The sequence below is a fragment of the Humulus lupulus genome, chromosome 7 (genome assembly GCF_963169125.1).
Source record: "Humulus lupulus chromosome 7, drHumLupu1.1, whole genome shotgun sequence".
In the NCBI taxonomy this organism is placed as follows: domain Eukaryota; kingdom Viridiplantae; phylum Streptophyta; class Magnoliopsida; order Rosales; family Cannabaceae; genus Humulus; species Humulus lupulus.
The window spans coordinates 106465642-106531298 of NC_084799.1; the positions used below are offsets into that span (position 1 = coordinate 106465642).

Genomic DNA, 65657 nt, shown 5'->3' on the forward strand with positions numbered 1-65657 from the left:
GGACCACTAGCTGTTCCCACAAATACAAAGGGCACCTCCCCTTCTGGTTCAAGAGTCACCATCTTGCGCTTGCAGTCAATTGTCGCCCCATACTTTGATAGCCAATCCATCCCTAGGATTACATCAAAGTCATCCATCGCACGTTCAATCAGATCAGCAAACAATTCCCTACCAACTACCACTACCGGTAAAGCTCTAATCCACCTCCTAGAGACTACCAGTTCCCCAGTCGGCAACAAAGTCTGAAAACCCTAGCATACAGAACACTAGGCCTATCACTCTAGCAGACACAAACGAGTGAGTAGCTCCCGAATCAAACAACGCAGTATAAGAAGAACCAGTACTAGAGATTTGACCTGTCACAACCGAGGGGCTAGCCTCCGCTTCAATCTGAGTCAAAGTAAACACCCTGGAAGGAGCGAGACTGTCGCCCTGCTTTGGCTCCTCCTTCTTGGCTTGTGGGCAGTCCTTCTTTAAGTGATTGGCACTCCCACGGACAAAGTAGGCCCTAATTCTACATTCACCCTGATGTCGTCATCTGGATTGAGGACACACTGGGAAACTCCTCCAACTGTCATTTCTGCCCTGACGGCCACTAAAACCACCCCGTGCCCTCCTATCAGAACTGGGAGGGCAAAGGAATCTGGGGCCTTCCTCTTCTGCTCACTGGAGCCACTACCCCGACTGGGTCCAGCAAAAGGAGGCACTGATCTCCTGGCGTCGCGCCTGACTGCGCTCTCCCTCCAAATTTGGTCCTCGGCCCCTTCAGCTGTAAGGGCCTTGTCTACCACCTGAGCGTAGGTAGTAGTCTCTGGATCCAAGGTGATCTTCACATCACGGGCGATCATAACATTCAATCCCCATATGAACCTGTCTCTCCTTGCCGCATCCGTCAGCACTAGATTTGGCGTAAACTTCGCCAATCAGTCAAATTTCAGAGCATACTCTGTCACAGTCATCCGGTTCTGAGTCAGGTTGATAAACTCATCAACCTTCGCAGCTCGGACTGCCACACTGTAATACTTCTCATTGAAAATGTTCTTGAACTCTTCCCAAGTCATAACTGTCACATTCCTCCTCTGAACCACTACATCCCACCAGATGCGGGCATCTTCTCTGAACATGTAGCTTGCACAAGCTACCCCCCCCCCCCCCTCAACCCTCATAAAATCAAGAATGGAGGAGATCATATTCATCCACTGCTCTGCCCGTAGTGGGTCTGGTCCACTCTCAAAGGTGGGAGGATGTTGCTTTCTGAACCATTCATATAAGGGTTCCCACCTATTTTCCACAATAGATTGAACTGGCACTGGCGCCACAACCTGCTGAACTGACAACCCAGTGACCTGTGGAGGGGTCTGTTGCCTCAACTGTCGGAGCTCTTCTTCTATTCGTTGCAGTCTTGCTTCCATCTCAGCAAGCATCTGTTGCCAATTCTGTGGGGCATGTGGAGGGTCCTGACCCTGGTTACCATTCTCGACCCGACTGCCGCAGATTCTAGATGATGGACGAGGCATCTCAACAAATATGCCTACAATCAATGACGCCGCTCATCAGGCATGACAACAACATCCAAAACCACCTCCCAATCACATCAGTCAACCACAAGCAACAATCTACATAACACTCAAATAACATATAGCACACAACAGGCCATGCCCTGACATCATGCATACATTAAATCATTCATCATGCTCTGTATCAAATAAGCAAGCAAATAGGGCATTTAAGCACATATTTCAACATAATAGTCAATCATACCAACCAACCCTGAGTCGAGCTTGCCACTGACAGCGAGCGTACATGTTTGGTTATTCTCCAGAAACCATAAAGCTTGGCTCGCTCTGATACCAAGTTGTAACGCCCTACTGCCTTAGAGTCGTTACTAAGTGAGTTTAAAATGTGCAATTACTCGCTAATCAAGGTTTAAGACAAAAGTGTAATTAAATCATAATCAGAGTCATAAACTTGAGAATAAACCTTTCATTGAAAATTTATAAAACATTTAACATTTGGGATCCCAAAAACATTGTTTAGAAGCATTTACAACTCAAAATATAATTAGAGTCGACTAAACGACAAAATTCAGGTTTTGTACAAACATCTCCCAAAAACACCCCTGGCTGTGGCAGCCAGACAGACCGGACATGTACACTCCGCTCATCCCGCTTGCCATACCCAAGGTTGATCGACTTTCCCTTTGCCTTTACCTGCACCATAGAGCACCCGTGAGCCGAAGCCCAGCAAAAAAACCCTCACAAGCAGATAATAAACGCACATCAACACTTAATATAAAATCAAGCCAACACCAGCTCATACATGTACGGCCATGCCGTCCCAGGCGCTTTACCAGGCCCTGGGTTCGCGATCAAAACTGTAAGGATATCCCAGGTATCCCTTGGGGTCTCACCTTGGCAACTCGCACTCCGCATGCTAAACGATGCACCTAGCCCCTTGCTGTTCTCGGCCTTTGCCGTTCTCGGCCTTTGCCGTTCCCAGCCTTCATCGTTCAATCATTTACATACACATATGATATAGCTAAGTAGAAATCTAAACACATATAAATTCAATCAAAGGGCCATGCCCCGCAACACAGTCATATAGGGCCGAGCCCTACAACTCAATCATATAGGGCCGAGCCCTGCAACACAAGGTCTATGGGAACAGTAGTTTTCTTACCTATGTCCCGAGCTTTCTAAGCACGGATGTCATCATGCTCTATTCCCTAGTCCGAGCCTCACCGAAACCCATGTCTCAACGCATTAAAAAGTTCCACCCATCAAGCTCTATACCATTAAATAACTTTGGGTCACAATTCTAGTCTCCGGAACCTTGGGTTTTATCAATCTGGGTGATAAAATCCATCCTGAGCTCTAACCATGTAAAGAACGCCCTAGACTAATACTTACAAAATATTCGCATAACATAGCTTATAAAAGAATACCATCCATTATTAAAGTCTCAGGGGGACTTATTTAAAATCATGCAAGTTGGCGCCATAAGTTTAAAATAAAACATAGGTTTTTATGCAAAGTTCAAAGAAAACTAATTAAGTTAAATAACAGAGTCCCACTGATAATTTAGGAAAAGTCCCTTAAAACAAAACATAATTTAAATGGCGTTCTGCGTTGATCGTTTTATCGTCCATAGGATTGCCCCACGCCATACACCCCATGATGAAGAACTCCTCACGTCACCACGCGTGCCATAGAGAAATCCTATTTGCTACCTGGAAGGAAAGTAAGGGGGTGAGCTAAAAGCCCAGTAAGGAAGTACAAGAAAATAAGCAAGTAAGAAAACAACAAACAACCAAACACTAACGTTCATCTAAAACATCATGGTCTATCATAACATAATCGTAACATTTCATCATATCATAACATAAATGTGACATATCAACATATCATAACATAAATGTGACATATCATCATATCATAACATAAAAGTGACATATCAACATATCATAACATAAATGTGACATATCATCATATCATAACATAAAAGTGACATATCATCATATCACAAACATACAGCATACATGATGAGCATGGAACGCTAGTTGTCCATGTCACCCTATGAGGTAAACAGGAGATCACTGGTCCTTGAATAACCTCGGCGCGTCCGCCCTAGGAGTCACGTCTCAATGTCCTTAGTAACTCGTACGATGTATCTGACATCGAAATTTGTTTGATGTATCTAACATCACATTCTGTTTGATGTATCTAACATCCATACACATATCACATTCAACAGATCATCACATTAAGGCATTCATAATTTCATAACAATTCATTCATATAACAGTCTTACCATTCATAGCATAAAATCATAAAATCTATCTAACTTCCTTACCTCAGGTCCAAGCTAAGAATTTCACAATCTTTTCAACGAGCCTATATCATAATCAAAATAACGTTTCTTAGGTTCATAAAATTACTATTTTGCCCTTCCATACAACTCATGTGTGCATGGGCCATGCACTCATGATAACAGTTACACTAAAACACGCAATTATCGCCAAAAAGAATAATGCTCGTTCTACCCATTTTGCTAACATGGTTGCTTTATAAAAATTACATATTTGAATAATAATCATGATTTTGGACGTAAAAGTTGATTTGCATGTAACATGCATACGTGGGAACGTTGCGTAATAAAGACGTTTTCAAAAACGATAATTCTACATTTCTTGCTTTTATTATTTGAAAATCAATAGACATATTACATGCTTTATTTTCTTAAAATTTCTAAGTTGATTAAATTTCTCAAAAACTTTATTTTATTTTATAAATTTATTTTATTTTAGTTCAAAATAAAATATGTGACATTTTCATTAAATAAATATTAATTTATCAAGAATTACCCAACAAGCTTGGATTTAATTAAAATACCTATTTTAATATGTTTCTTTAGAAAATTATATTTTATTATTGTGTTACAAAAATGATGTGAAAAATATATTTTAAGTGTGGAAAAATACATTTTGATTTAATTTATTTAAGACTTAGTTTTTAAGTAGTAAAAACCCATATGTGACAATTTAATAACAATTGTTAACCTTTTTAAAACAAACTTTCAGCCACTATTTATTTTATTCAAAAATCACAAATAAATAGAGTTTAAATATTTTTCTCAATCAAAATAAAGAAAAATCATTATTTATCAAAATATGCATTCATACCATTAAAATATCATTTTTCAATATTACCATAACTTAGGAAAAATAATTTATTCGAAAAATTAATCAAATTCATTTTTAGTGAAACTTACTTCACATTTTATTACAAAATTCCAGCAACCATTTTTTTTATCATTAAAATCACCATATTCAATTTTATAAACTCATTTTTTTCTCAAAATTCAATAAAAATTCTGTAGGAAGTTAATTGAGTAAAATATCATAACATGAGACTTAAAATCCTCTTTTAATTTCATAAAAATTAACATATTCATCAAGAACATTATTTATGCATGCAACTCATCTTTTTATCAACTTTTACCCAATTATTTGAAAAAAAACAGCAAGCTTAATTCTTTGTAAAACTCAACTTTTGTCTCAAAAATTACATAAAATCATTCATGCCTATAATCTCATTATGCTCTTATAATATGCATGATTCCACTAACATAATCACATGAATCCTTTTAAAATCATTTGTTGCAATTCTATGAAAACCAACAAAACATTAACAATAAAAATAGCATATAGTAAATTTATAAGCACCATATTCACATATGCCTTATATTAACCTAGCATATTTCTATCATCATTTTCATGCATCTTATAATTTAATCATTCAAAATATACCATGCATCTAACAAGATTTCATGATCAAAATATCAAGATTACCACTTACTCTCTTACCCATATATCATAGATCCTAAAACATGGATCAAACATATTGTAAAATCACACAACATATCAAGAACACCCTTGGGTGTACCTAGGCCGAAATCACCTTACAAGTGTTCATAGATTATAACAATTTTTTTATGCATAGCAAAATCAACATCACAACCCTTAAACACAAATCATGCCCTCACAAAAATCCAAATCCTATACATCAATCCTACCCAAAATCAACCATTAGCACCATTAGCAAAACCTCATATACAACCCACCAAAAACAATATAAGGCTAAGGAAAAGACCATTACCTCTCTTGATTGTAGAATCAAGAACACAAAAAATCAATACCACAAACTCCACACCCTTGTTCAAGCCTAGGGTTTTTATGGGAAAGCCACCATGAAGAGAAGGAAAGACCCAAACACACACAAGAAAATAACACAATCAAAATCATATTATCAAATAAAAAGATTATGTAAAAGAGAAAACAAGAAGACATACTCTAGGGGGGGTTCCTCTTCACTTTCTTCTTCCTTCTTCCTTTCTTTCTTTCTTCCTCTCTCTCTCTCTCTCTCTACACGCCACTCTCTCTCTCTCTCTCTCTCTAGGTCACGGCAGCCACACACACACACAAGAGCAATGGCTCTTCTCTCCTTTCTTAGCCCCTTTATCACAAATCCTCTCATAAAGTCTCCCCAAACAATATTAAGGTAAGTTTCCATTTCTCTTTTATTTTCCTTGATTTTTCTTTATTTCAAAAAGATACAAAGGGATAAGATATGATCATGCCTATCCCCAAATGATCATGGTCTTCAAGTCTTGATTTTTTTACCATTTTAAGGAAATATTCCATTCCCACTAGGTCACACGCCCACTCCTCATTTCCCTTTTCTTTTCTTCTTTTTTTTTTATAAATAAATTACTCAATTAAATCTAAAATAAGGAAACCTAAAATGTGTAGAAAATCTACACATGTGCACCATGCTACCATGCACTAGCACACACTAAATTACTAGGGTGCATTACTATCTATCATGCACCTTAGTGCATTCCACCATAGCTCACATAAATACCTCATTTGTCACACTTAAATAAAATGTAACACTAATAGTAAGATAACATGTTACACAATTAATCACTTATTAAATTAATTAACCAAAACATTTCTAACAATTAAATAAAATAACAAACAATCAAATAAAACAAATAAACAATTAAATAAAATAACAACACTTAAATAAAACAATTCATCACACTTAACATTTAAATCCAATAAAGCACAAAATTTAAATAATCTAAAAAAAAAATTTGGTGCACTACAAACCATTAGGTTCCCAAGTCAAATTCCATTAAACACCTTGCATCCTGAACTAGGGCTGCAGTCCAACCCCTCAAAGGTCGCGGCTAGCCTCGAAACAGAGGCTAAACACCTCCCTCGAAACACACACGGGTCGCGGCATGATTGGCCAAGCACCGCAGCGTGCCCCATGATCAGTGGCCTCCCAAGGCCTTGCGTGCACACGGGTCGCGGCATGCCCCTCCTAGGGACGCGGCCCTCGCCTCCAAACCTAAAATAACACCATTTTTCTCTGCATTTCCTTCGAGCCAACACTTCCAAAATCACCTTAGCCCAACATTTAAACCAAAAATTAAACTTGAACCTCCCTACCACACCATCTAAGCTTCACAACAAGTTCAAACAGCCATAAAACTCAGCCCACAACCAAACTTAACTCAAGATTCTAGTTCACATGTAGCTTATAGTTCTAGCTATAATTCAACTGAAACTCAAGGGATTTTAAAGTTAGACTCCTTACCTCAACTGGTGATTTCTAGCTTTCTCTTGCTCCTCAACTTTCAAAGCTTACCCACTTCAAGCTCCAAGCCATTGATTTCTGGTTAGAGTCTCCCAAACTCATACACCAAGGAAGAAATGATGAACCGACCTAGAGAGGAAAAGCTGAGAGTTGTTTCCTTTACTTAGTTCCAGCAATTTCTTAAGTTATCTAAGTCTAATATTATCCTTCAAAATGACCAAGCTGCCCTTTAAGCTTAGCCTCTATCCTTAATTGACCCAAGGGCAATTTAGTCATCTATTAAGTCCCACTAAGTCCTCGAGGCCAAAATAATAAATTTTCCCAATATTCCCTCCTAGACATTCTAACCTCAAATATATCTCCAAATATTTATTTCCATAACCCGATAACCCCATAAAATGTCTAATACCCAAAATACCCCTCGACTCGACCCGAGTTGAATTCTCAACCCCGTTGTGACTTTCTGGCTAACAGCTCCCAAGGACTGTATCGGATCGTGCTACGCAGATATATCACAAATATATCGCATTTATAACAATTATCACATTTATGCCCTCAACGGGATAAAATTATAGACATGCCCTTAATATCCAAACGGGGCCCACATGCATATTTAATTCAACTAGACATGCATTTCTAATCACATATTCACATAAATTCACATATTATATCAATAAATCACTTATTGCCCTCCAGGCACGCAAATCAAGGCCCTAAGCCTTATTAGCGAATTTGGGTCGTTACAACTATCCCCTCCTTACAGAAATTTTGTCCTCGAAATTACCTGAATAACTCGGGATACCGCTCCTGCATCTCAGATTCCAGTTCCCATGTCGCCTCCTCAACCTTGTTGTTCCTCCACAACACGTTCACCAAGGCGATGGTCTTACTCCGCAAGACTTTGTCCTTCCTGTCAAGAATCTGAATTGGTTTCTCCTCATAAGACAAATCTTGATCCAGCTCCAAATTCTCATAACTCAGAACATGTGTCGAATCGGACATATACTTTCGGAGCATGGACACGTGAAACACGTCATGGACCCCTATTAAGGCTGAAGGCATTGCCAATCTGTAAGCTACCTCTCCAACCCATTCCAGAATCTCAAAGGGGCCAACAAACCTAGGGCTCAGCTTGCCTCGAATACCAAACCGTCTCACTCCCTTCAAGGGAAAAACCCTAAGAAACACATGGTCACCAACCTGGAACTCCACATTCCTGCGTTTCAGGTCTGAATAACTCTTCTGACGACTCTGGGAGGCGAGCATTCAAGCTCTAATCTTCCCAACTGCCTCATTGGTGCTTTGAACCATCTCAGGACCTAAATACCTCCTCTCACATGTCTCATCCCAATGGATAGGTGATCTGCACTTCCTCCCATAGAGCATCTCATACAGAGCCACTCCGATAGTCTCCTGATAACTACTGTTTTACGAGAACTCGATCAAGGGAAGATACTTACTCCAAGATCCCCCAAAATCTAGCACACAGGCTCGTAGCATGTCCTCTAATATCTTAATCATCCTCTCAGTTTGTCCATCTGTTTGAGGATGATAAGCAGTACTAAATCGTAACTGTGTGCCCATAGCCTTCTGCAAACATTCCCATAACTTGGAAGTGAAGGTGGGGTCCCTGTCGGATACTATTGACCTCGGATCCCCATGCAGTCAAACAATCTCCTTCACATATAGCTCAGCATACTGCTCCATAGTATAAGTCGTCCTGACTGGTAAAAAGTGGGCGAACTTGGTGTACCTATCCAAAATCACACACACTGAATCATGCTGTCCCACAGTCTTTGGTAACCCAACCACGAAGTCCATGGCGACATATTCCCACTTCCACTCTGGAATCCCTAGAGGCTGCAGCAACCCTGCTGGCCTCTGATGTTCAGCCTTGACCTGCTGACAAGTTAAACACTTGGCCACATAATCCACCACATCCCTCTTTATGCCTGACCACCAGTACAAAGCTCTCAAATCCTGGTACATCTTCGTCGTGCCCAGATGTAAGGAATAGGGAGTGGTATGCAGTTCATCCAGAATCTCTTGCCGGATATCTGCATCCATTAGAACACGGATCCGACCCTTATACTTCAGTAACCCCATCTCTGAAATAGAAAAGTCCTTAGCCACTCTGACCAAGACGTTCTCCCTGTAACCCCTCAACTGGGAATCATTCCCCTGTGCCTCCTTGGTCCTCTCAAGGAGCGTAAACTGAAGAGTGATGTTGGCTAATCGACCAACCACCAACTCTATACCTGCTCTAGTCATCTCCTCCTCTAGTTCATCGGATATCTATCTCGAACTGAACAGCTGTCCTGGGCCCTTCCGGCTCAATGCATCAGCAACTACATTAGCCTTCCCAGGATGGTATAGGATATCACAATCATAATCCTTAACCAACTCCAACCACCTTCTCTGGCGCATATTCAGATCCTTCTGATTAAAGAAGTACTTCAAACTCTTAAGGTCATTGTATATCTCGCACTTCTCACCATATAAATAATGTCTCCAAATCTTAAGTGTGAACACCACCGCTGCCAATTCTAGATCATGCGTGGGATATCTCTACTCATACTCCTTTAATTGTCTCGATGCGTAGGCTATCACATTCCCAGCTTGCATCAACACACACCCCAAACCCTGCCTGGAAGCATCACAATAAACCACGAACTTCTCATTGTCCATCGGCAAACTCAACACTGGCGCGGTGATCAGTCACCGCATCATCTCTTTGAAACTATTCTCACATCTATTTGTCCAAACATATTTTGTCTTCTTCTTTGTCAACTCTGTCAATGGTGTAGCTATTCTGGAGAACCCCTCAACAAACCATCGGTAATACCCTGTCAATCCTAGAAAACTCCTCACTTCAAGAACACTGCTCGGTCTATGCCAGTCTTTCACTGCCTCAATCTTATTTGGGTCAACCAGAATCCCCTCCTTACTGACTATATGGCCCAGAAATGTAACTTGTAGTAACTAGAACTCGCACTTGCTGAACTTAGCTTATAACTTAAGCTCTCTTAACCGCTGCAATACCAAACGTAGATGTTGCTCGTGCTCTATCTTTGACTGTCAGTACACCAGAATATCATCGATGAATACAATCATGAACTTGTCTAAATAATCCTTGAAAACCCTATTCATCATGTCCATAAAAGTTTTTGGGGCATTGGTTAATCCAAAGGACATAACCAGGAACTCATAGTGTCCATACCTCATGCGAAAAGTAGTCTTTCGTATGTCCTCCTCTTTGATCCTTAACTGATGGTAACCTGACCGGAGATCTATCATAGAAAACACCGTCTTTCCCTGTAGCTAGTCAAACAAATCATCAATTCTAGGCAGTGGGTACTTATTCTTGACGGTCAACTTATTCAGCTCCCTATAGTCAATACACATCCTGAGAGATCCATCCTTCTTCTTAACAAACAACACTGGAGCACCCCATGGCGAGAAACTCGGTCTGATGAACCCCAAATCCAGTAACTCCTGCAATTGAATCTTCAACTCCTTCAATTCTACCAGAGCCATTCTATAAGGTGTCCTAGATACTGACTCTGCTCCTGGTACCAACTCTATAACAAAATCAATTTCCCGTTGCGGTGGCAGCTCTGGCAGATCTGCTAGAAATAAATCTGGAAACTCGCATACAAATCTGGTTTCCGCCGGTCCAACCGACACAACCTTAGAGATATCCACAACACTCACTAGGAATCCTATGCAACCTCCCTACATCAGGTACCTAGCCTTCAATGCTAAAATCATGGGTACTCGCGGACCACTAGTTGTTCCCACAAATACAAAGGGTACCTTCCCTTCTAGTTCAAAAGTCACCATCCTGCGCTTGCAGTCAATTGTCGCCCCATACTTTGATAGCCAATCTGTAACGCCCTAAACTCCAGAGACCGTTAGGGTGCACATTGAAAACAGTGCTAAACTCGCTAATCGAGTCATTTGGCCATAAACGTGTAACTAAGTATGATTAGTGGTTTAGGGATTAAAAATTTTGATTAAGATATAACGTTTCACTAGAACGTTTACTGTATACATTGGGATCCCAAAAATATAATTTAAAGGTTTATTACAACAGAATATTTACAACCAGCCGATCTAAGCGGCAAAACAGGGTTCAGCCCTAGTTCCTCTCCTTCAAACCTCAGCCGTGGCGGTCGAGCAGCTGCATATGTACACATCGTCACCTAAGTTCTCCAACTCAAGGATGGTCCAGCTTTCTTTTGCCTTTACCTGCACCACATAGCACCCGTGAGCCGAAGCCCAGCAAGAAAACTCAATATGCTCATGAACAGTCATATCATGATATCAAATCATATCTGGCATGCCTAGCAAACATAACTTTATTCAAGCATGCAAATGAATTCAAGCAATGCTGGGGTATCCAGGATAAGAAATCCTGCCCTTCTGATTGATGACTATCAAGTCAATCCTAATCAGATGAGTGATTTAACACTAGAGGTTCTAGTAAACCATACTGAGTGACCGACAAGCAAGTCACTACGGGGCTCAGCACCCAAAGCCATGCAAATGATGATCAGAATGATCATACAGAGCTTAAAGCCCTGAACAGAAGAGTAAATATCACCTTGAGGTTCTGTTAACCATACTGAGTGACTAACAAGCAAGTCACTATAGGGCTCGGTGCCCATAGCTGTGTAACGAAACGATTACCTGGGCTTTCCTGCAATGGATCTATCAGATGAGTGACTGATGGGTAGTCACTAACTTAAACTGATGAGTGACTTATGGGTAAGTCACACAAGCGCGTTTAGTTTTCATCGAACTTGAGGTCGGTCCGGCATTAATGCTCTTGTTGAGTCATCTAATGTAGAATGTCGATTAGATCTAATCTTTTATCCTCCCTGCGTTCATGACGCTTGTGCCGTTACTGGCTCCCAGGTCGGTAACACACGACCAATGCCAAATCTGAGTGATCAGGGCCATGCACAAGTAAGCAATGCTACCAACATATATCATATGTCTATTATCCAAATATAGGGCATTCAACATGCTTACTTAACAATTAGTAGCACAATTAAGATCATGCATACACACATAGGCTCAAGCTCTGAACAATCTTATATTCAACATTCATGGCATGCCCTAATCACATGTTTCTCGTGCACCACATGAATCACACTTTATCATCCAGCATGCCTCAATAATAACCATATGCAAATGAGCAAGATTGCTAAGCATTCAATATGCTATCAATGTTTACCTTTAAACATCCAACATGCATCAAGAATAACCATGCATGTCACATATGGGGTGCAGTTTTCTTACCTCTGGTTCGAGCGAGAATTAGAACAAGAACGACCCTTGAGAATGATCGATCCTTAATCCTTTAGCGGTCACCTAGTCATAACCAAATACAATCTCTGATTAATGAAAATCCATCCCGATCCCTAACCATTAGGTTCCCAAGTCAAATTCCATTAAACACCCTGCATCATGAACTAGGGCTGCGGCCCAACCCCTCAAGGGCCGCGGCTAGCCTCGAAACAGAGGCTAAACACCTCCCTGGAAACACACATGGGGTCCGGCATGCTTGGCCAAGCACCGCGGTGCGCCCCATGATCAGTGGCCTCCCCAGGCCTTGCGTGCACACGGGCCGCGGCATGCCCCTCCTAGGGCCTCGGCCCTCGCCTCCAAACCCAGAATAACACCATTTTTCTCTGCATTTCCTTCGAGCCAACACTTCCAAAATCACCTCAGCCCAACACTTAAACCAAAAATTAAGCTTGAACCTCCCTACTACACCATCTAAGCTTCACAACAAGTTCAAACAGCCATAAAACTCAGCCCAGAACCAAACTTAACTCAAGATTCTAGTTCACATGCAGCTTATAGTTCTAGCTATAGTTCAACTGATACTCAAGGGATTTTAAAGTTAGACTCCTTACCTCAGCTGGTGATTTCTAGCTTTCTCTTGCTCCTCAACTTTCAAAGCTTACCCACTTCAAGCTCCAAGCCTTTGATTTCTGGTTAGAGTCTCCCAAACTCATACACTAAGGATGAAATGCTGAACTGACCTAGAGAGGAAAAGCTGAGAGTTGTTTCCTTTACTTAGTTCCAGCAGTTTCTTAAGTTATCTAAGTCTAATATTATCCTTACAAAATGACCAAGCTGCCCCTTAAGTTTAGCCTCTATCATTAATTGACTCAAGGGAAATTTAGTCATCTACTAAGTCCCGCTAAGTCCTCGAGGACAAAATAATAAATATTCCCAATATTCCCTCCTAGACATTCTAACCTCAAATATATATCTCCAAATATTTATTTCCATAACCCAATAACCCCATAAAATGTCTAATACCCAAAATACCCCTCGACTCGACCTGAGTCGAATTCTCAACCCCGTTGTGACTTTCTAGCTAACAACTCCCAAGCACTATATCGGATCGTGCTATGCAGAGATATCACAAATATATCGCATTTATAACAATTATCACATTTATGCCCTCAACGGGCTAAAATTATAGACATGCCCCTAATATCCAAACGGGGCCCACATGCATATTTAATTCAACGAGACATGCATTTCTAATCACATATTCACATAAATTCACATATTATATCAATAAATCACTTATTTCCCTTCAAGCACGCTAATCAAGGCCCTAAGCCTTATTAGCAAATTTGGGTCATTACAGTGCCTCTGACTTGAGGCGCGCTGCGACCTTTAGGGCCAAGTCGCGGCCTGCCTAGGCTGTTTTTGTCTAGGGCTGTTTTTAAGCTTGGGGAGTCAAACTTAAGTGTTCGGGAGGATTTCTACTACCCGGTTTAGTATAAGTTCAAGTCCTGGAGGCTAGTATTTAAATCCAAAGTTTTAAATGGTTTAGAATCTTATGTTTATCCATTATCGCTGTGTGACGAGGTTTTTTCGCAAGGACTTAAGAATTAAGGATTGTGCTTGGGGCCATTATACGCTTGCTGCTTGGGATCTGAGGTAAGAAAACTGCACCCATTTCGTTGTCTTTGGGACTGAGATTCCCTGTATTTGAATATATGCATTATGTAAGATCTATATCTGTTATATGGGATAAAAAAAAAGTACAGCCTAAGGGTGTCAGCGCTGATGATAAGCATATTAGACGTAGCTTGGCAAATGTGAACCAGGGTCTGCTAAGTAATCAAAGGACTCAGCCTAAGCGAGTCGGGGTCAGTTTAGTAAACAGAGGGTTCGGCCTAAGGGCGCCGACCCTGAATATTTGTATTACTGATTGAGATGTATGATTGAGAATATATGTTTGCCGTCATTTAGCTTAATGCTTGTACTTTGTCGAATAATTGGACTGGTTGGGTCCAGGTTGATTAAATGCTACTGTTGCTCTTTTATTGGGATTGTTGCCTACAATCTGTTGACAGTTGAAGCTGGTGAATTATATTTACTGTCTTTATATTGTTGCCTAGTTGTGCATGTTGTTTTTAGTTTTCTTGTTGGGCCTTGGCTCACGGGTGCTACATGGTGCAGGTAAGGGAGTTGATAGATGGACCATCCATGAGTTGGAGAGATTCAAGGGCGGTGTGTACATATGCAGCCTGCTCGATCGCCACGGTTGGGGTAGCTTGGGAGGAACTAGGATTAAACCTTGTTTTTGCCGCTTAGGATGGCTAAATTGTATCTGTTTATCTTTTACCAATCTGTAAACTGATTTTTGGGATCCCGTGTATGAACTTTATATTTTAATGAAAAATAATCATTTTGTTGACCAAATCTTTTATTACTTGACCTTGACTTAGTCTTCAATTACACATTTAAGTTCAAACGACTTGCTTAGCAGGATAGGCACCATTTTAAACACACATTGTAACGGTCTTGGTTATCCAGGGCGTTACAGATAGAATTTTCTATGTTTTATGCTATGAAAGGTATGACTTGTTATGTTGCAAGAAATAAAGTGCTATGGAAATGGAAGTTCTATGTTTTGATATGTCATGATGAGCCAAGGGTTTTGAAAAGTGAAATTCTATGTTTGATATGTTATGATAAGATAAGTGTTATGAAGCATGTAATTTCTATGTTTTGATGTGAGATGTGTTATACGTGCGTGTATGATGAATGAAAACAAAATGTTGCTAGCGTTCTGAACGCGACGCGACAAAGGATTTACTAAGGATAGGACTCAAAGGGTGAACACGTCAAGGTTATTCAAGGACCTGAGATCCTGTTTACCTCATAGAGGAGGTCTTACCAGCCTATGTTTTTGCTGGTTACCTCAAGATGTGACATGGACAATAGAGGTGCCATGATCACAAAAAGTATGTTTATGATGTGTGATTGTGATGCATGACTATGATTACGTCTATGATTATAAACTATTGAGTATTAAGATGATATATTTTGCTCTGATTTACGATACATGCTCTTCATGTGTTTTCTTTGATATTGTTGTATTGTTGTACTTCCTTACTAGGCTTTTAGCTCACCCCCTTACTTTCCCCCCTTTCAGGTAAACAATAGGGTTTCTCCTTGGCACACGCAGTGATGTGGGGAGCTCCAACGTCTGAGTATGTATGGCATGAGGTGTCCTATGAACATACAACGATCAATATGAGCGCCAAGAATAAAAGAACTTATGTTATGAATTTTATTTTCAATTAAATCAGTGGGACTTAAATTTTTATTTTATTTCTGAATATTGCATAAAGACGCATTATTCTATTTCTTTTCAACTATTGGGCCCAATATGCATGTTTTACCAAGGTCCCACTGAGTTTTTCCTTAAAGTGGTATTTTTTTATTTAACTATGAGTTGTGCGACGTTTTATAAATGAATAGAATTAGGGCGTGCTTTACAGTGAGTGTGGTGTCATACACATGGATTTTCCTATCCCTGGGATTTGAATTTTGAATTTCAAATCATTTGTTTATTTAATTATATATATTTAATTATTATTTTTTAAATATGATTTAAATTAAATAGATAGGTTATAACTGATCATTTTTATTTTAATTAAAATAAAGATTAATTAAATTAGTTAATTATCTTTTTAAACCTGAAGAAGAAAAAAAGCGATATTTTTCTAGAAGAACAAGAAGTGGTTTTCATAGACTGTCAGACTCTCTCTCTGAAAAGAAAGTGATAGTTTTTCTAAACCTGAAAAACTATTCAATACATCATCTCTTAATCAAACCTCTCTAGATCTCATGTGTTGAGTACTTCTAGTGAGTCCTAAATCAACATTTTGAATCCTACGTGCCCACACACGTCCTTGTGTGTTTCAGGATTTGTGTGGAAGATCAAAGTGTGAGCTTTCAGAATCTGGATTGGAAGATCGTTGATTTATACAAAAAGATTCATTGATACTTGATAGGCTTCAAGAGGTAATCTCTAATATATTTGTATGTGATTTAATATATCTATATATGTATGATCCAGGCTGGTATTAATAAATTTTTTAAAATCCAATTTCCGCTGTGTATCTCTGATTTACACTTTTAATACCAACAACACCTCCACAACATACGCAAAAGAGTAAAAAGCACAACTGAGTAGTACTTAGAATTTTTTTAAAATTTATAAAGTGTTGATGCTTCATTTGTTTGTTCAAATACTAAAGAGGAAAAAATGACAAGTATGACACGCAAATGTTGTACCTAAGAGGAAAAAATGACAAGTATGACATGAAAATGTTGTACCTAAGAAAACATATATAGAAATTAATGGTTGTATCTAGTCAAATTGATATTTTATGTAATGCAAAAAAAAAAATTACAATAATACCTGAGATTAAATGTATCTCGGTCAGCTATTGTCTTTGCATCACAGACCTTATGGCCCGGGTGTCTAGAATATACAAAAATGATCAAGGAAATCTCGCTTCACTTGTTGACTGTATCATCCTTGATCTGATTCTGACCCTGGTCACTGTCAGGATTCAGGGAAATCTCTGGACCAAGGTTCTTTGGGGACGCAGTAGCAAGCTCTCCTCCTATCACGAGCAACGCATTTGACAATTTACTTATCCCAAAGGTCGACAGGCAGATAGTCGAGGTTTGCTTCCTTGTTATATTTCCAAAACATGAAAAAAAAATTGAAGACTTAGAGGAAGTTCCACTCGACCAAAACGAACCAACTAAGAGTAAAAATTGGAAAAAAAAACTTAGCAGTGGAAGTCAAGTCTGAACTTATAAGTTTTTTGAGAAAGAACCAAGATGTGTGCTCCTAGTCACATAAGGACATGGTGGACATCAACCCTACTATGATTAGCCATTCCTTGAACATTGTAAAAGAAAAACTTAAGTTGGTACATCAAAAAAAAAGGTTGCTCGACAAAGAAAGGTCAAAAGCCTTAAAAGAAGAAGATTGAGAGGCTAAAGGAGAATGAGTTCATAAGAGAAGCCTTTACCCTGAGTGGGTTTCAAAACCTGTTCTAGTGCCAAAGTCTAATGGAAAATGGAGGACCTGCATTGATTTCACAAATCTGAACAAAGCATGTCCAACGATTGCTTCCCTTTACCAAAAATTGACCAGCTGGTCGACGTTACTGCAAGGCACGAAGTTCTTAGGTTTATGGATGCTTACTCAAGGTATAATTAGATCAGTATGCACCCTCCCAATGAGGAGCTTACATGTTTTAGAATTGACGTAGGCTTATACTGTTACAAAGTAATGTCTTTTGGTCTAAAAAAATGTTGGCGCGACGTACCTGCGACTAGTAAACATGATGTTCATAGACCAAATAGGCAAAAACATGGAGGTCTACGTTGATGACATGCTGGTAAAGTCAAAAAATGTTGGGGCATGTGAAGGATCTAGCAGAATGCTTTGTGTAATGCCCCAAATTTTCCGATATGGTTTAGTGGCGGTTTAGTAGGCCGGGAGGGCCATAACTGTTTAGTTACGCCATTAAATGAATATATGCATGTTTATGTGAATTATATTATGATATAATGATATATGCATGCATGTGGGTCCACATTTGAAATATGATGCAGTTTTGATAATTTGGCCCATTGAGGGTAAATTTATGTATTTGTGTGCATGATGTGATTTGTGAATGAGATTCCATTATTATGGAGATATATTCGAGCTATTCGGCATGAGACGGTCATTTTTAGTGGATTAGCGGTTTTGTCATAACGGGGTCAATTTTGGGGTAATAGGAATGTTTATTTGATGATAAATTGGGAATATTTGAGATCAGGGTGAAATTCTGGAGGTTTTGACTATAATGTCCCCGGGGGTGTTTTCAGGACCCCGAGCACTAGATTTTATTCGAGGTTACTTAAGCTTGAAGTAGCTATCAGATAGAACGTACGATTAGAAAACCTCTCGTTCTCCTTCGTTAGTTCATTTTTGTCACCCGAAGCATATTTGAAGAAATCTTGAGTTCTAGGAGTCAGAATCGAGCGAGGATCGAGGCATAGCGATCCTAGGAAAGATTAGAAGCTTCTTGACTGAAGGATTTGACAGAAAACAACCTAATCGAAGGTAATCTAAGTTTAAGTTTTGAGTTTTTAGAGTTTCTAAGCTTTGAATTGGACTTTGTGAATTGTTGAGTTTTCGATTCATTTGAACCTTGGGTTTTGAGGTTTTTGGTGCATTGGGAAGCTTGGGAACCTTGTTTTGATGAATGGGGAATGTTTAGGTATGATTTTGGAGGTTTTGAGAAGTTGAAAATGCATTTGGGAATGGCCCAGGGTTGGGGGCCGCGACCCTGTTCTTGGGCGCCGCGGCCCTAGCTCAAGGTTGAAGGAGGAGGTTCTATTTGCACTGGTGCCGCGGCCCTTGGGTTGGGTACCGCGGCCCTTGCCTCTGGAATTTCTGGGGGCCGCGACTCATGTGCAGGGTTGAGCCCATTTTCATATTTTGACCCCGGGATCATGGTTTTAGGCCTCGGGATCACTCCTACTACCCAGATTAGTAAGGATTGATGTCTCGGAGGCTAAATCTTGGTTTGAGAACCCTTGATTATCATGTTATTGATGGTATCCTATAATGTGTTATGATTAGGTAACCACTAAAGGACTAAAGGCTAAACCGTTCTCAAGGGTTGTTCTTTTGTTCATTCTAGCTCGAATCAGAGGTAAGAAAACTGCACCCCAAACGTGACATGCATGGCTATTCATGAGGCATGTTGGTTGTATAAATTTGGGCATGAATTGATTGTGGAATACTTAGCAAATGTTGCTCACTTGTGCATGGTACTGGCTCATTAGTCAGATTTGGCAAAGGTGCTAGTATCAACTGTGAAGCTGTGACTCATTAATCAGGTTCGGCAGTGGTATTGGGCACTGGTTACACTGCGCTAACTCATTAGTCAGGATGGCCATAGCGTGTTCAACGCAAGCCAATAAATATTAGATCTAATCGACTTTCAGCATTGAATGACTCAAAGAGCATTAATGCTAGACCAACCTCAAGTTCGATGAATATTATAAGTGCTTCTGTGGCTTACCCATCAGTCACTCATTTGTTAAAGTAGAGACTTACCCATCAGTCTCTCATTTGTTGAAGGCTAGTGGCTTACCTAGCAGCCACTCTTCCATTTGAATTAATGATCTGTTTGTCAGTCACTCAGTATGGTTTACCAGGACCTCAAAGTGATATTCACTCATCTGTTTGAAAGCTATGAGCTCTGTGTGATTATAATGATAATCATTTGATGATGTTTACATATAATACTGTGTTTTCTTGCTGGGCTTTGGCTCATGGGTGCTATGTGGTGCAGGTAAAGGAAAAGAAAAGCTCACCCAGTCTTGAGTGGAGAGCTTAGGTGGTGATGTGTACATATGCGACCGCTTGACCACCATGACCAAGGAGTTCTCAAAGGAACTAGGGAGTTTACCCTATTTTTGCCGCTTAGGTCGGCGGGGTTTAAAATTTTGGAACAGTAATGACCTTTTTGAGTTGTAAATAACTTGTAAATGTTCTTGTGGGCCCATGAACAGTTTTATGTATCAAATAAAACATATCCTTTCCTTTTTATTAGTTTTCACCTTGACTTGATAATAACACCTAGAACACGTTTTTAACCAAATGACTCAGGTAATGAGTCAAATTTCTGGTTCACCGTTCACCGTCACTGTTCTGGGGTAACCAGGGCGTTACAACTTGGTATCAGAGCAATGCCAAGGTTAAGGTTCCTGTAGACTGGCTGGGCATGTACACACATCAATGAAGTCAAGATCGACTCATGGTTTGGTAACTATTTATGTAGTTATGTGTATAACTTCCTAAATGTGGTGCATGTGCTTTACCTGTATGCATGAGACACTGTGTTGAACCTGTGCCCCTGAAATATTATGAATTTTTATGTGATACATGCTGAGTGCTGAGTGCCATAAACATGTATCTGCTTGTGAATATTGAATGACTGTGGAATATGATAATTGTCTGCTTGTTCTTGGACCGTGAGGCGGCAAGAGGTTTAGTTATTACTACATGACTGGCCGTATTGATCAATGTTTCAGCAAGGTATCAGATAAGAATGAATCCAGAACAGACAGATACTACAGCTGGCCAAAGTGGTCAAGGCCAGAACAATAACAATAACAGCCAGGGTCAGGAAAATGACCAGTCTTAGATTCCACAACCAGCTCCTGCAAACTGGCAGTAGTTGTTTAATGAGTTGCAGGCAACAGTGTTGAAACAAGGAGAAGAGCTTCGTCTCCTGAGACAGTAAGAAGTGCCTGCAGTGGTTGGTGTATCAGAGGCACCTCCTATGTTGGTGCCGTCAGCAGAACAGCTGCCTGAGGTAGGAAATAAATGGGAACCTCTTTATGAAAGGTTCAGGAAGCAACAACCTCCTGTTTTTTAGGGCAGTGTAGATCATGCCAAGGCAGAAAAATCGATGAGTATGATCACCACTATCCTTGACTTTATGAGGGTAACTGGTAATGAGAGGGTGGCCTGTGCTACCTATATGTTTCGGGAGGATGCCCGGATTTGGTGGGAAGTGATTACCCAGACCAAGAATGTGAATGCCCTGAGCTGGGAGGAGTTCCAGACCTTGTTTAATGAAAAGTATTACAATGATGCCATCAGGGCAGCTAAAGCTGAGGAATTCATTAGGCTACTTCAGGGAACTTTATCAGTTACTGAATATGCCTTAAAATTTTACCGTTTGGCAAAGTTTTCCAAGGAACTGGAGCCCACTGATGGGACCAGGAGAGAGAGATTCCTCCAGGGGCTACAGCCCAGACTAGCCCGTGATGTACGTATCACCATTGTGGCAGGGGTTACTACCTATGCACAGGTGGTTGAGAAGCCACTCACAGCTGAGAGTGTAGAGACCAAGATCTGGCATGACAGTGCAGCCAGAAAGGATTTCAGGAGGACAGTTCCTCCATTTGTGGGTTCTGGTAGGGGTGTTAGCCCCAGTGATCAGAAAATGAAGGTTCCTGAAACCTTCCCAGTTCCGGGTCCTGACAGGAGGCCCCGTGGTATTACAATGGGTCGTCCTAGGGGTAATGGAGCCTGGAAGACTCGTCCTAAATGCCCTAGATGCAAGAGGCGTCATTTGGGAGAGTGTAGGGCAAAGGCCTGCTACTTGTGTGGAGCAGTGGGTCATCTTAAGAAGGATTGACCTCAGGTAGGGAAAGAAGAACCCAGGAAGGTGGACAGCTCGGCCCCAGCTCGAGTGTTCACGTTGACTCAAGCAGAAGCTGAGGCTTCCCCCTCAGTTATTACAGGTCAGCTTCTTAGTGCTAGAATCCCTTATAACGTGCTGATTGATTCTGGTGCTACACATTCCTTTGTTGCTAGTAGTGTTATTGATATATTGTGTAGACCTTGTGATTTCTATGCTATGGGATTTGGTACTTTGTTACCCACTGGAGAGTTAGTGGTATCCAAGAGATAGGTCAGATCTTTGCCAGTGACAGTGGAGGGCAGAGAGTTGTCAATGGACTTGATAGAGTTAGTTATGACTGACTTCGATATGATACTGGGTATGGATTGGTTGGCAAAGTATGGGGCAACTATTGATTGTAGAAGGAAGATGGTCACCTTTGAGCCTGAAGGTGAGGATCCGTTTGTGTTTGTTGGTGTTGTGCATGGACCTGGCATTCCTATGATTTCTGTGTTAAGGGCCAGGGTTCTATTGCAAAGAGGATGCATTGGATTCTTAGCCAGTGTGGTTGATACCACTCAGGTCATGCTAGTGAGACCAGAGGATACTAGACTTGTATGTGAATTCCTGGATGTGTTTCCAGAAGATTTGCCAGGGTTGCCACCACACAGGGAAATTGAATTCGTTGTAGAACTAGCACCAGGGATGGAGCCAATGTCTAGAGCACCGTATAGAATGGCCCTAGCTGAGTTGAAAGAATTAAAAGTACAATTGCAAGAGATGTTAGACTTGGGTTTTATCAGACCTAGTTTTTCACCTTGGGGTGCGCCAGTTCTATTTGTAAAGAAGAAGGATAGTTCTCTGAGAATGTGTATAGATTACAGAGAACTGAATAAATTGACAATTAAGAATAAATATCCTTTGCCAAGGATAGATGATCTATTCGATCAGTTGCAAGGTAAGAAGGTATTCTCAAAGATTGATCTTCGATCTGGTTATCATCAGTTGAGGGTCAAGGAGGGAGACATACCGAAGACTGCCTTTCGTACCAGCTATGGGCATTATGAGTTTCTAGTTATGTCATTTGGATTGACTAATGCCCCTGCTGCTTTTATGGATTTGATGAACAGAGTGTTCAAGGATTATTTAGACCAGTTTGTGATCGTCTTCATTGATGATATTTTGGTATATTCTCACACTGAGTTGGAGCATGAATAGCATCTGAGGTTGGTTCTACAGAGACTGAGAGAACACATGTTGTTTGCTAAATTCAAGAAGTGTGAGTTCTGGTTGTCTCAGGTATCCTTTCTTGGACACATTGTCAGTAAGGAGGGGATTAAGGTAGATCTAGCAAAGATCAAAGCGGTCAGAGATTGGCCAAGGCCAAAGAATGCTTCTGAGGTTAGAAGTTTCCTTGGATTGGCGAGTTATTACAGGCATTTCGTGGAAGGGTTCTCGAAGATTGCCATTGCTTTGACTGAACTGACACGCAAGAGCCAGAAATTTGTGTGGTCAGATAAATGTGAGAACAACTTCCAGGAACTGAAGCAGAGGTTAATTACAGCTCTGATTCTGAGTCTTCCGACAGATCAGGAGAAGTTTGTGATTTACTGTGATGCTTCTCATCAGGGTTTGGGCTGTGTTTTGATGCAATCAGGGAAAATAATAGCTTATGCTTCTCGTCAGCTGAAGGAGTATGAGAAAAGGTATCCCACTCAAGATTTAGAGTTGGAAGCTGTGGTTTTTGCTTTGAAGATATGGAGGCATTATCTCTATGGAGAAAAGTGTGAGATCTATACAGACCACAAGAGCCTGAAATACTTCTTCACCCAGAAAGACCTGAATATGAGACAAAGGTGTTGCCTGGAGTTGGTAAAAGATTATGATTGTGAGATTCTGTATCATCCACGAAAAACCAACGTGGTAGCTGATGCTTTGAGCCGGAAGGGTCCGGGGCAGATTCATGGTATGAGGCTGATAGCCAGAGAGTTAGCAGATGATATGACCAGAGCTGGTATAGAATTGTTGGTGGGCCAGTTGGCTAACGTTACGCTACAGTCTACGCTGTTGGAGAGAATCAAAGAGGGTCAGTTAAGTGATCCACAGCTGATCAAGATTAGAGAGGATGTTCTGGCTGGAGCGTCCAGAGATTATACAGTGTCTGAGTTAGGCTTGTTGAGATACAAAGGGCGGATATGTGTTCCGTTAGACACTGCATTGAGTCGAGAGATTCTGGATGAATCTCATACTACACCTTACTCTTTGCATCCAGGCACCACGAAGATGTATCAGGATGTGAGATCATTATATTAGTGGTCGGGGATGAAGAGAGATGTAGTAGAGTATGTGGCTAAGTGCTTGACATGTCAACAGGTCAAGGCTGAGCATCAAAGGCCAGCAAGGTCATTGCAGCCTCTGGATATTTCAGAGTGGAAGTGGGAAGACATCACAATGGATTTTGTGGTGGGCTTACCCAGGAATACTAGTCAGCATGATTCTATTTGGGTGATAGTGGATCGCTTCACCAAGTCAACTCACTTTCTGCCAGTGAGGACTACATATACAGTTGATCAGTATGCAGATCTCTATGTGAGAGAGATCGTGTGCCTCCATGGAGCACCTAGGTCGATCGTGTCAGATCAGGACCCCACTTTTACTTCCAAGTTCTGGGGGAGTTTGCAGAAAGCCATGGGGACACGATTGAAGTTCAGTACAGCTTATCATCCTCAGACAGATGGGCAATCTGAGAGGACAATTCAGATTCTGGAAGACTTGCTGAGAGCATGTGTGCTAGACTTCGGTGGTTCTTGGAGTAAGTATCTGCCTTTGATAGAATTCTCCTACAACAACAGTTATCAATCTACCATTGGAGTAGCACCTTATGAGATGCTTTTTTTGGGGTTTTAAGCCCTAATTAAAATCCAAATTCTTTGTAATCTCATTTTATTATCAATAAAAGAATAGAAATCATTTTTTGACTTGGTCAACCACTTTGCTCACATGTTATATTTTCATGATTATTTGTTTAATATAAACTTCTATTAAATCCCAAGCATATAGCTAATCTTATTTATAGTGACGTAATCACAGTGGAATATAAATATGATTATATGTTCAAAAATAAGTTAGTCATAAGATTAGCCAGTGCACCGGATTTACACTGACTGGCCAATCTACGATATAATCTACTTACACATTACAGTGTTATGTTCTTTCCAGAACATTAGCAAAGTAGATAAGATCGGATGTATTTGTTACATCGGACTGGACCAATATTGACAGTTGATAAGATAAGTAAACATACCGTTATTATCTATTCTAGTCATATCATATAGTTGACCATAGTTGTAATGCCCCAAATTTCCTAATAAGGTTTAGGACCTTGATTAGGAGGTCGGGAGGGCCATAGTTGATTTATTATAGTATTTAATGATTATATGCATGTTTACGTGAATTATACTATTATATGATGGTGAATGCATGCATATGGGCTAATATGTTAATTATGAGGGTAATTTGGTAATTTGGCCAGTGTGGGCGTAATTGTATATTTTGGGTGCATGATTGTGATTAATTAATATAGCCACATTATAAGGTGGATTGGTTCGAGCTAATCGACATGAGACGATCATGAGATGTAAGTGTTCGGTCTAGTCATAACGGGTTTAAGTTCGGGGCTCGGGGTGAGTCTCGGGGTGAATTTAATGATTAGACCGTTACCGGGGATTTTAGGGTAATGGGATATGAATTATTGGAACTTGAGGATATTGAGAATAGCGGGAATTAGAGAGCGTTAATTATAATTAACAAGATAAACGGGAAAGGACGGTTTTACCCTCGGAAGCTTTTAGAGGGGTTTATTTGGCTTAGGGGTATTTTGGTCTTTTGACCCTAAGGATATATATGACATAAAGGGCTGTAGATTGATACTAAAACAGAGCCTATCCTCTCTTTTTCCCTTCCATCCCGTACAAACTTCCTCCCTCACCTTTCTTTGAATTTTGAGAGCTCAAATGGAGGTGTTGAGCTAGGGGATTAAAGGTGGCATCTAGGGAACCTATAACAACCATAAAAGGGGATTCAAATTTGTGTTTGAGGTGAGTTTTAGCCTTTGAACTCAGGTGTGCTCTGTTTTTTTGAGTTAAGTTTTGAGTTTCTTAAGTTTTTAAGCTTAGGATTGGACTTTGTGAATTGTTGAGTTTTTGGTTGGTTTGAGCTTCAGGTTTTGGTGGTTTTGGACCATTGAGAAGTTTGGTAATGTTGATTTGATGATTTGGAGATGTTTAGATGGGTTCTTGGAAGGTTTTAGAGGTGGAAAAACGAAGAAAAATGGCTGGTGCGAAGTTGGGCCGCGGCCCTATTCTTGGGCGCCACGGCCCTAGCTTGAAGAAGGTGGTGGAGGCTCTGTCAGGGGGGCGCGCCGCGGCATGGTCCATGTAGGGCCGCGGCCCTTAAGGGAAAAAAAATACTAAATGGTGGTTTTGTGATGGGAACTTAACTCTAAGGGCCTAGGATCGATCCTACTACCTAGTTGAGTGGGATTTGATATTCCGGAGGCTTGGGTTGGGTTTGGAAGTATTTAATTACTCATTTTGATGAGGTTTTATATTTGTTTATGACTAGGTGACCGCTAATGGACTAGAAGTTGATCGTTCTCAAGGGTCGTTCTTTTAATCGTTCTAGCTCGACTTTGAGGTAAGAAAACTGCACCCTGTGTACATGAGACATGCGTGGTTATTATTGGTGCATGTCGGTTGCTTATTATGTGTGACATGCATGGTTATTATGATGCATGTTGGTTGATTAATGAGTATGACACGCGTGGTTATTATTGATGCATGACGGTTGATTATTATGTATGACATGCATGGCTACTCTTGATGCATGTTGGTTGATTATTAAATATGACATGCATGGCTACTCTTGATGCATGTTGGTTGATTATTAAATATGACATGTATGGCGGTTATTAGTGCATGTTGGATTGTTGGATATGTTGCATATGATGCATGAGAAACATGTGTTTGGGACATGCTTTATATACTGAGTATGATACTGTTCAGAGCTTGAGCCTCTGTGTTTATGCATGGCCTTAAAAGCACTACTACCTGTTTGGTAAGCATGCTAAATGCCTCGTTTATGGATAAGGAGCATGTGATATATGATTGGTGGCATGTCTTACTTGTGAAAGACACTGACTAGTCAGGAACCGACTCTAAAGTCGAGAATTATGCATTGAATGGCTCTATGGCATTAATGCCAGACCGACCCTAAGGTCGAAGAACTTATAAGCGCTTGCCTGGTCTACGACCAGATGACTATAGCCAAGGTATATGACCCCGGTGACCATTTGTCACATGGCTAAGGGACGTTGTCCATAGCTTCGACTCTAGAGTCGTGAGGAAGGTTATGTTGGTGACTAATCACCATGCACCTGTCCTAATCAAACTTATGAAAGGATCACTTATCAGTTAAGCCCTGGTGACCCTATCGTCACATGGCTAGAGGGAGCGATGCTCATTATTGTGACTTTTGGCTACTGTCACCTATCTGTATGGACCGTTGGTCCTGAATGGCTGTTACAATTACTGTTGATATTATATCATGTTATCTGTTGGTATTACACCATGTTATCTGTTGATATTATATCATGTTGGATTGTGTTTTCTTGCTGGGCTTCGGCTCACGGGTGCTACGTGGTGCAGGTAAAGGCAAGAGGAAGCTGGACCATCCTTGAGTTGAAGAGCTTAGGTGGTGATGTGTACATATGCAGCTGCTCGTCCGCCACGGCCGAGGTTTAAAGTGGAACTAGGGTTGAACCCTGTTTTGCCGCTTAGAACGGCCTGTTGTAAATATTTTCTGTAATAGACTCTGAAATTATATTTTCGGGATCCCAATGTATATGTTAAACGTTTTAGTGAAACGTTACATCTTAACCAAAGTTTTAATCCCTAAACCGCTAATCATACCTAGATCACGATTTTGGCCAAATGACTCGATTGGCGAGTTTAACACTGTTTACAAGGCACACCGTAACGGTCCCTGGAGTTGGGGCGTTACAATAGGTCAATTCAATCTCAATTCTGAGTGGTTAGTATTCTAGCTGATTGTATTATTTGAGTTCTTTGACTTGTTCGTTACTAGCTTACCCTACGGACTAGCCCATACTTACATCTTGGGAACTCGGTAGTATAATTGAGTGGGAGTGTTAATCATAGATATGAACATCTATAGCTTCTGATGAAGAAGTGAAACGATGGTTTCCTTTTAGTTTGGTTCAAGGTGTTAAATGATAGAGATCTCATTTCGGTAATTAAATTAGTTTATTGAAATATCATTTACAAGGAACTAAGTGTTTTAAGGATAAAATACAATGAGGGGTAAAACGATATTTTAGTCCTATCTCATTGTAAACCGTCTATAGAGGATTGAGTGACAATTATGGTTGTAACAATGGATAATTAATAGCGTATCTATATTTGTTATAGAGCGTTCTTTGAATTCAAGAGTGCAATTCCAAGTCTATAGTGGAGTCACGAGGAATTAATAAGTTAGTAAATTTATTTGTTAGATTTATGATAACTTATTGGAGATTGATTTCATAGGCCCATGGTCCCCATTGTACCTTGGATAAAATCATCTAGATAGTCTCAATTAATTGATTTAATTATCAATTAGAATTATCAAAGTTGACTAGGTCAATTTTGGATAGTTTCACAGAGTTGTGTAATTTTGAGAAGAAAATAGAAATTATGGCAGATTTATTAATTAAGATAAATTGGTATATAAATTAATAAATAAATTTAAATCGATGTTCAAATTATAAATAATTAATTTGATAAAGGATTTAAATAATTAGTTAATTAATTAAATCAATAGAAAATAATATAGGCCTTGATTTTAAGTCCAATGGGCTTATAATCAAATGGGAAATTTCACGGGCCTATAGCCCACGATAATTTCGACCTAGGGCTTCAAAATGGCTGTTATTTTATTGATTTTTTAATTAAATTAAATGTCCTAATTGAGTCTATAAAAGGAGTGCTTAGAGAGAAGATTTCAGAGACGACAGATAAGTCTCAAGTCAGATTTTCTGATAGTTTTAGATCCTCTCTAAACACGAGTCCTTTTCTAAGCCTCTTTGTTATTTTCTCTTCTTCTTTCTATATCTATCTCATGTGTTGAGAATTGCCCACACTAGTCTAGGTGGTTCTAAGGATACATTGGAAGATTGTGAAGAAAATAGAAGATTGGTTCAGTTTCTTGATAATACTCTGCGACAGAAAGGATACAAGAGTTAGAGAAATTGAAGGAATGACTCTTTAATTCCGCTGCGTATACTGTAAGTATTATATTATTTGTTTCTCTTTGAATTCAATTTTAGAAACATTTTTAGGCTATCTTGTATTAATTTGTTTAATATTAGATATACATGAAAATAAATAAAAATCGTGTATAAGCTAATCTAACAGCTTTATGGTAGGAAGTGCAGATCTCCCATTCATTGGGATGAGACAGGTGAAAGGAGATATTTAGGTCCTGATGCAATTCAGAGGACCAGTGAGGCCATTGAGAAGATTAGAGCCCAAATGCTCGCTTCTCAGAGTAGACAGAAGAGCTATGCAGATCCCAAGCGTAGGAACGTGGAGTTCCAGGTAGGAGACTATGTTTTCCTCAGAGTCTCGCCATGGAAAGGGGTGAGAAGGTTTGGGAAGAAAGGCAAGCTGAGTCCTAGATTTGTAGGTCTATTTGAGATCCTGGAGAGGGTTGGTCAAGTGGCTTACAGATTGGCTTTGCCTCCATCATTGTCTGCTATGCATAATGTGTTCCATGTATCAGCTCTTCGGAGGTATGTATCTGATTTGAGCCATATTTTGAGTTATGAGGATCTGGAGCTTGAGCCAGATCTCTCCTTTGAGGAGCAGCCAGTTCAGATACTTGACAGGAAAGACAAGGTCCTCAAGAATAAGATGATACCTTTGGTTAAGGTATTGCGGAGGAACAGCAAGGTCGAGGAAGCGAACTGGGAGCTGGAGTTAGATATACAGAGTCAATATCCCAAGCTGTTCAGGTAAATTTCGAGGATGAAATTTCAGTAAGGAGGGGATAGTTGTAATGCCCCGAATTTTCCAATATGGTTTAGTGACGGTTTAGTAGGCCGGGAGGGCCATAACTGTTTAGTTACGCCATTAAATGAATATATGCATGTTTATGTGAATTATATTATGATATAATGATATATGCATGCATGTGGGTCCACATTTGAAATATGATGCGGTTTTGATAATTTGGCCCATTGAGGGTAAATTTGTGTATTTGGGTGCATGATGTGATTTGTGAATGAGACTCCATTATTATGGAGATATATTCAAGCTATTCGGCATGAGACGGTCATTTTTAGTGGATTAGCAGTTTTGTCATAACGAGGTCAATTTTGGGGTAATATGAATGTTTATTTGATGATAAATTGGGAATATTTGAGATCAGGGTGAAATTCTGGAGGTTTTGACTATAATGTCCCCGAGGGTGTTTTCGGGACCCCGAGCACTAGGTTTTATTTGAGGTTACTTTAGCTTGAAGTAGCTGTTAGGTAGAACGTACGATTAGAAAACCTCTCGTTCTCCTTCGTTAGTTCATTTTTGTCACCCGAAGCATATTTGAAGAAATCTTGAGTTCTAGGAGTCAGAATCGAGCGAGGATCGAGGCATAGCGATCCTAGGAAAGATTAGAAGCTTCTTGACTGAAGGATTTGACAGAAAACAACCTAATCGAAGGTAATCTAAGTTTAAGTTTTGAGTTTTTAGAGTTTCTAAGCTTTGAATTGGACTTTGTGAATTGTTGAGTTTTCGATTCGTTTGAACCTTGGGTTTTGAGGGTTTTGGTGCATTGGGAAGCTTAGGAACCTTGTTTTGATGAATGGGGAATGTTTAGGTATGATTTTGGAGGTTTTGAGAAGTTGAAAACGTGTTTGGGAATGGCCCAGGGTTGGGGGCCGCGGCCCTAGCTCGAGGTTGAAGGAGGAGGTTCTGTTTGCACTGGGCGCCGCGGCCCTTGGGTTGGGCACCGCGGCGCTTGCCTCTGGAATTTCTGGGGGCCGCGACTCATGTGCAGGGTTGAGCCCATTTTCATGTTTTGACCCCGGGATCATGGTTTTAGGCCTCGGGATCACTCCTACTACCCAGATTAGTAAGGATTGATGTCTCGGAGGCTAAATCTTGGTTTGAGAACCCTTGATTATCATGTTATTGATGGTATCCTATAATGTGTTATGATTAGGTAACCACTAAAGGACTAAAGGCTAAACCGTTCTCAAGGGTTGTTCTTTTGTTCATTCTAGCTCGAATCAGAGGTAAGAAAACTGCACCCCAAACGTGACATGCATGGCTATTCATGAGGCATGTTGGTTGTATAAATTTGGACATGAATTGATTGTGGAATACTTAGCAAATGTTGCTCACTTGTGCATGGTACTGGCTCATTAGTCAGATTTGGCAAAGGTGCTAGTATCAACTGTGAAGTTGTGACTCATTAGTCAAGTTCGGCAGTGGTATTGGGCACTGGTCACACTGCGCTAACTCATTAGTCAGGACGGCCTTAGCGTGTTCAACGCAAGCCAATAAAGATTAGATCTAATCGACTTTCTGCATTGAATGACTCAAAGAGCATTAATGCCGGACCGACCTCAAGTTCGATGAATATTATAAGCGCTTCTGTGGCTTACCCATCAGTCACTCATTTGTTAAAGTAGAGACTTACCCATCAGTCTCTCATTTGTTGAAGGCTAGTGGCTTACCTAGCAGCCACTCTTCCATTTGAATTAATGATCTGTTTGTCAGTCACTCAGTATGGTTTACCAGGACCTCAAAGTGATATTCACTCATCTGTTTGAAAGCTATGAGCTCTGTGTGATTGTAATGATAATCATTTGATGATGTTTACATATAATACTGTGTTTTCTTGCTGGGCTTTGGCCCATGGGTGCTATGTGGTGCAGGTAAAGGAAAAGAAAAGCTCACCCAGTCTTGAGTGGTGATGTGTACATATGCGGCTGCTTGACCACCACGGCCAAGGAGTTCTCAGAGGAACTAGGGAGTTTACCCTATTTTTGCCGCTTAGGTCGGCGGGGTTTGAAATTTTGGAACAGTAATGACCTTTTCGAGTTGTAAATAACTTGTAAATGTTCTTGTGGGCCCATGAACAGTTTTATGTATCAAATAAAACATATCCTTTCCTTTTTATTGGTTTTCACCTTAACCTGATAATAACACCTAGAACACGTTTTTAACCAAAGGACTCAGGCAATGAGTCAAATTTCCGGTTCACCGTTCACCGTAACTGTTCTGGGGTAACCAGGGCGTTACACTTTGTCATCCTTAAGCATTACGATATGAAGCTTAACCCCTTGAAGAGCTCATTTGGAGTAAGCTCAGGCAAGTTTCTTGATTTCATTGTCAATGCAAGAGGTATAGAAGTTAACCCTGAGAAAATCAAAGCTTTGATCGACATGAGATCCTCATCCTAGATAAATGAAGTACAGAGTCTAACGGGATGCCATTGTAGCACTTAGTAGATTTGTCTCAAAATCCACTAACAAGTGCGTACCATTTTTTAACCTACTAAGGGGAAACAGCAAGTTTGAATTGACGAGAGAATGTGAAAAGGCTTTCCAAGCACTTAAGGAACACTTGGCTCAACCTCCAGTCTTATCAAAGCCAATCGATGGGGAAACTATATACTTGTATCTAGCAGTTACTCAACACGCTGTTAGTGCAGCCCTTATCTGAGAAACAAATAGAATCCAGCATCTAATGTATTACATAAGCAAAAGGTTGGTCAGGGAAGAATCATGGTACCCATTAATTGAAAAATTGGCATATTGTTTGTTGCTCGCCGTGAGGAAATTAAGGCCTTACTTCCAGCCTCATCCTATCACAGTTTTAACCAATCAACCTCTCAGGAAAGTTCTGCAAAAACCAGAGGCATTTTATCGACTACTTAAGTGGGTTGTCGAGCTCGAGCAGTATGAAATCACCTACCAGCCAAGGACTGTTATCTAAGGACAAGCACTAGTAGAATTTATTGCTGAAAGCACAGGGGTATCAAAGGAAAATGAGCAGCGAAAAGCACCAGAAAAAGATGAAGAAATTCGGCCAACGTGGAAGCTGTTTGTAGATGGATCCTCAAATGAACACAACTTTGGAGCTGGAATAATTTTAATCACTCTTGAAAGGCATCGCATTCACTGTGCCCTAAGGTTTGGATTCAAGCCTCAAACAACGAAGCAGAATATGAATCCCTGCTAGCAGGATTGAGACTTACTAGAGACGTTAAAGCCTTGTCGATAGAGATCTCCAGTGACTCACAACTAGTCGTGAACCAGATGATAGGCGAATACCTAGCTCAAGGCATAAAAATTGCCTCTTATCTCAGCAAAGCTAAAGATGTTCTGGCACAATTCAAGAAATTTACTATACGGCAAGTACCATGTGATCAAAATTCCAACGCTAATGTCTTAGCTAAGCAACCAAGTACTAATGAAACAGAGACAACACTAGTGCTTAATAATACCCCATCTTGGATTACTCCAATTGCAACATATCTGGAGGAGGGAATTTTGCCTCAAGACAGAAATGAAGCTTGGAAAATATCATTGCAAACTTCTAGGTATGTAATCATTGATGGGTAATGCATAGAAGAGGATACTCAATGCCTCTACTTCGATGTGTTACTAAAGCAAAAGTGGAGTTGCTAATGATTGAAGTGCATGAAGGGTTCTGTGGCAATCACGCAGGGGGCAGAGTATAGCTAAGAAGATATTAAGATAAGGGTATGGAATATGTTCAAAAATGTGATAAGTGTCGGAGATTCTCCAAAATACCTCGAGCAGCTCCTAATGAGCTCAAACAAATGCAAAGTCCCTAAATCTTTATTGTTTGGGACCTGACTGGACAACCACATACAGGAAAAGGAGGAGTCAAGTTTGTAGTCATTGTAGTTGATTACTTCACTAAATGGAACGAAGCAAAATCGCTAGTAACTATTACTTCGAAGAAAGTGCTTAACTACGTGGTTAAAAATATCATCAGCAAATATGAACTACAAAAAAAGATTGTTTCAGATAATGGTACTCAATTTGGCAGTGACTAATTTACAGACTTTTATACATGGCATGGTATCACAAAACGTTTTTTCAGCAGTTGCTCATCCCCATGCTAATGGACAAGTAGAAGTTGTTAACAAGACTTTAAAAGATACAATGAAGAAGCGCTAGCCTAGTCGTAGCATGCAAGTTTATCCAATGATGGTTTCTCTAGGATATACTTGGGGGGCAAATGTTTAACCCAAATTTGGATATGATGATGTGGCATTTGAAGAGGACATGTGGCATTACATTGTATTAAATTCAGAAAGTTGGTTGGAAGGAGTAGCTGCTCAAGTGGACTACATCAGAATATAGAAGCTTATTCAGCATAGTTCAAGTAACCTACTCGATAACGGAGCAGGCTAGTACCATTCCACAAAGTTGCTCAGAGTGCAAGGCATGCTCAATGATCAGGACACTTTTACCCGAAGATCCGGATTTCATGAGATACCAACGAATATCCCAAGATATTCATGTAACTGATATTTAAATTGTATTATTCTCGTGTTATTTGAATTTGTAACTGAATGTACTAATCTCACACTATACATGTAGGGCCTAGATTAATTTGTAAGCACCCATAGCCCAATAAGAGACTTTATAAATAGAGGTCTCTCTCAGTCATTATCTCTAAAGAAAATTACATGAGAAAATGCTAGAGATTTCTTTTATACGCACTTTATAAACAAGACCTTTCGAATTGTATTCTTTTTTCAGCTTAAGAAACTCAGTTGAACCTTGTTTCTTCCTGATCTTGAACCTGAGACTTCATTGATAAATACAAGTGCAAGTGGACGTAGGTTATTACCAACTCTTGGAGTCAAACCACTATAAAAAAAATTGTGTCGTTTACTTGATCTCAGTTTGTTTAATTTTTATTCCGTCGTATAAATTGACTCAGTGTCGTTGACCAAAATACTGGTCAACATAGTTAAAAGGCAAAAACTGTGATTAAAACTAAAACTTCAAATACTTGACGCTGTATTAAGGATTATTCCACAAACAAAACTTACATCACAAACAATGAGGACATTAACTAGAGTATCATAATTTAAGCTAAAAGCACTTATATTGTATAATGGATCTTAAAGTTTTCACCTTCAAATATATTTGCACTACCTAACCAAAATGGTTCAAGTATGAGATTGACTTTCATAATTGAAATACACCCAATAAAAGACCAATGAAATAGAAAATTAGACCTATGGAAGAGGTAGATCATGGTGACAAAAGAAATGAACTAAAGAAATCTAAATCAAAATTAAAAACTATGAACCCAAACCTAGATTTTGGGTGTATTTCAATGATGAAAGTCAATAAGAAGAAAAATTAAACCTAGTGAAAAAAGTTGATCAACCTTCATGGCGAGAGAGGAGAAAAATTGAAGGAGAACAGCATACCTTTGTTGAAAAAAACATTGTATCAGATATGTAGCAAAAGAAAATATGTGATTTAGTTAATTACAATTTTTTTATGAAAAAATATTGTTCATACAAATCCATTATATTCATATAAATTAAATAAAATACTAGAAAAGAGACATACATTTTGATGACTATCAAGATTCTTCGCAACTCTTAGTATAAAATAACGATTATCCAATCCCATAAACACTCTAGGACGTGTGTGTAGGCACATAAAATGATAAAAGACTTATGTCTTTCGTTGTACTCAACATATGAGATCTAGAGACTTGGAGAATGAATATATTTTTCTATGAGACAAATTTTGAGAAAGTTGTCTATGAGGTTGATTGTGTTGTGAGACTCGTAGAATAGTAAATATTTATATTCTAGGTCAACTTAAATTAGGTTAAGCTTTTATTTTAATTATTATCTAAAGCTAATTAAAATAATAAATATAAAGCAACAATTGCAACTATTTATAATTGTGTCACTGTAGTGGGACCCACTAGCACAATGACTAGTATTTGACATGAGTGTCACATGACTATTTGACTGCTTATTATTTAATTAGATTAATATTTACATATTTAAAAGATTATCTTATCAATAAATTCAAAATGATCTAATATGACACAAACCCAATTTAATTATTATGAGATAATACTTTAGCAAAATTATCCTCAATTTCATAAATTAAATATATTGTCATCTTTATTAATTAATTTATTAATATATATTTAAAAAATTATATATAATTAAATAATTGAATTTAATAAATTAATTAACCATGATTATCTTATAATTATTTATTTGTCCTAGAAAACTATTCTCTTAGCAAATTAATCCTTCGTTTATCTTTTGTTACTCTCACACCTTAGTCTGTGTTGTATAAAGGTGGCCCGAGGATTATGAACCTATAATTCCAAGCTCCAATAAACCATATTTTTAATTAAATAATCTTATTTATTAATTCAAATATTCCTCCACGATAAATATGGAATTTTACTCTCAGTAATTATAGAATATATTTACAGAGTTATCTCATGTAGTCCATTAATATAATCATTTCATGCAGTTCTTTCATCTAAAAATTGAAAGTCGATCAAAATTATTGTTTTACTCTTCTAATTACCTTTTTTATCCTTAAGTATGATTAATGCATTAGTGAACAGTTAATATATAACTATATTATAAATTTGAGTTCAATGGCCATTTAGTTCTAGAATTACACACTCAATGGAACTAATATACGATCTGTTAGGAAAGCTTGGATTCCATATTTGTAAAGTCATATTCCCAGCCACCCATGCCACTAGATCTTCAAAGCAAAAGTCACAAGCCTATTTTAGAAACAAACCCTAGCGAATGAATCAAAGATCTAGTAAACATGAATAAGAGTTCATGACTACTGAGGATTTAGATGGATCTACATATGATCACATGATTAGTGTGAATTCAATCTTTATAGTAAACGATAAGTTCATAAAGAAATTAATTCACACAAAGTCTAGTCTTATATAATCTTATTATATAAACACTCATTAAGATGTCTATCCACACCAATAATCTAAATCTTAATTACACACATTCACAATTTTAGCAAATCATACTCGCAACCATTTATTAAAGATTATTTACTTTAATTGTAGACAATTTTATATATCATTTATGGTCTTAATTCTCTTGCACTAATACAATATCATAGCCACATAATGAATAGAGAATTTTTAGATATTTATATTGTATTAATTATAAAGAAAAATGTCATTTTTATTAATTTCTAAATAAAATATCTTTACACATGTTTTAAAGAACCGTTACAAGAGAGCTCTTCTATATATCTATATATATATATATATGAACTAGTAAAAATGGAGATAATTAAAGTAAAAATATGTGTATTTTGTAGGAGAGAAAATGAGAAAAAAGATATGAGTAGTGAGAAAAAAAATTGATGTAGGGCCACAAAAACTTATTCGGAAATAGAGGAGAAAGTAATATTATAATGAATTACCAAACTACCCTCATTAATATTTATTAAAACTAAACCGTATATACAGAAATAATAGCCGTGGTCATAGACATGGTCTAGTGATACAACTCCCCTCACGAAGAGGAGAACCTAAGTTTGAAAAAGGAAAATCTCTTCTTTTCTTCACATTTTCTTTCTTTTCCATATTTTCACTTCCTATTATTTTCTTTCCTCTATGACACTTTTATTAAAGTGTATTGTAATCAGAATAAATCAATACAGAAATGAATGAGAATAAAATATGAAAGAATCAGATTTTTTTTTTTATTAAGAAGAAAAAATATTATTGATCAAATAACCAGGAAACAACAAAAGGCAAGAGAAGAATCTCCCCCTCAGATTACAAGCAATAAACAAAGTCTAACATTTTTCTCTCTGTAGAAGAAAATTTCCTAGAATTAATGTTAAGCGCTCTAGCTTTAACAGAGAACCTAATCAAGCTATCAATTTTAGAAACAGTAAAGCAGCTATTATCAAAGCAACAATGGTTCCTATTTAACCAAAGAAAATAGATTGTAGCAGCAAGAGCTGCGGCCACCACATGGTACACCCAACCTCTTCTACGACCAGCCAACCATATTAGCCAATCCTCAAACTTCTCAGGCCAAATCACCTCACCCAGCCAACCATAAACTTTTTGCATGACCATCTTGGAGAAAATACAATCAAACAATATGTGGGAGTGACTTTCATCTACTTGAGCACAAACTGAGCATAACAGGGAGGGAACATTCAAGTGACAATAATGAAGTAAATCTCTAGTTAAAAGATGCTTATTAACAGCTTGCCACAATCTTCTGGAAGTTTTACACCAAACAATCTTCTCATAATCAACCTGCTCGCCTACAAGAATCAGAGAATAGAGTTTACCCAGTTGAAGCTTTCCAGGCACCACAGCAGCCTCCAAAACAGAGCTAGACAAAGATCTACAAAGCTTAATGAGTTTCCGCCAATACCTGCTAGAATCTTGCTTTAACATATAATCCCAAAGGTAAGTCCCTTTTAAGTAAATACAGTTCACTCATTTCACCCAAAGCTCTTAGAAGAAATAGCCCAAATGAATTTAGCAAGCAAAATCTTATTCTAAGCTGGCCCCTCTCTAAAACCCAGCCCACCATAAGCCTCCAGATGACAAACTTGCTCCCAAGAAGAAAGATGAAATTTTCTCTGGGAACCCTTCTCACCCCAAAGGAAACTTCTACAAAGACGATCAATGTCTCTAACAACACACTGGGGTAACGTAAATATACTCGTCCAATAGTTGCGAATCCCCAACAAAACTGATTGCACCTGCTAAACCCGACCAGCATAAGACAGATGACGACTTGCCCAGACATTCAGACGCATCCTAATCTTCTGGAGAATAATATCACAGTCGGTAGCCTTCCATTTGGTAGGTCTCAGAGGAACTCCAAGATATTTCAGCGGAAAGAACCCTTCAACCAGATTAAAACACTCCAGAATGGATGCTTTATCAGCCTCGGACAGCCCTCCAAAATAGATGTGAGATTTATTTTTGTTGATAGACAAGCCCGAAGATGAACTAAACTCATCAAACTCTCTTTGTAGGATTTGACCAGAGTTAGAGTTAGCTTTGCAAAAAAGAAGAAGATCGTCAGCAAAGCAAAGACTAACAAGATTAAGAGATTTACACAAAGGGTGAAATTTGAAATCTTTCTCCTTGGAATCTTTGATCAACATCCGGGTAAGATAATCCTTCACAATAACAAAGAGCATAAGAGAGATTGGATCTCCTTGTCTAAGCCCTTTGCCTCCCTTAAAATGACCTTGAATTCTACCATTCATCACCAAAGAATAGGATGAACCCCTCAAGCACACCATGATCCATCTTATGAATCTACTAGGAAAACACAGAGCATTCAATAAATTCTCCAAGAAAACCCAATCAATAGAATCATAAGCTTTACTAATATCAATCTTCATCGTACACCGAGGAGAACTATTTTTCCTATTGTACCCCTTAATCAAGTCTTGAAAGATGAGAACATTGTAAGCAAGCGATCTATGCTTTATAAATGCACCCTGATTTTGATTAATCAGAGAAGGAAGAACAGTAGCAAGCCGGCTACAAATCATTTTAGAGATGCATTTATATATAGTGGTACAACAAGCAATAGACCTAAAATCGGCTGCATTAGTCGGTTGATCCACCTTAGGAATGAGCGATATTATGGTATTTTTCATAAAGGGATGCTACCTGATTCAAAGAAATCTAGGGTAGCCATAGACACTTCCTTGCCTATATCCTTCCACAAAGCTTTGAAAAAACCAGCCCCATAACCATCAGGACCTGGGCTCTTAATCGAGTGAATGCTAAATAAAGTCGCTTTAACTTCTTGAGGGGAGAAAGGTATGATTAACTCCAACTAGGCCTCAATACCCAAAATCGGACCATAAGCAATACTTTGAGGGTCAATACAACTAGTAGCCTTACTAGCACTACCCAAGAAACTCTTAAAATGCTGCCGAAAATGATTAATAACCTTATCATAATCATCCACAAGCTTACCATCGGCAGAAATGAAATAAACAATCTGATTGGTAGCTTTCCTTTTCTTCAGACTAGCATGAAAGAAGGAAGAATTTTCATCCCCAAAACGAAGCCAAGCAATCTTACTCTTTTGGCGGAGAAAACTTTCATAGATCTTCTTCTGTCTATTAAACTCCAATAAAGCTTCTCTTTCCGCAGAAAGCAAATAGAAATTACTAGGATCATCATAAAGTTTGGATTGGGCCTGTTGAAATGGGGATTTGCTTCTCTCATAATTACAAACAACATCTCCCATAACCTGCCAATTAAAATTCTTCAAAAACATGTTTTAGACGAATAAGCTTCCAAACAAGCTTCTCCAAGCCACGACCCTCAAAACATAAAGGTTTAGACCAGCTAGCTAAAACTGTCTCCCTGAATCTAGGATGAGAAGACCACATGTTATAGAAACGAAACGGCTTCACCCCCATCCTCATGACTTCAATTTGTTTGATAAGAATAAAACTATGATCTGAAATCACCTCCCATTGAGAAACAGCAGAAACCAACGGAAAGGAATCCAACCAAGCCTCATTAGAAAACACCCTGTCCAACTTAGAGAAAATGCGAGTCCCCCCTTCTTGATTATTAGACCAAGTATAATAAGGTCCCATGATCTTCATTTCATCAACCAAACAAAGAGAAAGCCACTACCGAGCATCCTCCATTTCCTTCACTGAAATAGATCTCCCACCAATTCTGTCAACAATGTCAAAAGCAGCATTAAAGTCCCACAAGATGATCAAAGGTTTTATCGGAAAATGCAAATGAGCCAAATCATACCATAAAATCCTCCTAGTCTCCAACAAGTTGGAGCCATACACAATGGTAAGACAAAAATATGATTTCTATTGCAAATTCTAACTCTACAGTGTAAAAATTGGTCACTCTCCTGAATTACATCAATATTAACCAGATTAGCTTTCCAAATCAATAAAATTCTACCCTCCAAGCATAAACTGCTATAATAATCCCAACCAACAAAAGTAGAACACATAACTTCCTTAATTTTCTCTCCCTTGACTTTTGTTTCAATTAAAGCCCCAATTCCAACTTTATTCAATCTACAGACATCCAAAACCAACATCTGTTTATTCTTCCTATTCAAACCTCTAACATTTCAGCTCAGAATGTTGCAAAACTCCATTCAGATCTATGGTCAGGGATGGATCAGTCAGAGTCTTCTGCTGCTCTTAGAGCACACTGAAAGAGTTCCTGGTCTGTTCAACTGGAATCTGTTCAGCAGGTTTCACTACCCCAAATCTTTTCGGAAATGACCAGTTAAACTCTTTGGGTCCTTCACTTGGTTGGGCAATTCCTAGTTGAGGCTGCTGAATCGGGGCAGAGCTATTCAGATTTAAACTATCGACAGCCGTAGATGGATCAGTCTCTAGGTTACTCTTAGACTCTTTCTTCCTCCAGGCTACTTCAGAAACAAATTTACAAGAGGCTACTGTATGTCCCAACTTCTTACAATTAGAGCATTTTGTAGGTAACCCTTCATACTCAATAGGTTGTTCCATAACATGACCCCTCTCATTTAGATAGTTGATGTATTGAGGTAGATTTTCTGCAATTTCCATATCTACTAAGACTCGAGCAAACTTAATCATAGACCTTTCCTTGGTGATCTTATCTATCATTATAGTTTTACCAATTGTACTGAAAAGAGCACTCAAACCCTTCACTCCCCAATATTGTAAACCAAGATCAGGTAATCTAATCCACACAGGCACTGATTTTACTGACCTCAAGGAATCGATATCTATTGTCCAGGGACGTAGAACTACAGGCTTCTTGTCAAAATGAATCACCCCAGATTCCAGTACCAGATCACGAGTAGCTTCATCTCTAAACTTCACCATTGTGAACCCTGCATTCATTCGAGCCACTCGCTCAATACCGAGCTTGCCCCAAATCCGTTTAATAAACCCTTCAAAAATAGCTAATGGAGGATTAGCACCTATCACCACAAAGATCAGAGCAGATTTCCAAAATGAAGCTTCCACTTCAATCTCATCAACATCCAATTTAGCAACTAGCTTACCGTCTTTCTGTAATGGCTCCATGTATTGCAGCTGAGTACAACCATAGGAAGGAAGAGATTCCCTAAAATGAGCCCAAGTCTCTTTTTCCGAATCTTGGAAAGACCTAGCTTCAACCTCTGCAACCCACGACATTGAAATATGGTCATTGGCTTGAGCGATTGTCTCCTTCTTAGAGAGTCCAGAATCCCTAGGATCGAACTATTATTTGTAATATGTTGTTTACTAAAATTATTCGGAAAGAGAATAATATTATTTTATATTGTTTACATTATCAAGAAACATAATCGGAATGATTAAATTGACTAAATTATCATTTTTTATTAACAAAAAAATATAAAGCAATTACTTTGTAAGATATATTTTGAAAGGATAAAATTGTCTTTTAATTTTTTATTTTTAAAAAATAAAATTAAAAAAAATAGAAGCTATTACCTTTAATGACATTCCTTATGTAATTGGGAGATAATTATTCTCATTCTTTTCTCCTTATCCTACTAAGTTCTCCCATTCTTTATTTTATAAAGCATTTGTGGCATGTTTACCAATCTATAATCAGAGTCGGAATAAATTAATCAATAAATGAATGAGGATAAGATATAGAACTATCAGAATCAGTATTTATATTATGTTGTTTACTAAAATGAACTGGAAAGTGAACTAGAATCATTTTATCTTGTTTACATAATTAGGAAATATAATCGAAATGCTTAAATTGACTAAATTATCTCTTTAAAAAGAATATTTTTTTATTTGAAGGGTAAACCTGTCTTTTTATTTTTAGATATAAAAACAAAAAGAAAAAAATAAATAAAGCTTTAAGGGTAATGTCATTCAAAAATAGCCACAAATGCCTCTTTTTTCACATAATTCCATAAAATTGTCCACTTTTTTTTTCCTTACAAATACCTATTTTTTATAATAAATTTATCAAATTATTCTTTTTGAATAGTTTAATTGTTTCAAACTCTCACACTTAGAAAAAAAATTTCAATTTTCTCAATTTCATATACTCTCATAGTCTCTTAATATCTTAATAAAATAAATATAATTTATTTATTCACACTTTTAAATATAACTTATTATTGTTCTTCAATTTTTTTCCAAAAATTATAATAAAAAACTTACTACATCAATTAATACTAATAATTTTAAATATAATATTAAGAAAGTTTAGAATTTTTTAAAATAAATTATTGCAAAATAAAATCATTACTTGTAATTTCATTTCAATAGTTAAAGAGTAAACTCATTAATTACATTTTCATTAAATAAAAATTTGATTTGTCTCTACAAGATATAAGCTCATAGATATTTTACTCTTACATTACTAAATTGTAAACTCGTTGTTTGCAATTTTATTAAAATAAATAGTAAATAGCAAACCCGTTGTTTACAATTTTGTTGTAAGTAAATAAAAAAATTATTTTCTATACAAACATAGAATCTATGATAATGAAAACACTTGTTTGAAATTTCAAATTTAAACATAAATATATTTTTAAATTTCTATTCCAATGAATGTGATTAATTTTCAATAAAAAAAACTCAAAGTGATAAACAAAAACATAAAAGTAAACTACTTGTTTACAATTTTAAACCAACTTAAATATAAGTTGTAAACTACCTATTTACTATTTTAAATTTAAATATAATATAAACAATTTGTTTACACTTTTGAATTTTTAAGGAAATCGTAAACAATTGTTCTTGATTTTTGTTTACATTTTAAATTACTTTTTTGTAAATGTAGAAAAAATTCTTTGTAATTTTTGGGTGTGTATTTTTTACCTTAAAATAAATATAAATTTGAAATCTTAATTCAATAAAAATTAATATATTTTTATATATTTTGGGCTTCCCCTGACGTCACTCTGGAAAGTCACACCACGTGTTTACTCCCTATTGCTTGGTCCATCAATCCATGCAACTAATCAAGGGTCAGCTCCACGGCCCAAATGTCTAATCCATACCCCATGTGTCCTCTAGCCATGTGCCCATGGCGTCCTTTTCCAAAGTTAATGATCACGATCCGTGCCTTTTAGATTCTGACCGTTGGATTATTCCCAAGTACCTATGTCGTAGGTAATATAACGGTCAGGGCGAGATTGCTTCCGCCCCAAGTTTTGTGAGTATAAAAACTCGAGAACCGCCTCTCAATATGCACTTTAGCATTCGAAATTCAAAACCTCCAAAATTCTTTCTTCTCCCAAGCTTCCCGGTCCTTCGCCCGTTCTTGATCTTCTTCTACAATTCTCGACGGTTGGTGAGAATCGTCTTATTTCTAGGCTAACGGCAAGTGATTCTTCAGTGTTCAAACTCGTTTCAGCACCTACCGGTACTACATCTCAATTAAGTATTTACTAGTTTTGTGTTTGCGTCAAGCTTAATTTGAGAGTTTAGATGCATGTTTAGGAATGGGCTTTTTGTGGTACTTTTGGGGTTGTCTTGACCGTATATAGGTCTTTTTTGACACATTTTGGTGTTAGAAGTGGTCAAAATGGCTTACTACACACCTTAGGAAATTTTTGCCTTTCTGAGCATTCAACGAGAATCTGGAAAATTCCCAGATTCCAGTAGTGTTCATAATTTCCAGTGGTGTTCTCCGGTGCCAATTCTTTGGCCCCGAGGACACCCCGCGTCCTTAGAATTTCTTATCTCCTCTCCCCGAGTAGCTGTCTTAGGGATCCTCATTTTGACCCATGTTTCTTCGGGGCAAGGCGATAACTGCTTGGTATTTTGTTTCAAATGTCTGAGGAGCTCCACCAACTACACACACAAGGGTTTTATGCCTTTGACGCCAAATTTATACAGATGGCTCGAGAAGCTAAGCAACCCCCCAAGAAAGGGAAGCGAGTGGCTAGCAGTAATCAAGCCCTCGTTGTACGAGAGGATCCTGCCCCGGTGGCGACAAGACCCCTTAAAGTTGGCATCTCGAAGGAAGCAGCCAACGGATAAACCCTACACCACTGCGGGATTCGAGGCGGAGGCCATCCCCAACAAGCTCTAACATCGAGGTCTTTTGGAGAAGATTCTCACCCACTACGGAGTGGACACCCATGAGATGTTAGTGCGACACCCATGAGAAGCGAGTGGCTAGTAGCAATCAAGCCCTCGTTGTGCGAGAGGATCCTGCCTCGGTGGCGACAAGACCCCTTCAAGTTGGCATCTCAGAGGAAGCAGCCAACAAGGGTCTGATGCCAACAGATAAACCCTACACCACTGCGGGATTCGAGGCAGAGGCCATCCTTAGTAAGTTCTGACACCAAGGTTCTTTAGAGAAGATTCTCACCCACTACGGAGTGGACACCCATGAGATGTTAGTGCGCCTATCTCGGAAGGACGAGAGGGCGCATGAGAGCATCCACGGGCTCGAGCCCTGGAGTGCCTCTCATCTCCAGGCTGGTGCGACCTTGCCATTGCACCGATACTATGTTGACTTCCTCAAGTTCATCGGCGTAACCCCCTTCCAGTTGTCCTCAAATGGATATCGAGTGTTGGTCAGGCTTTATGCTCTATATAGGAGACAGAACTGGCCTGCCCCTTCCCTGGTTGAGATACTATATGTCTATAGCTTTCGACAGTGTCTAAAGAAGGGGGACCAGGATGGGTACTACACCCTGATGAAGCACACGATCTCAGGGAGAAATTACAAGGCCCAGAGCGACAATGAGAACCACACTCGGAACTACAAAGATCACTTCTTATAAGCGAGTGGCTTCCCGATGAGGACCAATCTCACTCTACTCGTAGACTTCACTAGAGTTGGTAAGTGCTTTTGTCCTTGAATCATTTCGTCTAACAGTGTCCCGCCTATAACTAATCCTTGGTCTTGAAACATCTCATTTCATGTCATTTCCGTCGTACACCTTTCGTGGATTCTTTCGATGAAAGGTTTAAGGCGATGAACCCCCTCCCCGAAGAGGAGTTGGACCTCACCTTCCTCGTCACTGATGCCCACCTCCAGCAGTATGGGCTATTGCGGGAGGGGCAGAGTATAAGTCCGGTGGTCCTCATCAGATTTCGGGACTTGAAGTAGTCGCGTCATGAGGCAAGGCTCCACATGGAATACATGGCGGCCAAGGTGCAATTTGAATATCTACAACACCTTCGTGAAGAGCATTTGGAGAACGTCCTCGCCATCAAGGTCATCACGGAGGCAAAGGAAGATGAAGAGCTCTATTTGGAGCTTGAGGCAGGGATCAGGTCATCTTCCATGCCCCAAGGTAAATCCCTTATTGTTTTTTATTATGCTAAGCATGTAAGGGAGGGAACTTGTAACTACTTCCTTAGAGTCGTTGCTAAGTAAGTTAAAAATGTGCCATTAGCTCGCTAATCGAGGTTTTAGGCTAAAAGTGTTCCTAAACTATAATAAAATTTGTTTAAAGGTATTTAATACAAAAATGTGGTCATCCATTGAAAACGTAAAGAGTTATACATTGGGGATCCTAAAATATTGTTTAGAAAATACTTTACATCTCAAAATACATTTAAGGTCGACTTAGGTGACAAATCTATACCCATACATTACATCTTCCCAAAATAACTCTGGTCGTGGCAGCCAAGTTGGCCGAACATGTACCCGTCGCTCCACGCTCTCCATACTCATGGTTGGTCGACTTTTCCCTTGCCCTTACTTGCACCATAGAGCACCCGTGAACCGAAGCCCAGCAAGAAAAATCAACACAAAATAGATAACATATGCATATCTATCAACAGCACATAACAACAGGCTAAACACATAGCGGCCATGCCATCCCAGGCCCTGGGTTCGCGGTCTTCACCGAGAGGATGACTCCAGCATCCTAGGAGGGTCTCTCCCTAACAGCCTGCACTCCGCGTACTCAATGTCGTTCCCAGCCCCTTGCCATACTCGGCTTCCAACCGTTCTCGACCTTAGTCGTTCCCGGCCTTCGCCGTTCACTCACAAATAGACATACATAGCATAATATCAACAGACTTTTAAACTTATACTAAACATAATAGGGTTATGCCCTGCAATTCAATCAATAGGGACATGCCCTGCAATACAAACAATAGGGCCACGCCCCACTCTACGGGTATAGCAGTTTTCTTACTTGTGTCCTAAGCTATCTAAGCACCGCAATCCTGAGTAGTGTCCTCTAACCCGAGCCTCATTGAAAACCTAGTCACAACATATTCATTATAGTCATCCATCAAGTTCTAAACCAATAAATAACTTTAGAATATAAATGTAGCCTCCAGGGCCTCGGATTCTACCAATCCGGGTAGTAAAATCCTTCCCGAGCCTTAACATTTGAGTTCTTGAGCTAAAAACCTTCAAACAGCCAATATTTGCATATGAGTCGCGACCCAACCCCTTAAGAGCCGCAGCACGCTCAAGTCAGAGGCAAAATGCCTCTCTGTTGGGGGACACGGGCCGCAGCGCCCAAACCTTGTGTCGCAACGCGCCTAGGTAGACAGAGGCTTTCCAGCCTCTTCGACACACATGGGCCGCGGCGCCTGAAGAACAGGGTCGCGGCTCGAGCCCGAAACCCAGAAATTTTCCCCTGTTTCCTGCATTTTCCTCAAGTCGAAACCCCATTTCCATACTTCAAACATCACTTAAACTCATAATTGAACCTAGATTCCTTGTCCACACAACCTAGACATCACATCCACCTAAGAACAGCTCACTAATCCTCACTAACACTAAAATTCAAATCAAAACTCACTTCCATTGAAGCCTCTATTTCCAACAGAATTCAACAGCAAAAACCAATAAAATAAGTTGGATTAACCCTTACCTCTATGGTATCTCCTCCCCTAAATTGTTTCCCTTAAGCACAGCAAGCAAGATCCCTCAATTCTTCAGCTTAAGACTCTCAAATTCCTTCAAAATTCTCAAACACCAAAGAGAAAGAGTGGGAACCAACTTTGAGAGAGAGTGTGTGAGAGTTAATGTTATCCCCCTTCAGTTTTTCCTTCTGTTGACGCGGTTCTTCGGCAACAGATAATTAAGAGAAGAAGAGAAAGAGATTAGTACTAAAAGTAGAACCGTCACAGATATGAAATCTTTGGGGGAAGAACTAGGTGACTTGAGACACGTTTTTAAGTGGTTCGAAGGTTAAAATCCTTCTACTCCACTAGTCAATATTATTGATATTCTCTCGGTAATTGGTTTACAAAGTATATAGTTCTTAAAAGACTATTTTTCCAACCCCTATCAACTCCCAGGGTCTCCATATTTATAGGAGAAGGCACCTGGAAGTTGGTAGGGAGGTCATCCCGTGACCTTACCATTCGTCATATCAAGTCTGTGATATTCATGATTAATTCCTAAACCTGACACACAAGTGTGGTCTAATCAGTATGGAAGGAGATAATGGGCCGCACGGCCCAACTCGTCCGTGGGTGTCTGAATACGCACGTTCCTGCTGCGTGTCCGAGAAGTCAGGGGGATATCAGACATGTGATGGCAGGAATATGCGCGTTTATCTTGCGTGTTGACTTCCCATAGGTCAGAGCTTCCTGAGAAGCTCGCTACCAAAGCAATCCATAACCCGAGCTTATCCGTCAGTGGTGGCCGGATGTTATTCCCAGCTCCCGGTGCAACAAGAGCGAGCTGGAAACAGGACCCCCTCGAGCTAGAAAGGGCCCGTCCTGGAAATAGAGCCTCTGGCCTGTGGGAGCCTCGGACTAAATCATGTTTAGTCCGAGGCTCGTCCTGCTAAACAGCCCGTGGGAAAACCAGGGCGTACATCTGCCCCCCAAGCTCCTGCTCGTGGTCCATGACGTCAGATATGGGAGACCTCAGTAGGGGCTTTTAGACTTCTCCCACAACCCTTCGCATTCCATGCTTTTCGCAGGCGTCTGATACGTGGAACGCCGTGGGTGGCGACGGTACACTCTACGAGAACCGCATTAAATGGCCTAGCCTACTGTCCAGCCGTCGTTTCACATTTCGAGTGGAGGGTCTCCCAAGGGCCTTTTACACGTGATCCTTCCCGTGTATAAAAAGGGGTGGTCATCCCACGCACGGGCCACCTTACCATTCAAAACCTCTCAAATTTCCTTCTTTTCTCTGACCTTCCGAAGAACAAAACCCTCATTTCCATTGCTCTCATCTTCTTCGTTCACGAAGCTTAAGCGTACGAGTTCCTTCAAAACCTTGGAGACCACTGTGCCAACGAAGCTCCTACCAGCGCAGCAACCTTGCTCACCATCTAACCATATACTGTAAGTCTTCTGTCCCTGTTTATTTTTGAAAGCATGCCACTGTAGCTTAGGTAAAAAAATTTACTGTAGCCACATGTAGAGGTTTTCTGGGTCGCGCGGGTATGGAGGGTGACAGCCCTTCTTAGATTAGGGCACACTTGCCATGGGACATCGTCTTAGAATATGGGTTCCATGGTTCTTTCTTAGGAACAATTTCTGGGTAGGATCCTTTGGAATTTTGGGTGCAAAAACCGGGTAGCTTAGGGAATACACCTTACAAGCGGTTTTGCCACGCCTTGCCTGTTGAAACTTTCCCCCCAAGGCAATTTTTTACCCTGAGTCCTCTGACACACGAATTCCAAGTAATCTGGGATCTGTTGAGGGCATAGGCGCGTGTTCCTTGGAACGCGTGGCACCACTCTCCACGGGCTGGGCTTACCCCAGCTCGTGTACATAATACTTGCTTCACTCTCCTGCTTGGATCGCCTTTTCTAAAGTGTTTTCTTTTGTTCGATAGGCGACCAGATGGCTCCAAAGAGAAATCTGCCACAGAAGAATGTGGGAAGTTCGTCCTCCCAGCAGGATAAAGGAAAGGAGGTGGTGACCAGCTCGCCAATTCCTCACTTTGGGCCGGCGGTGGAGAAGCAAGCCAAGGTGGCTCCTGACGCGTTTTTCGAGGCGGAGAGAATCGTCTCGAAGATAACCGACCAGGCAAAGATCACCAAAATCTTCCTCAACCACAACATTCCCCTGGGGGTGGCCTCCGTGATCGCCCGACCTGCTGTGGATGGGGAGCGGAGCTGCACGCCGCTCGATGAGTCGTTCGCGGCCTGGAGCGAGGAACACTTCAAGGCAGGGGCCTTCCTCCCCCTGGATCAGTATTTTGCTGATTTTCTGAACTATGTGGGGTTGGCCCCATTTCAGCTCCCCCCCAACTCATACCGTCTGCTGGCGGGATTGAGGTATTTGTTCCAAAAGCATGAGTGGGAGGTCCCCACTCCTGCTGATATTCTATATTTCTTTTGCCTCAAAGCCAGCCCGGACCAGCGGGGGCGAGGCGACGGGTTCTATTACTTAACCCGCTTCCCCAACACAGCAGCAGTGATCGAGCTGCCGAGCCATCCAAACGACTTCAAAGACCAGTTTTTCATGTCAACTGGGTTCCGAAACTGCGATCATCACTATTTCAACCGTCCTCGTAAGTGATCCTTGATTTAGCTCACCTTTTAACGGTTGTCTTATTTTAGCTCGTCCCTTATTCCACTTCTGATTTCAACCAACCTTGCAGCCATCTACGCGAGGACCGAAAAGTCTGTGACCCTCGGGGGTCAATACGATACACTGGCGAAATTGCCCCCCAGTGAGAAGGACTACCGCGCGCTCGTAACGGACGAGACGATGGTATTCTGCAAGCTGATTTTCCCAAATCAGACTTTGAATTTGAAAAGGCCCCGGGGGCCTCCCCCAGCTCGGGTCAACAGACCAATCGTCGCGGAGGAGGTCGCAGACGACGAAGGCGAGGAAGAAGGTGAGGAAGTTCCTCTGGTGATGAACAGGAAGAGGACCTTGGAGGTCGCCCAAGGGATGAGCGAGGAGAGGGCCCAATCCGGAGCAGCCGCGGGTCCTTCCGGTCAAGGTAACTCTTACTTATTTAAGAACGTAGATAGGGCCACTGCAGACCCCCGGCTGGTTAGGTTCAACCCTAGGCAGCTCGTCCATCGTCACTCAAGGAATCCGGACCTGGACACGCTCCTGCTCCACTGCGTTGACCAGCTCGTGCTGGACAACCAAGAGAGTCGGCCTAAGGGTACCGTAGTAGTAGATAATACCCTAGCCTTTAGGTCGGTCATTTTTGAGGAGTACGGGACCAACTTACGCACGTGGCCTGCGCTCCAGAGGGGCATCTATGCTCCGGGGATTAGGCAGTACGTAGAAGGGTCCAGCCCCGAGTCAGAACCGGACCTAGAACCTTTGCCAGTTCGCGAGATAATCGTCCTAGGCTCTTCCAGCTCGGGGGGTAGGGCTCCCTTAGTATTTGCTTTCTTATTGCCTTTGGACCTTTTGTCTTTATTTCTGCATGATTGCTACCTGTAATAACAATGTTTTTTGTTCTTGGCAGAAGAGATGTCTCAGCCCGGGAATAGTCTGCGGGGCGTTGTGTTCGGTGGGAATCCCCCAGCAGGGCCGAGGTTAAAGAGGCTTCGCGAGTCCAAGAGCTCGGCTGGGGCCTCCACCAAATCCCCGGCTAAGGAGAAGGAGAAAGCCCCGCCATCCCAGGTCGCGGGGGCGAACCTCCCTGTTGCCAGGACAGGACTCATGCACCCGCCACCCCAACGATCTCCACTGGCTGCCCAGGACGGGGTAATAGAGGTCGGGAATCTGGCCGCGGCAGCCCCGGACGTGCGTATCCCGGTCGACCCCCGGGCTCTGGAGAAGATGCCCGAAGCATTCCGGGGTACGGTGTATGAGTCGGCTAGCTACGCCGTCAGCCATTTCTACAATATCAGGGAGAAGGAGCTCCGGGCCATCGAAACAACGAGCCCAGTCCGAGTTGTAGAGTCTGCGATGGACATGACCTTAACGGTAAAGTGCCCCCTTCTTTTAAGGCTTTAACACTCACACGCCGCCTTTTTCCTTCCATTTTGTTAATTTATCATTCTTTTCTTGCAGGGCATGGCTGCCGCCTACAGAGGCATTGTTAGGACCAAGGCCCAGCTCGAGGGTTTGGAAGCTGATCGCCAAACCGCCCTCCAGGAGTCTCAGGAGGTGAGAGACGCTCTGGCGGCCTCTAAAGCCGAGCTAGAGAAGATCCGCTCCGAGAATCTAGAGCTTAAAAACTCCCTGGCCGCGTCCGAGCTAGAGAAGATCCGCTCCGAAAACCAAGAGCTTAAAAACGCCCTGGCCGCATCGCGGACAGATCTTGAGGCGGCGAAGGCCGAAGCCCAGGCCTCCCAGGCCGCCCTGAAAGACGAGCGGGTCGTATCGGAGCAGTCCTTACAAGACCTGTTCTATCACTGCTGGTCCCACAATCCGGACGCGGACTTTTCTTTCATGCCGCCGGACCTCTGGGCATTCTTGTTGCCGCAGCTTCAAGCTCGCCTGAATAAGGAGGTTCCTCCATCGGAGACTGGAGAGGCTTCTGCCGCGGCGGAGCAGGATGAGACCGCGACCTCCAAAGGGCCAACTGATGGGGCTTAGGACACTTCTCGTTTAAGTATTTTGAACTCTTTTTATTGTAATTCTCTTTTTTATGTGAGGCGTTTCCTCCTCGAGACAATTTTCTCAGCCAGTTTTACATATATATTTTTATGCATTTGGTCACAATTCATCTCTTTATTTTTATGAACTTAGTTCGAGTTAACTTTATCCGTATCCCGGGCTCTTTAAAGAAGATCCGCGTTCAACAAATTTTAGTTCACTTCTAAGTTTTGCGACCTAGTTAAGACCAGGAACTTATTTTGAAAAAACTTAGTTCGCGTCAACTTTTATCCGTATCCCGGGCTCTTTAAAGAAGAACCACGGTCAACAAATTTTAGTTAACTTCTAAGTTTTATGACCTGGTTAAGACCAGGAACTTATTTTGAAAAAACTTAGTTCGCGTCAACTTTTATCCGTATCCCGGGCTCTTTAAAGAAGAACCACGGTCAACAAATTTTAGTTAACTTCTAAGTTTTATGACCTGGTTAAGACCAGGAACTTATTTTGAAAAAACTTAGTTCGCGTCAACTTTTATCCGTATCCCGGGCTCTTTAAAGAAGAACCACGGTCAACAAATTTTAGTTAACTTCTAAGTTTTATGACCTGGTTAAGACCAGGAACTTATTTTGAAAAAACTTAGTTCGCGTCAACTTTTATCCGTATCCCGGGCTCTTTAAAGAAGAACCACGGTCAACAAATTTTAGTTAACTTCTAAGTTTTATGACCTGGTTAAGACCAGGATAGGACTTAGTTTGTGATAACTCTTATCCGTAGATAAAAATTAACACCTAAGTCGTTAAGGAGACCTGGATATATCCAGGTACCATATGCCCCCCAAGTAACTGGGAAAGGGTCTTTCGTTGTTACTTTAAAATTTACACTTGCAAATAACGAGAAACATTTGATTTTTATTTATACATGGAAGGTGACCTTCTAGGCCTTACAAATGGCTCATTGATAATATTTCTTTAGGTGGATAGCATTCCAAGTCCGCGGGACCGCCCCTCCACCAAGTCGAGCTAACTTATAAGTTCCCTCTTTGATGACTTCGATGACCTGGTATGGTCCTTCCCAGCTTGGTCCCAAAACCCCATCTTTGGGATCTTTCCCAGCCAGGAAAACTCTCCTCAAGACCAAATCACCGACGCTAAAGGCACGTCTTTTGACCTTAGTGTTGAAGTAGCGAGTGATTTTCTGTTGATAACAGGCGAGCTGGAGTTGTGAATCCTCTCGCCTTTCATCCATTAAGTCTAAGGCGTGGCATAGGAGCTCGTGGTTCCCGTCTTGGTCGTAGGACCGGAACCTGTGAGACAGGACCTTCACCTCCACGGGGAGGACTGCTTCACTTCCAAAGGTTAGGGCGAAAGGAGTGTGACCCGTGGGAGTCCGATGTGAGGTCCTATAGGCCCACAGAACTTGGGGGAGCTGTTCTGGCCAGATCCCCTTTGCCTCATCTAGCCTCTTCTTGAGGCTTGCCTTCAGAGTTTTATTGACAGCCTCGACCTGGCCGTTCGCCTGGGGATAGGCCACGGACGAGAAGCTTTTCACAATTCCGTGCCTTTCGCAAAATTCGGTGAACAGGTCGCTGTCAAATTGAGTGCCATTGTCGGAGACGATCTTTTTGGGTAGGCCAAATCGACATATTATGCTTTTAACCACGAAGTCTAGCACCTTTTTCGATGTTATTGTCGCCAACGGCTCTGCTTCGGCCCACTTGGTGAAGTAGTCAATGGCTACCACAGCGTAACGGACCCCGCCTTTTCCGGTGGGCAGGGCGCCTATTAGATCTATCCCCCAAATGGCGAAGGGCCAGGGAGACGAAATCATTTTTAGCTCGGTCAGAGGAGCTCGTGCAACCGCAGCGAACCGCTGACACTTGTCGCACTTTTTTACATATGAGATCGAGTCTTTGGATAGAGTCGGCCAGTAATACCCCTGCCGTAGGATCTTCAGGGCCAGGCTTTGCCCCCCAGTGTGATCTCCGCAGAATCCGTCATGAACTTCTTGCAGGATGGCCTTCGCTTCACTTGGAAGAACGCACCGGAGGAGAGGTAAGGAATGTCCACGTCGGTACAACACCCCCTCGACTAGCGTATACCTCGGAGCTTGATAAAGGACTCGCCGTGCGTCGTTGCGCCCTTCGGGTAATTTTCCCTCGACGAGGTACTCAACAATGGGAGTCATCCAGGTCGGCCTGATATCAATCATTTCAATATCTGCCCGATCTCCGTCTATGCTGGGTTTCTCCAAGAACTCAACTGGCACCAACCCCAGGGTTTCTGTCTCTCCCGAGGTGGCGAGCTTGGCGAGAGCATCTGTGTTGGCGTTCTGCTCCCGAGGTATCTGTTCGATCGAGCCTTGCCCAAACGTAGACAGTTCGGACTTTACCTTAGCCAAATAGGAGGCCATCTTGGGACCCCGCGCCTGATACTCGCCTAGAACCTGATTCACCACGAGCTGAGAGTCGCTGAAGCATTGGACAGAGCTTGCCTTTATCTCGCCAGCTATCCTAAGTCCAGCTAGCAAGGCCTCGTACTCTGCCTCGTTGTTAGACGCCTTGAACCCGAACCTCAGCGCCGAGTGGAATCTATGCCCCTCTGGGGATATCAGAATGATTCTGGCCCCGGAGCCGTTCTCGTTAGATGAGCCATCAACGAAGATCTTCCACGATGAACTTGAGGAGGCGACCTGAGGTGAGTCTTCTGATGGGATCTCATGGAATCCCGCGCATTCTGCCACGAAGTCGGCCAAGGCTTGACTTTTTATGGTAGTTCGGGGAGTATAGAAAATCTCGAACTGACTGAGTTCGACCGCCCACTTCAGCAAGCGTCCCGAGGCTTCAGGCTTTTGCAAAACCTGCCTTAAAGGCTGATCGGTCATGACGTGTACAGAGTGGTACTGGAAGTATGGCCTGAGTTTTCGCGAGGCCGTGATTAGGCAGAACGCCAGTTTTTCCATCAAAGGGTACCTTGACTCAGCTCCGAGGAGTCTCTTGCTGATGTAATAAACCGGTTTCTAAGCCTGGTCCTCTTCTCGTACCAGAACAGCACTAGCTGCGTCCTTAGTGACGGCCATGTAGAGGAAAAGAGGTTCTCCTACCTTGGGCTTTGACAGCACAGGCGGCTCAGCCAGGTGCGTTTTTAGGTCGAGGAATGCGCTTTCACACTCTACTGTCCATTCGAACTTCTTGTTTCCACGGAGCAGGTTGTAGAAGGGTAAACACTTGTCGGTCGATTTGGAAATGAACCGGTTCAGTGCTGCCACCCTTCCTGTGAGGCCTTGGACATCTTTGCGCGACCTGGGGGAAGGAAGCTCGAGCAGTGACCTGATCTTGTCGGGGTTTGCCTCGATTCCTCGGGTATTGACTATGAAACCCAAGAATTTCCCCGATGCGACACCGAAAGTGCACTTCTGAGGATTGAGCCTCATGCCATATTCTCGCAGTATGTTAAAGCATTCTTCCAGATCGGTGACGTGGTTGCTGGCAATCTTTGAATTGACAAGCATATCATCGACGTACACTTCCATGTTTTTCCCGATCTGATCCGCGAACATTCTATTTACCAGCCTTTGGTAGGTGGCCCCGGCATTCTTAAGACCGAACGGCATGACCTTATAGCAATAGACATTAGTTGGGGTCATGAAGCTGGTATGATCCTGGTCTGCTGGATTCATCGCGATCTGATTGTAGCCCGAGTACGCGTCCATGAAGGACATGAGCTCGTGCCCCGCCGTGGCATCCACCAGTTGATCGATCCTCGGTAATGGGAAGCAATCCTTGGGGCAGGCTTTATTCAAGTCGGAAAAGTCGATACAGGTCCGCCACTTCCCATTGGGCTTTGGAACTAACACGGGATTGGCAACCCAAATGGGAAATCTGGCTTCGCGGATAAAGCCACATTTTTTGAGCCGGTTCACTTCTTCTTCAAGGGCTTCGGCTCGGGTTGTCCCTAAACACCTCTGCTTTTGAGACTTGGCAGGGACGCTTTTGTCTAGGTGGAGCGTGTGCATGATTACACTCGGACTGATCCCTATCATGTCCTCGTGCGACCATGCGAATACGTCCAGGTTCTTTTTCAGAAACGCAGTCAGTTCCGCCTTTCTTCTATCGCAGAGGTTCTTTCCGAGCTTAACCGTCCATGACGGGTTTTGTTCATCGATGCCTACCTCCTCAAGATCTTCAATAGCTTGGAGCTCGGACCTGTCCTTGCCTACTCGGGGGTCAATGTCCTCGCTTAGGGCGAGCTTTTCATCTTCGGAAACCCGAGGTTTTTCAATCTCAGGAGCCGCCTTGGGTCCCTGTGATTCCTCTTCATCCTGAATGGCCATCGTGACCTGCCCGGGTTTAGATTTTCCCTTCATGGAAATGCTGTAGCATTCCCTGGCAGCGAGCTGATTGCCCTTGATAGTGCAGACCCCTGTTGAAGTAGGGAACTTCATGGCGAGGTGTCGGACGGACGTGATAGCTTCGAAAGCAACGAGCGTAGGTCGGCCCAAAATTGCATTGTAGGCAGCGGAGCAGTCAATGACTACGAATTCGAGTAGTTTGGACACTGTTCGGGACTCATCCCCTAGGGTGATCACCAGCTCAATCGTTCCTATCGCTGCTGACCCTTCTCCTGAAAAACCATATAGCATCATCGAGGTTGCCTTCAGCTTGGAGACGGTCAGACCCATTTTTTCTAAGGTGGAACGGAATAGGAGGTTCACCGAGCTCCCATTGTCCACTAACACTCTCCTTACTCTCCGGTTGGCGAGCTGGACTGCTACAACCAAGGGATCGTTATGAGGGAATTGGACATGGCTCGCGTCTTCCTCCGTGAAAGTGATCGGTTGTTTCTCTAATCTTTGTTGTTTTGATTGACGCTGTTCCGGGACGAACTCCGCTCCATTGTGGGCCTTCAACTCATTTACGTACCTCTTCTGGGCGCCTCTGCTCGTGCCAGCCATGTGCGATCCTCCAGAGATGGTGGAAATCTCTCCCTCGACCACGGGGGGAAGGACGTCCTGATCTACCCAAGGCCCAGGTTGACTGGCTGGGATCTCCGGAGCGGGTCGACTTGTCGGGACCCTGTTCCGCGAGTATTGCGCCAACGGACCTGCTCGGATGAGAGTCTCGATTTCATCTTTGAGGTTCCTGCAGTCGTCGGTATTGTGCCCGACGTCGTTATGAAAACGGCAGAATTTGGAAGCGTCTCTCTTTCCCTTAGGGTGCTTTATTGGCTCCGGTCTTTTCTAGGGGACTCGCGTAGCGTTGGCCAGGAAAATATTCTCTCTGGTTTGGGTGAGCTCGGTATACGTTGTGAACACGGGCTTGAATTTATCCACGGGCTTATTCTTCTTTTGACCGTGCTGGCTGTTTTCACCATTCCCTTTTCTTTTGCCGCCACCGGGCTGGTTACTCTGCGTGACGTCGGGAGTCGCTACTACGATCTCTGTTCCCGTCCCAGCGGGCTTCTCGAGGACCTGGCTGGTCCCCGCGGCTGAAGCTTCAGCTTCTTCCAAGTTTATCCACTCTTGGGCTCTGTTAAGGAATTCACTAACCGAGCTGACCCCCCTCCTTTGAATATCCTTCCACAGATCTCCGCCTACTAGGATCTCGGTCCTCATAGCCATGAGTTTGGAGCTGTCGTCGGCGTCTCTGGCTCGAGCAGCGACATTTGCAAATCTGCTCAAGTAGGCTTTTAGCGTCTCTCCAGGTTGCTGTCTCACGTTAGCTAGGGAGTCGGCCTGGACCCTGGCGGCCTGAGAGGCGCGGAATGCCCTCTTGAAGTCAGCCGAAAAGGTCTTCCAGGAGCTGATTGACTGCCTTTTACTTTGTTTGAACCACTGCCTGGCAGGTCCAGTTAGGGTGGAAGGAAAGATCAAGCAATGAAGCTCTGGCCCGATGTTATGAGCCATCATTAGGGTGTTGAACATCCCTAAGTGGTCAGACGGGTCTCCATCCCCGTTGAACTTGGACAAGTGGGGCATACGAAAGCCAGAAGGGTATGCCGTTGCTGCTATGTTGGGGGCGAAGCGTTCCATCTCATCCCCTGAATCATATTCGTCTTTTTCTTTCTCCGACAGGAGCTTCTTCATCAGCTCCTCCATTTGAGTTAAGCGCTCTAGGGTTTTGTCCTGAGATCCTGGGTTATTCCGGGGCTGTTCAACAGCTCCGGACCCGTCGCACATATTAGGCGGGTTGTTGCCCCTCCTATCTTGAGATAGGTCATTTGGGGCATTCCCGCCATTACGTACTTCGGATCGGACCCCAACTGAGCAGGCCTGGCTACCATCCCCAACTCAATCCTCTCTGTGAGAATTGAGGCGATCTCGAAGGTCGCCTCCCTGGGTAGTATGATGACTTTGTGCTGAACTTAGTCACTGTCGCAGGTCTCCTCCCGAAAGATCACTCTGTGCACTACCGGTCCAGTGACTCCTGCTGGACAGGCTCGAGGTGCGTCTTTGGCGGCTCCGACCTAATCCTTCCCCCGGCACCCTGCTGCGCCGGGAAGGCCCGGCCGATGGCGGGTCTCTCCTACTATTTCCGTAGGTCGAGATGTCTCGGACGGGCTGAGGAGACGGATATCTGATGGGAGAAGGAGGATGCCTGACCGGAGAGGCGATCCTAGTGCCGTCCGAACGGACTAAATTTGGTGGGGGCCTCTCGGCCCTGCCAGCTTGCTGGTTTCGCGCTGGACGAGGAACTGGACGTTCTTCGGGGACGGGCTGACGTCTCCGGATCTCCTCGGCCCTTCTTTGGGAATTTCCTCGATCTCTTCTGGGCGTCCTCGAGGAAGGCTGAGAGCTAGGGGTTGATGTCCTAACCGAACGGCTGTACTGCTGCTGTTCGGTCTGAGGCATTTCCCTGAAGTTCGCCTCTTGGTGGTGTGATGAAGGGGTGGAGTTGGCTGCAGGGAGTCTACCCGAACGGCTATGCCTGGATCGATTACTCCGGCGAGACTTAGGAGCCTCGCCTTGCCTCTCTCCAACGTTACCGTTGGTTGTGAGAGGGGGTAATCGACTCAGAATATCCTGGATTTGCTGACCAGCTGCTGCTAGTTGGCTCCTCAGCTGAGCATTCTCCATCTCCACCGCAGTGTAATAACATGGATTCGGATTAGGCGGTCGGGGCGCCGAACTACCAGTGTCGTCTTGGCCGGCCGGCTGCTTTCCTGGTCTCTGCTGGACTTCAGGAACTTGCTCATCAGGGAGGGCAACATGGCGGGCCTCCTGCCCATCATGTTGTTCTGTCTCGTTGCCATGTTTGGATCGAGTGGTCACCATAGTTGTATGTTTGTGGTTGTACTAATCGGACTTGCTCTCAATGAAAGCACCAAACTGTTGACGCGGTTCTTCGGCAACAGATAATTAAGAGAAGAAGAGAAAGAGATTAGTACTAAAAATAGAACCGTCACAGATATGAAATCTTTGGGGGAAGAACTAGGTGACTTGAGACACGTTTTTAAGTGGTTCGAAGGTTAAAATCCTTCTACTCCACTAGTCAATATTATTGATATTCTCTCGGTAATTGGTTTACAAAGTATATAGTTCTTAAAAGACTATTTTTCCAACCCCTATCAACTCCCAGGGTCTCCATATTTATAGGAGAAGGCACCTGGAAGTTGGTAGGGAGGTCATCCCGTGACCTTACCATTCGTCATATCAAGTCTGTGATATTCATGATTAATTCCTAAACCTGACACACAAGTGTGGTCTAATCAGTATGGAAGGAGATAATGGGCCGCACGGCCCAACTCGTCCGTGGGTGTCTGAATACGCACGTTCCTGCTGCGTGTCCGAGAAGTCAGAGGGATATCGGACATGTGATGGCAGGAATATGCACGTTTATCTTGCGTGTTGACTTCCCATAGGTCAGAGCTTCCTGAGAAGCTCGCTACCGAAGCAATCCATAACCCGAGCTTATCCGTCAGTGGTGGCCGGATGTTATTCCCAGCTCCCGGTGCAACAAGAGCGAGCTGGAAACAGGACCCCCTCGAGCTAGAAAAGGCCCGTCCTGGAAATAGAGCCTCTGGCCTGTGGGAGCCTCGGACTAAATCATGTTTAGTCCGAGGCTCGTCCTGCTAAACAGCCCATGGGAAAACTAGGGCGTACACCTTCTAACATCTCAGCAACTTAAGTATTTGAATCTATCCCTAGCCAAATGTCCAAAATACCCCTTAAGCTCATCTAAATTCTCAAGTGCAACAAAGGGCAATTTCGTCAATTGCCAAATCCCGCTAATTTCTCGAGTGTTTCCATAAATCCCCGTTTAATTACGACATGTCCAAATAATTACTAAAGTACTACCTGTTACTCGTAAATCCCAAACACATAATATGTTCCAAAAATACCCCTAGGCTCCTCTCGAGCTGGGTATTCGACCCCGTTGTGACTTTCTAGCTAAAATGCTCCCTAGGACCGTCTCAGATCGTGCATCACAAATATATCACCACTCACTCGTGGTATCAATCCCAATATACACAAATATTGCATTTATGCCCTCAACGGGCTAAATTTACAAATATGACCCTAATAGCCAAATGGGGCCCACATGCATATTTAATTCACCTAAACATGCATTTCTAATCAAAAAATCATCAAATTCACATATTAACATAATTAAATCAATTATTGCCATCCCGACATGCTAATCAAGGCCGTAAGCCTTATTAGAAAATTTGGGATGCTACAATTGTCCCCTCCTTACAGAAATTTCATCCTCGAAATTACCTGAATAACTCGGGATACCGATCCCACATATCTGTCTCAAGTTCCCAAGTCGCCTCTTCCACTTTGTTGGTCCTCCACAGCACTTTCACTAAGGCGATGGTCTTGCTCCGTAAAACTTTATCCTTTCGGTCGAGAATCTGAACTGGCTTCTCCTCATACAATAAATCCTGATCCAGCTCCAAGTTCTTATAACTCAGCACATGCGTGGAATCTGATACATACTTCTGGAGCATGGATACATGAAACACACTGTGAACCCCTGATAAAGCTGGAGGCATCACCAATCTGTAAGCTACCTCTCCAACCCATTCCAGAATCTTAAGTGGCCAACAAACCTAGGGCTCAGCTTGCCCCGAACACCAAACCGTTTCACTCCTCTCAAGGGAGAAACTCTGAGAAATACCTGGTCACCGACTTGAAACTCTACGCTCCTGTGTCTCAAGTCTGAGTAACTCTTCTGCTGACTCTGGGAGGCGAGCATTCAAGCTCTAATCTTTTCAATCGCCTCATTGGTCCTTTGAACAACCTCAGGACCTAGATATCTCCTCTCACTGGTCTTATCCCAATGGATGGGTGATCTACACTTCCTCCCATATAAAATCTCATACGAAGCCACTCCGATGGTCGCCTAATAATTGTTATTGTATGAAAACTCAATCAAAGGGAGATACTTACTCCAAGATATCCCAAAATCCAACACACAGGCTTGTAACATATCCTCAAGTATCTGAATCGTCCTTTTAGACTGTCCATCTGTCTGAGGATGATAAGCGGTTCCCATAGCATTCTGTAGGCTCTCCCAAAACTTGGAGGTGAAGGTGGGGTCCCTGTCGGATACTATTGACCTCGGAGCCCCATGTAGTCACATGATTTCCTTCACATACAATTCAGCATACTGCTCCACAGTATAAGTCGTCCTCACAGGAAAAAAATGGGCGGATTTGGTATACCTATCCACGATCGCCCACACGGAATCATGTTATCCCACGGTCTTTGGCAATCCAACCACGAAGTCCATGGTGATATCCTCTCATTTCCACTCTGGAATCCCTAGAGGCTGCAACAACCCTGCTGGCCTCTGATGTTCAGCTTTTACCTGCTAACAAGTCAAACACTTGGCCACATAATCCACCACATCCATCTTCATCCCCGACTACCAATACAGAGTTCTCAAATCTTGGTACATCTTCTTCATACCCGGACGTAAAGAATAGGGAGTGGTATGAGACTCATCCAAGATTTCTTGCCTGATACCAGAGTCCATCGGAACACAAATCCGGCCTTTATACTTCAGTAATCCCATTTCTGAAATAGAAAAGTCTTTAGCTGCTCCGGCAAAGACACTATCTTTGTGCTCTCTCAATTGGGGATCCTCCCCCTGTGCCTCCTTGATCCTCTCAAGAAGCGTAGACTGAAGAGTGATGTTGGCTAACTGACCAACCACCAACTCTATAACTGCTCTAGTCATCTCCTTAGCTAACTTATCTAATATCTGCCTCGAACTAAACAAATATCCTGGGCCCTTCCGACTCAGCGCGTCGACCACTACATTGCCCTTCCCAGGATGATATAGAATATCACAATCATAATTCTTTACCAATTCCAACCAACGTCTCTAGCTCATATTCAGATGCTTCTAAGTAAAGAAGTACTTCAAACTCTTATGGTCGGTGTATATTTCGCACTTCTTGCCATATAAATAATGTCTCAAAACCTTAGCGCAAATACCACTACCTCAAATTCTAGATCATGTGTGGGATACCTTTGCTTGTATTCCTTCAATTGTCTCGGTGCATAGGCTATTACATTTCCATCTTGCATCAGTACACATCCCAAACCCTCTCTGGAAGCATCACAATAGACTACAACTTCTCATTGTCTGACGACAAACTCAATACTAGAGCAGTGATCAATCGCTACTTCAATTCCTTGAAATTATTCTCACATCTGTCTGTCCATACATACTTAGTCTTCTTATGCGTCAGCTCGGTCAACGGTGTAGCTATTCTGGAGAATCCCTCGATGAACCACTGATGGTACCCCTGCCAATCCCAAAAAGCTCCTAACCTCTTGTACACTACTCGGCCTGGGCCATTCCCTCACTGCCTCAATCTTGCTTGGGTCAACCAGAATCCCCTCCTTGCTGACAATGTGACCCAGGAATGTTACTTGCGGTAGCCAAAACTCACACTTGCTAAAATTAGCTAATAACCTATGCTCCCTCAACCGTTGTAATACCAGGCGTAGATGCTGCTCGTGCTATGTCTCTAACTAAGAGTACCAGTATGTCATTAATGAACATGATCACAAACTTGTCCAGATAATCCTTGAAGACCCTATTCATCAAGTCCATAAAGGTTGTTGGGGCGTTGGTTAATCCAAATGACATAACCAGGAATCCATAGTGTCCATACCTCATGCGAAAAGAGATCTTTGGTATGTCCTCCTCTTTAATCCTTAACTGGTGATAGCTTGACCGAAGATCAATCTTAGAGAACACTATCTTCCCCTGTAGCAGGTCAAACAAGTCGTCGATCCTAGGTAGTGGGTACTTGTTCTTAATGGTTAACTTATTCAGCTCTTTGTAGTCAATAGACATCCTTAAGGATCCATCCTTCTTCTTGACGAACAACACTGGAGCACCCCATGGCAAAAAACTCAGTCTGATGAATCCCAAATCCAGTAACTCTTGCAACTGAAACTTCAGTTCCTTCAACTCTGTTGGAGCCATTCTATAAGGTGTCCTAGATAATGGCTCCGCCCCTGGCGCCAACTCCATAACAAACTCAATCTTTCGGTGTGGCGACAACCCTGGAAAATCTGTGGGGAACATATCAGGAAACTCACATACCAGTCTGGTCTCACACAGTCCAACTGACACAACTCTAAAGGTATCCACAATGTTTTCTAGGAATCCTATGCAACCCTTCTGCATCAGGTCTCTAGCCTTCAGTGCCGAAATCATAGGTACTCGCTATCCACTCACTGCCCCCAAGAATACAAAAGGTACCTCCCCTTCTGGTTCAAAGGTCACCATTCTTCACTTGTAGTCAATCGTCGCCCCGTACTTCGTCGCCCCGTACTTCGCTGACCAATCCATCCCTAGGATCATATCAAAGTCATCCATTGCTAACTCAATCAGATCAATAGACAACTCCCTACTGTAATGCCCCAAATTTCCTAATAAGGTTTAGGATCTTGATTAGGAGGCCGGGAGGGCCATAAATGATTTATTATGATATTTAATGATTATATGCATGTTTATGTGAATTATATTATTATATGATGGTGAATGCATGCATATGGGCTCATATTTATAATGCAAGGGCATTTTGGTAATTTGGCCACTGTGGGCGTAATTGTATGTGTTGGGTGCATGAATGTGATTAATTAATTTAGCCACATTACAAGGTGGATTGGTTCGAGCTAATCAACATGAGACGATCATGAGATGTAAGTGTTCGGTCCAGTCATAACGGGTTTAAGTTCGGGGCTCGGGGTGAGTCTCGGGGTGAATTTAATGATTAGAGCATTACCGGGAATTAAAGGGTAATGGGATATGATTTATTGGTGTTCGAGAATATTGAGAATAGCGGGAATTGGAGAGCGTTAAGTATGATTAACTGTATAGGTTGAAAAGGACGATTTTACCCTTGGGAGTGCTTAGAAGCCTTTAAATAACCTAGGGGCATTTAGGTCATTTGGCTTGGATATACCTGAGATTTAGGAGGGCTGTAGAAGAACAGAACAAAACAGAGGCTATCCACTTCCCTTCCCGTACACTACCTTCCCTTCATCTTTTTTTGGTGTTCTTGGGGCCATCTTGAGGTTTTGAGCTAGGAATTCAAAGGGCTGAAGTTGTGGACCTGGTTAAGCTATTAAGTAAGGTTCAAACTGGTTTCAAGGTGAGTTTTAGTCACTTGTTTCAGGTTATGCTCTGTTTTGATCTTTAAATTCTCAGCCTTTGATTCTTGATGGAAGTATGGATTTAAAGGGGTTTTGATTGATGGTATGATAGGGTTTTGATGATGGGAGGTTATGGGTGAAGTTTGGGGGTTTAATTATATGTTTGGAGGAGGTTTAGGGATGGTTTGAGGGACTGGTTTGAGAGGAAAGAACACAGGGGAAAAACTAGTTCGCGCATGGTCAGTTGCTGGTCTGGGCGGAGCGCCGCGGCGCAGCAGGGGAGCGCCGCGGCCCTTGGCGTCTGGCAGAGGGGGAGCCCTCTCTGTTTGAGGGCGCGCCACGGCACAGCAGGGGAGGGTCGCGGCCCTTAAGGCCAATTTTGCCAAAATGTGGTTTTTAGCTTGGGGATTCAAACCTTAGGCCTCGGGGTTGGACCTAGTACCCGGCTGGGTAGTCTTTGATGTCTCGAGGGCTGGGATTTGGTTTGGGAACCCTCAGTTATCATTTTTATTGATGATACCTTATATTTGGTTATGACTAGGTGACCGCTAAAGGATTAAAGGTTGATCGTTCTCAAGGGTTGTTCTTCTAATCGTTCTAGCTCGACATTGAGGTAAGAAAACTGCACCCTGTGTATATGTGACATGCATGGCTATTATGATGCATGTCGGTTGATTACTATGTATGACATGCATGGCTGTTCTTGGTGCATGTTAGTTGACTTTTAAACGTGACGTGCATGGCTGTTCTTGGTGCATGTTAGTTGACTTTTAA

At 41.8% G+C, this 65657-nt stretch overlaps 2 protein-coding genes across 2 annotated transcripts; both read right to left on the reverse strand.

Annotated features, from left to right (window-relative positions):
- Positions 1-37629: 37629 nt before the first annotated feature.
- LOC133792047 (uncharacterized) lies at positions 37630-38268 on the reverse strand. Its single transcript, XM_062229953.1, has one exon. The coding sequence runs from the start codon at positions 38266-38268 to the stop codon at positions 37630-37632; it is 639 nt and encodes a 212-aa protein (XP_062085937.1).
- Positions 38269-41033: 2765 nt separating this feature from the next.
- LOC133792048 (uncharacterized) lies at positions 41034-42020 on the reverse strand. Its single transcript, XM_062229955.1, has one exon. The coding sequence runs from the start codon at positions 42018-42020 to the stop codon at positions 41034-41036; it is 987 nt and encodes a 328-aa protein (XP_062085939.1).
- Positions 42021-65657: the final 23637 nt, after the last annotated feature.

Coding starts and splice junctions, on each gene's coding strand:
- LOC133792048 (XM_062229955.1), bottom strand. CDS start 42,020: ATGTCGTGGGTTGCAGAGGTTGAAGCTAGGTCTTTCCAAGATTCGGAA.
- LOC133792047 (XM_062229953.1), bottom strand. CDS start 38,268: ATGTTAAAGCAAGATTCTAGCAGGTATTGGCGGAAACTCATTAAGCTT.